The sequence below is a fragment of the Primulina eburnea genome, chromosome 13 (assembly GCF_022965805.1).
Source record: "Primulina eburnea isolate SZY01 chromosome 13, ASM2296580v1, whole genome shotgun sequence".
In the NCBI taxonomy this organism is placed as follows: domain Eukaryota; kingdom Viridiplantae; phylum Streptophyta; class Magnoliopsida; order Lamiales; family Gesneriaceae; genus Primulina; species Primulina eburnea.
The window spans coordinates 7,947,293-8,019,381 of record NC_133113.1 but is presented as its reverse complement, the minus strand read 5'-3'; the positions used below and the strand labels follow the sequence as shown (position 1 = coordinate 8,019,381).

General features: G+C 36.0%; 3 protein-coding genes across 10 annotated transcripts; 2 read left to right on the top strand and 1 right to left on the bottom strand.

The window, feature by feature from the left end:
- The first annotated feature begins 21,635 nt into the window (after positions 1-21,635).
- On the top strand, positions 21,636-25,299 carry LOC140810561 (uncharacterized). Its single transcript, XM_073168407.1, has 8 exons — positions 21,636-21,774; positions 22,201-22,283; positions 22,901-23,096; positions 23,508-23,662; positions 23,791-23,934; positions 24,032-24,135; positions 24,241-24,388; positions 24,879-25,299. Exons 2-8 carry the CDS (start codon positions 22,218-22,220, stop codon positions 24,960-24,962), a joined length of 897 nt encoding a protein of 298 aa, XP_073024508.1. The 5' UTR covers positions 21,636-21,774; positions 22,201-22,217; the 3' UTR covers positions 24,963-25,299.
- Positions 25,300-25,762: 463 nt separating this feature from the next.
- LOC140808961 (aspartic proteinase-like) lies at positions 25,763-30,070 on the bottom strand. 3 transcript variants are annotated; one of them, XM_073166368.1, is made up of 14 exons: positions 29,916-30,070; positions 28,492-28,849; positions 28,354-28,414; positions 28,145-28,239; positions 27,948-28,060; positions 27,684-27,852; positions 27,523-27,562; positions 27,316-27,380; positions 27,097-27,210; positions 26,898-26,962; positions 26,622-26,778; positions 26,415-26,534; positions 26,260-26,348; positions 25,763-26,093 (listed from the first exon to the last, which is right to left on the bottom strand). In XM_073166368.1, exons 2-14 carry the CDS (start codon positions 28,834-28,836, stop codon positions 26,009-26,011), a joined length of 1,518 nt encoding a protein of 505 aa, XP_073022469.1. In that variant the 5' UTR covers positions 28,837-28,849; positions 29,916-30,070; the 3' UTR covers positions 25,763-26,008. The 3 variants fall into 3 exon arrangements, with proteins under 3 accessions (XP_073022469.1, XP_073022470.1, XP_073022467.1); XM_073166369.1 differs by having other exon boundaries at positions 29,927-30,064; XM_073166366.1 differs by lacking the exon at positions 29,916-30,070 and adding an exon at positions 29,027-29,055.
- A 33,917-nt stretch (positions 30,071-63,987) lies between these two features.
- Positions 63,988-68,731, top strand: LOC140808874 (uncharacterized). Of its 6 annotated transcripts, none has more exons than XM_073166193.1 (4): positions 63,988-64,306; positions 65,259-65,616; positions 65,694-67,688; positions 68,621-68,731. In XM_073166193.1, exons 2-3 carry the CDS (start codon positions 65,270-65,272, stop codon positions 67,681-67,683), a joined length of 2,337 nt encoding a protein of 778 aa, XP_073022294.1. In that variant the 5' UTR covers positions 63,988-64,306; positions 65,259-65,269; the 3' UTR covers positions 67,684-67,688; positions 68,621-68,731. The 6 variants fall into 6 exon arrangements, with proteins under 6 accessions (XP_073022294.1, XP_073022291.1, XP_073022292.1 ...); XM_073166190.1 differs by lacking the exon at positions 68,621-68,731 and adding an exon at positions 68,334-68,538; XM_073166191.1 differs by lacking the exon at positions 68,621-68,731 and adding an exon at positions 68,325-68,531.
- The last annotated feature ends 3,358 nt before the right edge of the window (positions 68,732-72,089 follow it).

Genomic DNA, 72,089 nt, shown 5'->3' with positions numbered 1-72,089 from the left:
AATTCATTCACTTTGTCAAATCAGTCGTGGAACAAGAACAACTTGAACCAAGTAAACTGATTGAACCGGCCATCGAGAACAAGAACAAGGCAAACAGATATGGTATTGGATATAGTCCAAATGTTTCAACTGACTCTCGTAGTCAAAGATCGAAAAGAATTTCAAAACAATTTTCAAATGAATACTCCAACTACTATAACTGTAAGCCTGTTCAGAAGCGATATTGGCTGAACAATCAGTTGGGAAAGGCAAAATCACATATTGTTTCACCTATGCATCACACACAAAGCACACACAAAACGAGAAGGACCACATGGAATACAGCAACTGGACGGCCAGTCAGACTGATCCAAGTTTGGATTCCTAAAGGACTAATCAACTTCGGACCCAAATAAACAAAGGGTACCACAATCTTATTTTGTGTTTGACTGCAGGTAACAGGCACAAGTACTGGATCTATATGGTATCTGGACAGTGGATGCTCACGCCACATGACAGGAGATTCAAGGATATTATCTCAACTAGTCAAATACACTGGTCCAAAGATTAGTTTTGGAGACAACTCGAAAGGTAAAACTGTGGGTAAGGGTAAGCTTATCCATGGTAACTTCACCATTAATGATGTTTTGTTAGTCGAAAATCTTAAGTATAATCTGATAAGCATCAGTCAGTTATGCGATAATGGATTTTCAGTTCAATTTGACAAACTTAGTTGCTCAGTCAAAAACTCAACTGATGAGATTATTCTAACTGGCAAAAGATGTGGAAACACATACAAAGTCAGCTGGAATGATCAACCTTATGCACCAGTGTGTCTTATTGCTTCAAAATCTTCCAAAAACTGGTTATGGCATAAGAGATTAAACCACTTGAATTTCAAATCTATTGCATATTTGAGTAAACATGATCTTGTTACTGGGCTGCCCAAAATGGATTTTACAAAAGACAAAATTTGCTCAGCATGTCAGTTTGGCAAACAAATAAAATCTTCTTTTAAGAACAAGGGTCGTAAATCTTCTTCCCGATGCTTAGAACTGTTACATATGGATCTCTTTGGTCCAATACCGGTGATGAGCTTAGGGGGAATGAAATACACCTTGGTGGTTGTAGATGATTTTTCAAGATTCACATGGGTCATTTTTCTCAAGACCAAAGACCAAACTGCTGCTCAACTGATCAAGCTTTTCAAAAGATTATCAAATGAAAAATCAGTTGGAATTGATAGAATCAGATCCGATCGAGGAACTGAATTCATCAATCAAATTCTTTCAAACTATTTAGAGAATACTGGAATCAAACATGAGCTCTCAGCAGCAAGAACTCCTCAGCAAAATGGTGTAGCTGAACGGAGAAATCGAACGCTTAAGGAAGCTGCTAGAACAATGCTTGCTGATTCTAGTATCTCTCAAAGGTTTTGGGCAGAAGCAGTGAACACTGCATGTTACACTCAAAACAGATCAATGATTAATAAGAATCATTTGAAAACACCGTATGAGATCTGACATGGAAGAAAAAGTGTGGTTTCTTACTTTAAAATATTCGGCTGCAGATGTTTTATACTCGACAATGGTAAAACTCATTTAAAAGCTTTTGATGCTAAATCTGCAGAAGGAATATTTCTTGGTTATTCATCAGTAAGTAAAGCTTACAGAGTCTTCAACAAAAACACTTTAAATGTTGAAGAAACTATTCATGTTGTCTTTGATGAAACTGTACTAACTGATAAGCCAACTGATACAGTTGAGCTAGCTGACAGATTTACAGATATCAGTTTGGAGGATGATGATGAAGAAGATATTCATATCAATCAAAGTAATCTCCAAACACCTGAACCTGAAATATTAGACCAGGCTGATGAATTGGAAGCTAATCAGTTAGTAGAACAAACAAATGAGACTCAGTTGCCAACTGAAGCAGCTCCAACTGAAATTGAGACCAATCAGTTACCTACTGAAGCAGTTACCAATTTGGAATCAACAAATGCTGAACTCAGATGGAAGAAATCACATCCTCCAGAATTGGTGATAGGTAATCCATCTGATCCGGTAAGAACGAGAAATCAAATGCTTAACTTATTCATTCATTCCGCTTTTGTATCTCAACTGGAACCAAAGAAAACTGACGAAGCTCTTGCTGATCCTAACTGGATAAATGCTATGCAAGAAGAGTTAAATCAGTTTATCCATAATAATGTCTGGAATTTAGTTCCAAGACCGATTTCCAAAACTGTTATAGGTACAAAATGGGTTTACAGGAACAAACTGAACGAGGATGGTTCAGTTGTGCGCAACAAAGCAAGGCTAGTTGCACAAGGATACAGGCAGGAAGAAGGGATTGATTATGATGAGACATATGCACCAGTTGCAAGACTGGAAGCAATAAGGATATTCCTGGCCTATGCATCATTCAAAAATTTCAAAGTGTATCAAATGGATGTTAAAAGCGCATTTCTTAATGGACAATTGCAGGAAGAAGTCTACGTCGAACAACCTCCAGGTTTTGTTAATCATCAACTTCCTGATCATGTATATCATTTGAACAAAGCACTGTATGGTCTTAAACAAGCTCCAAGAGCTTGGTACGAAACCCTTTCAAAATTTCTAACTGATCATGATTTTTCTGTTGGATCAGTTGATAAGACGTTGTTCAAATTTTCTAAGAATGATCATATCTTACTTGTCCAAATTTATGTTGATGATATCATATTTGGGTCAACTAACCCCAAATTATGTGAGAAATTTGCTAAGTTAATGCAGGAAAAATTCGAAATGAGCATGATGGGTGAACTGACTTTCTTTCTTGGATTACAAGTGAAGCAATTGGATTCAGGCACCTTCATCAGTCAAACAAAATATACAAAGGAATTGCTAAAGAAATTTGGCATGGAATCATGTTCAGCTGCAAGCACTCCCATGAGCTCATCAGTTAAACTAGACACTGATCAAGGGGGAATATCAGTTGAAACGACGCTTTACAGAGGTTTAATAGGTTTATTATTATATCTAACTGCTAGTCGTCCTGATATTGTGTTTGCTGTCTGTATGTGTGCTAGATTTCAGGCAAATCCTAAGCAATCACATTTTGCTGCTGCCAAACGTATTTTGAAATATCTTAAAGGCACACAAAATGTTGGGTTATGGTATTCTAAAGACTCATCTTTCAATTTAGTTGGTTATTCAGATGCAGACTATGCAGGATGTAAACTTGATCGAAAAAGCACAAGTGGATCATGTCAGTTTCTAGGAGACCGACTGATTTCTTGGTTCAGCAAAAAGCAAACATCCATAGCAACTTCCACAACTGAAGCAGAATATCTTGCTGCTGGAAGCTGCTGTGCCCAACTGCTCTGGATTCAGCAACAACTGAGAGATTATGGAGTTGATGCTAAAGAATCACCTATATTTTGTGACAACACAAGCACCATTGCTATAACCTACAATCCAGTTCTTCACTCTCGAACCAAACACATAGATGTCAGACATCACTTCATCAGAGATCATGCTCTCAAGAAGGAAATCAGACTGGAATACGTATCAACTGAACAACAAGCTGCTGATATCTTCACCAAACCACTACCCGAGACTAAGTTTTCTTACTTTAGAAATATACTTGGTTTAATTGAGTTATCTTAAATCAGTTTATTGGAAGTACATCAGTTGTTCATTTTTTTTATTATTAGTGTTGTTTCATTTTGTTTCAGTTTCTCGTTATCAACTGCTGAGAATGTTAAAACTAATCCTTGCAAACATATATCAAAATAAAAATAACAGTTTTTCATTCATCACTGAGAAAATTCTTTTTGATTACATTGTTCAGTTCCTGCTCTACAGAATCTCTCCAGTTTGTTAACCATGCTCTCAGGTCTTCATCTTGAATGGCAACAAAGCTGGGTAATGTAGCCACAGCCTCCAGCAGTTTCTTCTCTTTACGGAGCGCTAACTCGTAAAGATTGTCAGACCTGAAGATATCTCCCATGTTGAACTCATGCAGTCGGGCTCGATACTTCTCGAGCTTCCTCTGCTGGCTGGGAGTGGTAGTCATTTCATTCTCCCAGAGGAAATGGAGCCCCTGGAGATCTTCTTGATACTTGAGGATATAGTGGAAAGCTTCATCCTCCACCTGCTTCTTCAAGCACTCCATCGCTTTCTTCATCATCTCCTCTGCCTTCTTCATAGTCTTGCTAGTACCAGCTCCTGCCATTTTCTTTTCTTTTCTTACTATATCTGTTTCTTAAAGATATTTGTTACTGACCGAGTGTATCTTATTTATAGAACAGGATGAGGAAAACCAAAGGACTCTACTTTTTAGACGTCGATTTATCTTCTAAATTTCAGGATTTATTTAATCTTGTCTTAAGCGTTTTTAGTTCTTATTAATGCTCGCATTAAGGGGGAACATTAAAAGGAACTCTTGGACTTCCAGCTCTTGCCATGTGTGTTTATTGCTTAATGATATGTGTTTAACTCTAACTGATTCAATTGAATTTATAGCACAGGATGACGCAAGATGAACTGATGACGTCAGCCGACGATTATTCTCCTAAGCAATAAGATTTTCTTCTATTTTAATGCTTAAATCTTCAGCTTCTGCATATTTTAAAGAGGAATAATCTGATTTAAAATGATGACTGAGAAGTCAGTTGTTAGTAAAATCTCGACTGAACTCACTCAGTTTTTATTAACTGACAGCTCAGTTGAGAAATTTTCTAATCTTCTCACATACGTCATTCATTTAATCACACTTTATTCAGATGTATCGACGTGACTGATTTACTAGCATTAAATGCTCTCTAACAACCAATCAGAAGTTGCAACGTGTCACTTTCCAAATCATTTAATTATCCACTTGCTTAGTACACACGTACACACGTTTTTTTTTAAAAAAAAAACAAAAATTCTTTGGACTGACACGTGTCCAGAACTTGAAATGGTCACGTACATATGTACTATTACCCGCCTATTTTCAGTCTTATTTCTCGACTACTTCAAACACTCCTCAGAGCAAGAACTACCTCATTTCTCGAATTCTCTTTCAGGCAATTTATCAGTTATCAATGGCAACTCAAATTCCCGCTTTCATGCTCAATGCTATGGCCATCAACTTTGGATCTTTATTATCCTTCGGCGATGCTGATGTCCAGAAAGTTTTCCAGAAACTTGAAATTGCTGGTCTACAAACATTTTTGGGCCAATCCTCTCAGGAAATCTATCTCAAAGAACTTCAGGATTTCTACTCTTCTGGCGTGATTGACTCTGAGGGAAATATCAAGTCTACTATCAATCATCAATCACTGATCATTTCTGAAGACTCTCTTGGTGATTTATTTCAGTTACCTTCTGAAGGTATTGCTCAACTCTCAGATGTCAAAGCCTCTGACATTGAAGAGATGCAAGTCTCTCTTTCTCTTGATGGACGAAAGATTAAGGTCTCAGATCCTAAGAAAGAACTGAAATATGAAGTTCAACTGCTAGCTGATGTTGTTGCTAAAGGTATTTTGGCAAAGGCAGGATCATTCGCAGCCTTAACTTTAGAGAAATTTCAGGCCATTACCGTCATTATGGCTGGTCACAAATTCAACTGGAGGCATCTCATTTTTAATGTCCTGAAGAATATGTTTATGTCTTCTAAACAATCCAAGGGTTTCGCGGTTCAAATCAGTTATTTACTGAAAGCTAAAGGCTTAGTGGCTGAGGACTCTGAGAGAACCTCGAAATTCAAGGTGTTCAATGCAAAGAACACAATGCCAATCAAATCCAAAATGGACTTGACCACTACTCAGTTTGTGAAAATCAAACAGGAAATTGGGACTCAGTTAGCCGCTACCAAATCAGTCAGGAAAATCAAAGCGTTGGCTCAACGGGATGTTACCAAAAGAAAATTGGTTTTGAGCTCATCAGAATCAGAAAGGACTCCATCTCCTCACATTGTGAAGAAGCCAAGAACTCAAAGGATTAAAACAACTTCTGAGGTAAACACTCCAACTGACAAAATGATTTCCTCCACTGTTCAGCAACCTATCGAGGCAATTCCTCTGCAAATTATTCCACAAGATGATTCAGCAAGTATCATAAAGAAATCGGTTAGGACGCAAGCTCCTATCACTCAAATATCTCGACCAATTGGTGTGGCACCTGCCAGACCTAAAGGGATAACGCTTGTCGAGCCGATCGAATCAACTCGAACAGGACTGGAAATTCCTCATCTCTTAAGTGGTGATAAAGGGAAAGGAAAATTAATTGTGGAACCCAGACCAACAAATCCGATTCAGACTCATATTGATCTCGTATGGGCAAAAGTGAACAGTTTTGCTGCTGCAAAGACTAAGTCTTATGACGCCTGGGTAGTCTTTCGTACTGCAGTTTTTGCCAAGCAACTGAAAGAGCAGTCCGAACTCAAAAGATTTATCAAGCTAGAGGCCCTTGTTCTCCGCACGGTCAAAGCTGCCTCTATTGCTCAAGCCTTGGAGAGAAAAAGCTATTTCTTTGATCAACTGAGAGCAAAGAAGTTGGCTCAGATTGTCGCTAAACTTAAACACAACTACATGCCAACTGCCCCTACTGCGTATGCTGATCAAGCTGTAATCACTCAGCTTGACACTGATCTTATGGGAATACTATCTCGTATCAAATTTTGGGAGTCGGATCAAGAACTCGTGGTATACCAAGGAGATTCAGATGATGACAATGAGGAACAAGATGAAACAGCATCCTCTGACAAAACAGCACCATCATCCGCCTTGGTTCTGGTTCCTACTGAAGAACCAGTTTCTGATAAGCTTCCTTCACCATCTATTGAACAACCGCTCTATACTGAAGCTGAGCTATCTCTTGCTCATATTGATGAAGTGATTCAAGCAGTAGTAGAGGAGTCTCACTTTAATGCACCAGTTAATGATCCAGTTGATCACTCTGCTGATCAAACCAATCCAGAGGTCCCTATTACCTCAGTCGAAATTGTTCCACCAGACCTATCTGATGATCAGGTCTTACACATTGATATGCAAGTTGAACCAATCGATAATTCACCAGAGGCAACAGTTCAGAATGTGTTACCATCATCTGTCCAACATCCTCCCTCCTCATCCAAAGATCAAGAAGAAAAGACTGCTGATGAAACTTTGGTTCAAGGAACAATAACTGGAACTGATACCTCAGTTCAGCCAAATACTGATAACAAGTCAACTGACCAAGCTTTGGTCATTTCTCAGCAACCACAACTTGAAGCAGGCACTTCTCAACAATCCAATCCTCCAACTTCAGCAGATTTTGATCTCATTTTTGAGGAAGTCCAACATATGCAGAACAGCATGAATCAAATACTCTCTGCTATCGCCAAAATTCAGACTACGCAGGTTTTGCACAGTGCGAAGTTAGAAAACAATGAGGAATCACTCAAAAGACTGAAGAAAATCGAAGCTGCTGTTTCCGCCCTCTCTTTTGCAGTTGATGACATTCCGAAAAACAAAAATCTCATATCCGGTCTGACTGCTACTCAACAAACTCTCAATCAACACGTCAACAATGTGGAATCACTTCTATCTCGGAAAATTGATCTACTGCAAGTCACTTTGTCCACCACTGTTGAAAATTTGTCAGGCACTATCACAGTTCTCTCTTCTCATGTTCGCAAGCTATCTGACAAGATAGAGAAGTTTGACAAAAAGGGGGAAGAGCAGAAGAATTCTTAGTAGAGCTTTATTCATTGTATCAGATCTCTATTACTTCAGTTATTGATCTTATTTTATCTACTATGAGGAATTCAGTTATTTATTTCAAAGTTTTGTCAAAACACCATAAAGGGGGAAATTGTTAGAAACTTAATTCCGGCGTTTGACAAAAAGACTCAACTGAATTCAGCAACTAAAGCTACCAACTGATCGACTTAACTGAATCAAGCTCAACTGATAAGTTCAGCACATAATATATCAGCAGATGTTCTCGCCAGTTCATTTTCGCCAACTGATCGTTATCAGCTGATTCCTCAGCTGTACACGTCATCAAGTGAAAACGACAACCGACAAATAGTACAGTCTAACTGCAACAGTAGTAGTGGAACGCCGCATTTCAGAAAAGGTGAAGTGTACGATCTGTCAGAGAATATCGACGTGGCAAATAACGGGTGTTATTCAAATTAATGTTACCGTTGACAGAAGCCTATAAATACTCGAAGAGAGCAGCTGAAGAACACACCGATTCTGAACTACTCATTTTACTTGCTGTTACTCTGCGAAAATACTCTCTCAACTTCGTCAACACAGCTCAAGCTTATAAGATTTATCAGTAGCATTCAGGCTACGTTTTTGAGCTAGAAAAAGCACTTTGTAATCTTCGATAAATTGTACAAGTTGTGCTAAGATCAGTTGTGATCTGTAAAAGAGTTGTTAACTAAGAGTTTCAGTCTTGGCAATAGATAAGTCCAAACTGAAGTGGGTCAGTACACGTTATTGTATTTGATCAAAGTCTTTTAGTGAATATCCTATCTTTGTGATAGAAGGGGTGACGTAGGAGTTATTCAAATCTCCGAACATCCAGAAACATTTCCTGTGTCATTTACTTTCAGTTATTCGTTCTATCTTTCAGTCAGTTAATTTTCCGCAACTGTTTTATTCAGTTTAACTGATTGTTATCGACCAACAAGATACTTGAGTCAGTTTATAACAAAACTGAACTCAACTTTTCGAAGAAGTTATAAATTTAGCAAGTGTTTATTCAACCCCCCCTTCTAAACACTTTCACCTTGAGTTAACCGATCCTATCAAATAGATTAAGATGTCATCAATGAAAACAGTAACAAAATGATCCAGATACGGATGAAATATGAGATTCATGAGATCCATGAAGATCGCTGGCGCATTGGTCAACGGAAATGGCGTGACCATAAACTCATAGTGCCCATATCTTGTGCGAAATGATGTCTTGTGAACATCTGACTCTTTTACTTTCAGTTGATGGTATCCAGATCGCAGGTCAATCATAGAAAATATCGATGCTCCTTGCAACTGATCAAATAAATCTTCAATTCTTGGCAGTGGATACTTATTTTTGATAGTGACCCTATTAAGCTCTCGATAATCAATGCAAAGACGCATACTACCATCTTTATTTTTCACGAATAATACTGGTGCGCCCCTTGGAGAATAACTAGGCGAATAAAACCATTGTCTAGCAATTCTTAGATTTGATCTTTTAGTTCTTTCATTTCTGCGCAAATCTGCACAGGGTTCTCGGGGAGGAGTCCTTGTGTGCAAGGACTCCTCCCAGCCCTCTAACCCAAGTCTTAGCTTGGCTAGGACTCTACACTTGACTCAACCAAGCCCCTGGCCAGCCTTGGTCACGTGGCAAGGCCAAACCAGCCCCTTAACAAGAAATCCAAACCCAAACTCCATGACAGCAACTTATCGATCCAACTTGATTGGATTGAGGTTTCCGTGAATATGGTGTGCCTCTAGGACTCTAGATCATGCAAAAGCTTTACTTAATCAATATCTAACATCATGGCATCCCCTTAACGTGAATAACACAAGTTTATGGATTAAAATTCATGGATTAAATACATGCATGTGCAAAAATCCGAAAATAAACAATATAACTTCATGTTTGTCATGCATACGATATTTAAACGATGTAATAGATGAGAAAAAGAGATTTATGGTGTGTCTTTATGCTTTAAACTAACGATTATTCGTTGACGATTTGCGATGAACGGATCAAGACCTTAGCTAGAGCTTTTCCTTGAGTTATCCTCGATTATTCTCCAAATTTTGGTGGTGTGTGGTGTCGTGTATTTGGGTGAGAATTTCAGAAAAAGAGGCGTTTGATTTTGTGTGGGTTTAGGGTGGGTTTTGTATGATATATACTAATTAAATCACTAACAAGGCTTTAGGCCTAATAAGCCAACAATTTAAGCCCATTATTCTTAATTAATATTTAATTAAAATATTAAAATATTTATGGTAAAAATAATTCTGTGAATTTATTAGCCAAGTTGCCAAAAAAATCGTATTTTTGTTGAAAACCTAACACCGATAAAATTTACGTCTCAGCGTATAAAATCACCTCAAGACCTTTTATTTTCAAAAACACAAAAAACCATCAACCATATTAAACAATTAAAAATAATTATTTAATAAAAACATTTTATGTTTTCCAGTCCTCGGTCTCTGTTCTTCAATCGCAACTTGAATAATCCTTAAAAATACAATTTTATGCATCATGACAATTAAATCATATTTAACATATAATCATGTGTGTCACATAATCAATTAATTACTCTTTTTTTTTCATTTTCTCTAAATTCACATGCAGTTGGATTACGTCGTCTTAATTTTGGTCCTTACAATTCTTCCCCTCCTTAAATAAAATTTCGTCCTCGAAATTAGAACTTGCCGAATAATTCTGGATAGCAACTCTCAAGTCACTCTCGGTTTCCTAAGTAGCTTCCTCTTCCGAGTGATTCAGCCACTTGACATTGACCATTGGAATGACTTTGTTTCACAGTCTTCTTTCTTGCCTTCCCAAGATTTGGACATGTATTTCTTCATATGTCATATTTGGAGTTAATTGAAGTGGTTCATAATTTAGCACATGTGATGGATTCGACATGTACTTCCGCAGCATCGAAATATGGAACACATTGTGAACTCCAGAATGTGTTGGTGGCAACACCACTCTATAAGTTAGTGTCTCAATCCTCTCTAAAATCTCAAACGGACCAATAAATATTGAACTAAGCTTGTCTTTCTTGCCAAAACGCATAACACCCTTCATAGGTGCTATTTTCACAAATACATGGTCACTCACTGCAAACTCTAAGTCCGTTCGTCTTTTTTCCGCATAACTCTTTTGTCGGCTTTGTGCAGTCTTCATTCTATCCCGAATTTTGACTACAAGCTCGGCAGTATCTTCAATCACATCCGGACCAATATCTCTTCTTTCCTCAACTTCATCCCAATGAATAGGAGATCTACATTTCCTTCCATAATGTGCCTCAAAAGGAGCCATCCCGATAGATGATTGGAAACTATTGTTGTAGGTGAACTCCACTAGAGGTAATTTTGGCTCCCAACTTCCTTGAAAATAAATAACACAAGCTCGAAGTAGGTCCTTCAAAATTTGAATAACTCTCTCTGACTGACCATCGGTCTGAGGATGGAATGATTTACTGAATAATAATTTGGTCTTCATCGCTGCATGCAGACTCTTCCAAAAAGATGACGTAAATATCGGATCTCTGTCAGAAACAATAGATACTGGAATCCCATGTAGACGAACTATCTCCCGAATCTATATAACTCTGCATACTGAATCATGATCAATGGCGTCTTAATAGGTAGAAAATGCACTGATTTCGTAAGATGATCCACTATCACCCAAATGGCATTCAATCCCTTAACAGTGTTTGGCAATCCCACAACAAAGTCCATAGTGATATTTTCTCATTTTCACTCGGGAATAGGGAGTGACTTCAATTTCCCCGTTGGTCTTTGATGCTCTGCTTTAAGTTGCTGACAAGTCAAACACTCAGATACAAATATCAAAATGTCTCTCTTCATGTCTGGCCACCAATATAACAACTGCAAGTTTTTGTACATCTTCGTGCTTCCCGGAGGAATGGAGTAGGTGTATCATGGGCTTCCTTCATAATAAGATCCCTCAAAGAATTGTCACTATGAACCCATAAACGATCTCGATAACGAACTAAACCATCCACCTCTGAATATAAATTCCGGCCCTTGGCTTCATCTATAGCTCTCCACTTTTGCGACTGCTCATCAGTGAACTGTCCATCCCTAATTCTATCTATAAAAGTTGACTGTACTGATAGTGTGGCAAGATTAGGGACCTCCCCCCTAGCATACACAGCATGCTCAAACCAATGTATCTCGGACTGCAACGGTATTTGGATTGATAGATGAGTGATAAATGCTGCTTTTCTACTCAATGCGTCAGCCACTACATTAGCTTTTTCCGGATGGTAGATAATGTCGCAATCATAATCGTTCATTAACTGAAGTCATCTGTGCTGTCTCATATTAAATTTCTTTTTGGTGAAGAAGTATTTCAAACTTTTATGGTCGGTGAATATCTTGCACTTCTCCCCATAAATATAGTGTTTCCAAATTTTTAGTGCAAAGAATACTGCTGCAAGCTCAAGATCATAAGTAGGATAGTTCTTCTCTTGAATTTTCAGCTGTCTCGACGCATAGGCGATAAATCGGTCATTTTGCATCAGAACTGCGCCCAAACCAAGTTTAGAAGCGTCGGTATAAAGAACATATTCCCCTTGCCCTGATGGCATAGACAACACTGGTGTTGATATCAAGGCTTGCTTCAACATGTCAAAACTGTCTTGACACTCGGGTCCCCAAACAAACTTTTCTTTTTTCTTTGTCAAGGCAGTCATGAGTACCGCTATAGATGATAACCCCTGAATAAACTTGCAATAATAGCCCGCTAGTCCCAAGAATTGCGAATCTCGGTAACACTCTTGGGTAATGGCCATTCCTTTAATGCCTCAACTTTACTTGGATAGACTTCCACTCCACTACTAGAAATTATGTGGCCTAAGAAGGCCACTCTATCAAGCCAAAACTCGCACTTGTCTAATTTTGTATATAGCTTCTTGTCTTGCCGTATTTGCACTGCTATCCTCAGATGACGACTATGCTCCTATCTGTTCTTGGAATAGATTAAGATGTCATCAATGAAAACTGTAACAAACTGATCCAGATACGGATGAAATATGAGATTCATGAAGATCGCTGGCGCATTGGTCAACGCAAATGGCATGACCATAAACTCATAGTGCCCATATCTTGTGTGAAATGATGTCTTGTGAACATCTGACTCTTTTACTTTCAGTTGATGGTATCCAGATCGCAGGTCAATCATAGAAAATATCGATGCTCCTTGCAACTGATCAAATAAATTTTCAATTCTTGGCAGTGGATACTTATTTTTGATAGTGACCCTATTAAGCTCTCGATAATCAATGCAAAGACGCATACTACCATCATTCTTTTTCACGAATAATACTGGTGCGCCCCATGGAGAATAACTAGGGCGAATAAAACCATTGTCTAGCAATTCTTGGATTCGATCTTTTAGTTCTTTCATTTCAGCGGGTGCTAGACGATAAGGTGTTTTAGATATAGGAACAGTGCCCAGCATTAGATCAATAAAAAATTCCACTTCACGATTGGGCGGAATGCCAGAAACATCCTCGGGAAAGACGCTATGAAAATCTCTGACAATATCAACATCTTCTAACTTCTGACTGATAGATGCATGTTCGTACTGAAACATGCTAGATAAGCTTGGCATCCACGCTTAATAAGCTTCCTCGCACATAGAAAAGAGATAATGTGCGGCATTTTTTTGTTTCTTGCCGCCTCAAAGACAAAAGATTTGCCACACGGTCGAATAGACACTGTCTGCTGACGAAAATCAATCGAAGCTCCATTTGCTGATACCAATTCATGCCGAGTTTAATTTCAAATTCGGGCATAGGAAGTACAATAAGATCTGCCCGAACAACATCTTTGAATAAACGAAGCTCCAAATTCTTGACAATCTTAGACGTGAGCATTTGATCACCGGAAGCAATAGATACTTTGAAACCCAAGCCCATATCTTGAGGAGTAATATTTAGTCTTTTGATTAAGGTTTCAGATATGAATGGATGTGTAGCTCCTGAATCTAGCAATGCATAGGTAGCTACACCTAGAATGACGATCCTCCCTGCGGCGAAAATGTCTTACAAAACTTTTCATGTTGAAACTTAAGGATTTACTATCATTAATTTCCAAAAGTTATATGAAAATTACGCGTTGAACTTAAGCATTTCTTTGAAAAATTACGTTTTAGCCCTTCAATTTTTTTTGAAATTGAACTTTAGTCCCCAAATTTTCAGATAATTATAATTTGGCCCTTAAATTTTTGAAAATTCCCAATTTAGTCCCTTTAAATTTCGGAAATTACAATATGGTCCTTAAGAATTTTGAAATTTCAGTTAGGTCCCTTAGCTTTCGGTTATTGCACCTTAGTCCCTTAATTATCGAAAATTTCATTTTAGTCCTCCAAATTTCTAGAATTGCACATTCGATCCTTAAAAAGTTTCGAACTTTTAAAAATCCCTAAATTATGATTTTTCCTTTTAATTTTAGCCCTAAATTTTTTTATTGGAATAATACATCTTCCACATAAATAAAGGCACAAAATTCCATACCAATTTCTATGGTTTCTAAAATCATAACTTAAATCCAACTAAGTAGAACATGCACCCTAATTTCCTTTAGGTTAAATCTTGTTCCCAATTCAATTTTAATAACCAATTTAATATTTCATACAATAATAAGCAATATAAAAATGTTAAATGACTAGGTTACCTGTAATGAGTGTAGTGTCTGCCTCTTCCTCAGCTTCTTCAGCATTCCTAACATAAGCTCGTGCCATAGTAGCTGATTTCCTCTTTGGGCAATCAACATATTTGTGTCCAGCCTCCTTGTAATAGAAACATTTAAATGATCCCCATTCACATTTGCCAAGATGTAGGCGATTTCACTCCTTGCATGGTTGCATCTCACCAGGCTTCGGTGCTCCAGGATTTTGTGGATTAGGTGGTGCTAGCTTCTTGGCTGGACCTTGGGACTTTTGAGGCCCCTGAGGTCTAGAAGGACCCGTATAAGGCTTCTTATTCGGCTGATTATTGTTCTGAAAGTGTTACCTCTTGCGCTGAAACTCAAAATCGATGTCCCTCAAAGACTGTTCAGACTGGAAAGCATAAGTAACAGCAGTAGCATAATCCAAAGGACGCATCATCATAACATTATTCCGTATGGTAGGTCGTAGACCATACATAAAGTGTCCAAGCTTCTCTTCCGCATCCCTGGCAATAAGGGGTACAAAATGACAACCCCTATCAAACTTCTTCACAAATTCAGCAATAGTCGAGTCTCCCTTACGGAGGCTCATAAACTCTCTTTTTAGTCGTCCTCTAACGTCAGCAGTAAAATACTTCTCGTAGAATATCGTTTTGAATTGATCCCGAGTAAGTGTAGCAAGGTTAACACCTTGCTCGGCTCCTTCCCACCATAAAGAAGCATCATCCCTAAACAGATAAGTGGTACACCTCACACGGTCAGCATCTTCCATATCTAGATAGCGAAAGTGTACCTCGAGTGAATGAATCCAATCATTTGCAGAAAAAGGATCGGTAGTGCCAGAAAATTCCTTCGGCCCTAGCCTTCGGAACTAATCATATATATCATGCTGCAGCCTAGGTGCCTGCTGCAACTGCTGCTCAAAGAGATGAGCCATCCCCTCTAACGAACGAGTAGTAGGATCCCCTGGTGGCGATGGTGGGGGTGCATTCCCTTGATGATTCACACTGTTCTCGGCTTGATTTTCATTAACAAAGGCACGTCTATGAGGCATTTTATCTGAACGTTTCCCCAAATTCTAATGTAACCAAAATGCATTTAAATCTAAGTTCTCTAATCATGTGACATATCCTAACTCATTTTAGCAATTTAAGCATACAAAGCATAAGTACTAAAAAAAACTAGTAAACATGTAACGTAAACATAATATCCATATCGTCATGTATGTGACATCGTACTGAATCATATAAAGCATGAAAAACTTACAACTTTGAGGCTTGACGACTGATCTTCCCGGCTCTGATGGTGGCACAACCCTTTACAGGACCTTTGCTCTGATACTAACTGAAACGTCTGCCCTTTTTATTGCTTAAAAGTACTAGAAATTTTTTTTCTTCACTTATATTTTCGGCCATGTACATATACTACATAAAAATATTTTTATAAAATATTTTACCCATTAAAATAAAACATCAACCAACGAGCATTTTAAAAGTTAAGTGAAATAGTCATAAAAATGAAATCGTCAATTGTTTTACCCAACCTAAAAAGCAATAAATTTGAAAATTATAGCACATACTAAACCTCTCAAAATCTCCCAAAAGCATAAATAAATTGTCTTAAAATCTTTAACGTAAATCATGAATCATAAATCATAAATGCGGAAAAAGTAGAAGCGCTGGTCCTCGGTTTGTGTGCACCGACAGTCCAGCAAAATCAACCATCAAGTCCTCCCTCAAACTCACCTGCATCCATCACATCTAGTGAGTCTAAAGACTCAACACACCATAATCTTTATAAAAATAGTAAGTATAAAATCACAAACAACAGTGAAAATAATTTTACGTAAAAATAACATTTTCATGACATGCAAACATAAATATTATTCTTTTCTTTTTCCTCAAACATAACATAAAACCTTTTATCATGATCATAAAAATCTTCTTTTTCCTTTATTGATTTCAGATCGTTAATTGTGACTATCCTCAAACCTCAAAACTTCGATGGATCCATCTACATGTAACCACAGTACTGGGAAGCGGGGACATCAGCGACATTCTCACCCGTCAACTGAGCCTTGGCCTATCGTCATCGAATGAAAATAGGATCGTCGGGGCTCCCTCTAGGGCCTTTTCCCATATATGGGCTCCCTCTGGGTCTTCTCCCCTCACGATATTCCCATTCTTACGTCAAACCTCATAACCTCAATAATCAGAATTACTTCACTTCCTTCAACGTTTTACATTCTCATTACTAAAAAAACATGTGTAACATAACATTTTTGTTTTTGAAACCAAGCATGCAACATATCTTTTAAATGTCAACATTAAATCATAAAAATCAAATAGACATTTAAAAATCATAGTTTAATCATGTAAAATTTCATAAACATTTAAAAATAATCATAATATCATAAAAACAGCATTTAGGGCAATGCCATGACGTTTACTAACTTTTAGGTATAGAAAGACCGTTTTACTCTTGAACGTAAATTCTCACGTTTTTTACTTTTTCTTAATTCATTGACTCTAACACGTACCAACTCAAGTAAATATTTAAGCTTAAATTAATTTCTCATAATTTTATTTAGCTTAAATGTTAAACTTTTTAATTTATCTTTATTTGTTCGTTTTGACGGTGATTTAATCCCGAAAAATCCCAAACTTTAGTATAAAATTCCTAAATTCAAAACTTAGTCTTTTATATTATTTTTGCCCTTATGAACCATGACTCGACCCCCGTGAGCCATGTTTTGATTTATATTTGTTTTGAAAACCCTAAAGTGACCTACAAAAGTCCCACCTGAGCCATGTCTCGATTTTGTCGAGCCATACCGAGCCAAATCCTGACCAACCCCTTAATGCACTCTACTGGACCCTTGAGACCCCTAGGAACCAACCGCAACTCAAAAACGTGATCCCCCAACCAAGACCATGCGGCGGCCGAGAGATCCAATTTGCGTGGACTCTTTGTCTGTGAACTTAGGAACCTAGCCGACGCCCCAGGACCCGAACCAACCTCTAGTGCACCAACGTAGGACCTTAAAGACTTGCCTTAGCCCAACCCCTATGCCCTGGACCGAGCCCTAACTTCCCTGCAAGCCGCGCAACTTCTGTGCAAATCTGCACAGGGTTCTCGGGTAGGAATCCATGTGTGCAAGGACTCCTCCTAGCCCTCTTACCCGAGTCCTAGCTTGGCTAGGACTCTACCCTTGACTCAACCAAGCCCCTGGCCAGCTTTGGTTCCGTGGCAAGACCAAATCAGCCCCTTAACAAAAAAGCCGAAACCAAACCCCATGACAGCAACTTATCGATCCAACTTGATTGGAATGTGGTTTCGGTGAATATTGTAACGTACCATACTTTTCATACTCAAAATTTGCGGAAAAATTAAAAATTTTCTTAATCATAAAATAACATTCAAAGTTTGCCATAAAAATATCCCAACCAAGTCCCCCATAAGACATGGCGGTTCAAAGTACTACAATAAAATTTGCTCACAAAAGTTTTTCTCAAAGTGTTTCCCTCAAAACATGAAGTCAGAGTAAATTAACATTTTGCATAAAAACATAAACATTGCGGTCCTCGGGTTAGCCTCTCGCTCAGTCCAAGCCTGCCCCTTGGTCGCCACCTCATGTCTCCTCATCCACATACTCACCTGCATCGATCAAGTCTAGTGAGTCTAAAGACTCAACACGTATAAACTGGAATAACGAGTACTACGTAATAAAATCGCATGCACTTTAAAATAGGACATACATAACTCAAAGCTTGAACTTGCATAATAAACTTGGACATACGTACGTACATAACTAGACGTGCCATCAACACAAACTTTCATAAACATACTGCATACTTGAACATACATAATTTCATCATTTTGCGTAGGGGATGTTTCAAGGCAAGTGACCCATACATAGTAAACGCCTGATCAGACAAACCACAGTACTGGGCTGACAGGGACGTATCCACTGCCACATATATGAGATCCCCGTTCATAATTTAACGGGCTGGTTGGTCCCCGTTCATAATTTAACGCTTTCCAACCATGATCTAACACGTTCATAATTTAACGGGGCGGAGAGGTCCTCGGCCACGTTCACCGACTTCCAAACCCATTCATAATTTGGTCACGAGACAATTAGCATACCTCAAAAACTTAAAATATTTTCTTTTGCACGTCCACATACTTACTTGGTGTTGAGGGATTCGTTGGACTTCGACTGGGGCCGTTGCTGCACATACTAACATGAATTTACATACTTAACTCGCATAACTTAACGTAGAAATCATACTTACTCTCGAGTTCGACCACTACTTAGGACATTCTAAAATTTCTCATGACACGACCTTGATAATCCTTGCACTAAACCATGACATCAAATCTCAAAGCATGCTAAAACATTATCCCCAAAATATGCAAGACACGGACTCCGTGCCCAGGTCCGGCCCCAGGTCCGTGTAGGTACTGTAAAATGTGTGTGCAGAAAAGGGGAGACACGGACCCTGTGCTTAGGTCCGTGTAGGGGTCCATGTAGACTCTGGAAAAAGGCACTCCGGAAGAACAAAGACACGGACCCCGTGTCGAGGTCCGGGTAAGGGTCTGTGTACTCTCGGTTTCTCTGCACCTGCGAGGAAACTTATGCAATGTCTATTCACCCAATTTGACACTTAAATGATGTAATTCAACACCTTACGACTCTTCTTAGGACACCATAACATTGCACCAAAACCCGTACAAACTCCCCAAAACACGACGTCCCCTCTACTACCCAATGCAACACAAAAAAAAACGGCAATTGACATCAAATCGCTTTCCTACGTCTTCCCACTAGTTCAAGTGCCTAACGACACGAAACGAAAACGAAATAACCATCTTAACAACATGCAAACCATACCTAAACGCAGCAACGATCGCCCGTCGATCCCCAACGAAGCCTGCAACATAAAGACTTCAAGGCACAAATTCACGAAAACTTGTTGAAATGCTGAAGGGATTGGGGGCGGCTGCTTTCTACCTTAGAACCCTAGGTTTTCTTTCTTTTAAAATATGAAAATGAGATGTGTAGGGTGTGTTGTGTGTTTTAGTGTGTGTAAAAACATGTGAGTATGTGTGTTTTTAATTAGGAGAAATTTGTGCTAAATTAACTAAATTAAATACTAATTAAAAGTTAACACACACTAATTAAATCAAACTCCCCATTTAAAAATGGTTACACACTAATTTTAAAAGTTCCAAACTCTTAATTTACTAAACACCCAAATAAGGCTTTAAAATGCTAAAAACTAAATAAATTATTTAAAACGCCTCATCCTTAACTTTAAAATAAAATACCGCATTTAAAATTTCCACCAATCGTCACCGGTCTCTTTTCCTCAATCCCGCCTCGAATAATCGCCTGGAACATGAAACTCGAAAAACATTTTAACGTGCATCACATAAACATAAATAATTTAAAACAATGCATTCAAATAAATCATGCATGGCTTAAAACTCATTTTAAAATTAATTAAATGATTTACTAGTTAAATAAATGCATGGGTTATACGTGTACTGAATTTGGGTACTACAAATATGGTGTGCCTCTAGGACTCTAGATCGTGCAAAAGCTTTACTTGATCAATACCTAACATCATGGCAGCCCCTTAACGTGAATAACACAAGTTTATGGATCAAAATTCATGGATTAGATACATGCATGTGCAAAAATCCGAAAAAAAAACAATATAACTTCATGTTTGTCATGCATACGATATTTAAAACGATAATACGATGTGATAGATAAGAAAAGGAGATTTATGGCGTGCCTTTGCGTTTTAAATGTACGATTATTTGTTGACGATTTGCGAAGAACAGAGCAAGACTTTGGCTGGAGCTTTTCCTTGAGCTATCCTCGATTTTTCTCCAAATTTTGGTGGTGTGTGGTGTCGTGTATTTGGGTGAGAATTTCATAAAAAGAGGTGTGTGATTTTGTGTGGGTTTAGGGTGGGTTTTGTATGATATATACTAATTAAATCACTAACAAGACTTGAAGCCTAATAAGCCAACAATTTAGGCCCATTATTCTTAATTAGGATTTAATTAAAATATTAAAATAGTTTTGGTATTAGCCGGGTTGCCCAAAAATTCGTATTTTTGTTGAAAAACCAACAACGATCAAATTTACGTCCGGGCGTATAAAATCACCTCAAAACCCCTTATTTTCAAAAGCACGAAAAACCATCAACCATATTCTAAACAATTAAAAATAGTTATTTAATAAAAACATTTTACGTTTTTCAGCCCTCGGTCTTCGTTCTTCAATCGCAACTTGAATAATCCTTAAAAATATAATTTTATGCATCATGACAATTAAATCCTATTTAACATATAATCATGTGTGTCACATAATCAATTAAGCAATTAATTACTAATTTTTTTATTTTCTCTAGATTCGCACGCAGTTGGATTACGTCGTCTTAATTTTGGTCCTTACAAAAATACTCAACCAAGGCTCATTTTCAAATATCATACTTAAAACACTCATATTAAATAATTAATAATAATTATTCCATAAAAATATTTTTTTTGATTATCTCCGGTCTTCATTACTCGTTCGAGCGCGAAATACAACTTAAAACCTTAATGCATGAAATTTTAATAACCCATAAATTAAAACACAAATTCATGAAATAACCATGTATTTAATACATTGAAACAATTTAATAAAATACATAAGAAATTTGATAACTTGCATTCATGTGGTTCACGTGGACCTTCAAATTTTCGGGACGTTACACTCCTTCTTATTTGTAAATACATAATCTTGTTGATATTTTATTTCTCTAAGTTTTATTGGCTTTCTTTTTAGTTTTGGCATTGTATTTGATTATGAGATTGTAATACACGATCAAATTTAATATATATTGTTGTTAAATTTTTAATATTTTTTTGAATAGGTCTATTGTGAGACGGTCTAACGAATCTTATCTGTGAAACATGTCAATCCTACCGATATTTACAATAAAAAGTAATACTCTTAGCATAAAAAATAATATGTTTTGATAGATAACTCAAACAAAAGATCCGTCTCACAAAATATGACCTGTGAGACCGTCTCACACAATTTTTTGTTTTTTTTATTATCTAAATTGGTACTTGTACGTTCCAATTTTATTTTTTCCAAACAATTATATTCACGTATTCACCAATTTAATAATCAAACATTTCATTTTCTTCTTTTTCTAAACAAAACTAATATTTATTTATTTATTTGTTTTCTTTTATTTTGGCCATATTTTAGTTGTCTTTTCCTGGCCTTCGGAGAGGTGAGATTCTGCGGTATTTATCTTACGATTCTAAAATTTAAACCCTAATTCTCGATTTCTGTCAGAGTGAAGCGTTTCCTCAATAAGGTAAAGTCTACTCGATCTACTGAATTTTACAGATTTTATATGTTTATATTCAATAATTATTTTGAATAGTTGATTAATTAAGCGTTGCAATGTGATTGAAATTATGTCAAGTGCGTGGCTTTCCCATAGATTTCATTATCTGCAGAAAACATAGGTTGTAAGTGTTTGATTGAGAGAATCATTCGATCTGTGAAAGATTTTTTAAAATAAAATTTTATTTTTAAATAAGAGATTTCTAGTCATTATTCCACTTTTTTAACTCGAGAAAAGATTTGGTTTGTTCTAGAATTTTGAATTTTTTTCAGAGTGAAGCTCGCTTGAACTCCTAGAATCATCTTAGTTCGAGCCTTCGAGGTTTCGCAGTGTTGAAATTTGTTTATCTAATTGTTTATGTTGGAATGAATTTTTTGTCTCTTTTGTTTGTAGGATTGTGCCTCAAAGATATGGATAGTAAATGGTATAGTGGTAAACAAGATTGGCACAATAGAAGGCAACAGAAAAACGATGAGGTAAGGACTGGGTGAGTTCAAGGGATATTTTATTAGCCTCATTTGCTTTTGTAATAATCCTGAGTCCAATTTTAAGGAGTTGAGAATGTCTTGTTATGATTATGTCCATACATTTACCAGAATTTATTTGGGATAAAATACTATGACATTGATTTTTTTTCCTATGAAGATTTATTGTGTTAACTGTTTGTTTACTATCAAAAAAAAAAATTGTGTTAACTGTTATGTATGATTCTTTGATATCTGGTGTTATGCTTCATGTATCATTGGTGAGTTTTGCAGTCAGAATTTGCTGTAGATTTCTGGAATGTGAAAACTGTCAGTTGTGTTTATAATTGGATATAATTTGGAAATCTTCCAGCTGCTTTGGCAAAATTGGTGGTATTGTTGGTTTGTACATTTGTCGCGTATTGGCTATAAATATGCAAACTATGATAGATTGTCTTGATACCTTAATGTTATGTCTTTTCAAAATATAATGATGTGTACTATGTCTAGGATATTGGTATCTTGACCCTTTTCCCGCAATAGCTTCTAATCATTGACAAGTGCATTTTGAAGTGAGAGTGGCAGCTGCGCTGGTGTGATGTTTTCATTTTTTATGTTTCCTGCCTTAGGCACATGACGCATCTATCCTCGAGGATCTTGCAGATGATTTCCGCCTACCAATTAATCACAGAGTTACAGAAAATGTAGATCTGAATAATGTGGAGCAAGCATCTTTAGATGTTCAGCTCACATCGACTAATGTTGGATTCAGGCTTCTTCAGAAGATGGGATGGAAAGGAAAGGGGCTTGGAAAGGATGAACAAGGTGCTTTTCATGAAATATACTCAATTAAGTTTCCATTCTCACCCCATGCACAGCCTTAATGCATGTCATTTATCTTTATATTAGGAATTTAGGATTAGTGAATGATAGAGCTGTTCAGTGTTTCTCTCTTTTAAATTGCTACGGTTTCTACATTCCTCAACACATGAAACATATTTACCCAGAGAACTGAAGTTGATATGAAATAATTTAGTTTGAAATTTGAACCATGGTACCCGTCATGGCTTCACTCCATTTTCTTGATTGTGTGATTTTTGGGTTGTGTGGGACTAAGTAAATTATGGGAGGGCAGTATATGTACTGACCTGAAACTGCATGCTGTAGAATTTTCTTCTTTCCGTTTTCTATTGTCAACCTTCTTTGTGTGTAAATTGACTTTTGATAGATATACAGGGATCACCGAGCCAATTAAATCTGGTATAAGAGATTCGAGGTTAGGCCTTGGCAAACAAGAACAAGATGATTATTATACAGCAGAAGAAAATATCCAGCGCAGAAAGCTGGATATTGAGGTTGAAGAGACTGAGGAGCTTGCAAAAAAGAGAGAGGTATGTGTCTTTTAACAGGACTTGTTTATCATTAGGGACATCAACTTTTGAAGGTGTTGAGAACTTCGTGCAGTTTTTATTACCTGGTGGCTTCTACTGCCTGCTTCCTGCACATTATTAAAATCCAGGTTATAGCAGAACGGGAGCAGAAAATTCAAAGTGAGGTGAAAGAAATACGGAAAGTGTTCTTTTGTGACCTCTGCAACAAGCAGTATAAACTGGCAATGGAGTTCGAAGCTCACCTTAGCTCCTATGACCACAACCACAGAAAGGTGGATTCACTGTGACGTTTGTTTACCTCTGGATTGTGGGTTCTGTTATTTATTTGTTCATATCTGGCTTCATATGGTTTTTCTTTGTTGTTCTCAGAGGTTCAAGCAAATGAAAGAAATGCATGGAAGCAGCAGCCGTGACGATAGACAGAAAAGGGAACAACAACGTCAAGAAAGGGAAATGGGAAAGTTTATGCAGATGTAGGTGGATATCTGTTATGAATATCACACAAGTAATGCATGAATTAGGAGGCAGTATTTTTTCACGTCGTGTTTGGTTAAAGCTTTTCTTTTACTCCGTTATAGGGCTGATGTCCATAAGCAGCAGCAGCAGAATCAGGAGGCAACTGGAATCGTTCCAACTCCTCCAGAAAGGAATGCTACAGCAGTTGTTGACCAAGATCAGCGGAAAGTTTTAAAGTTTGGTTTTTCTGCAAAAGGTGTTGCCTCCAAGGTATATACAATGTTTTTTTAGTGGAATTATGCAGTTCCATGATGTTTCAGTTCATTTGTGTTGAGGATGTTAGTTACTGAATACCGATATATGATATCTAGATTCAAAACAATTCACAACCAATTAACTTCATCTTCTAAAATATTATTCCAGAGCAAGAAAGGTGTGTAATGCGTAATTGCTTGCATTGGGTAACATATGTTATAAAATGGGCTCAATATTTTCATTCTCATGAATAGACATTTTGAATTGATCTTATAAACTTCTACAGATCAAACTTCTCATCCATCAGAATTGATGAAAGACCTCTTATCCCCACTAAGAAACTCTGTCCATAATCTCATGTAATTGTGGCATGAGGCATTGCTAAAAATAAGTACTTTATGCTTCTAGTTTTTGTCCTTTTTATTGCTCTGTTTCTACTGTATTTTGGTGCTACAATTACTGTATTTGTTGAATCTTGTATTTTTTTTTCCTTGTCACAAAGCAGACATCTGTTGGTAATGCTGCTAGGAAGCCTAAGGTTGCTGTTGCCTCCATGTTTAGAATCGAAAGTGATGAAGAACAGGAATGAAATCAGATTACTTTGTGAGCTTGGAAATGGTCGTCTGTGTTATTCCTGTCTTTTTATCTTGGTACGTGTGTTAGGAATGAGTAGAATGTGTTTATCAAGAGTGGGTTCTGTATCTGTCAATCTATTCAATTACACTATAATTTCACAATCGCATCGAACACCAGCTTGAGATTGATAAATCCTTGTGTCTCATATCATGGCTATGATTCTAGTCCACTTTATTCCTTAATTAGTGAGTGACATGCATCTTTCTTGTAGTCTGCTTGAGATTTTATGTTAGGAGATTTATCTGTCATATGAATCTGATTAGTAATTTAATGTTAAAAATTTGATCTGATCTCGCTTTTTGTGCCTCTCATTTGTATCTGATGTTGCATTTTTTTGGTACATCTACTAGAAGATACTGAAAGTGTCAGAAAGTAAAAACGGCTACGATCGCCAGTGTATGCTGTCGAATTCTTGAAATTATATATTGGTTTTTACACGAAATACATACGGGTCTCGTATATCTAGAGGCATCCACCGCCAACGAGTATTTTTTTCGGTAAAAATCTAATTAACCCCTTTCGTGATTATATTAAATTTAGTCATCTCGAATAGCAACTTCGAAATTTATATACTAACTCGCTGGCTTAGAAGTGATCTGTTCGGTCAAAAACCAAGTCAAGGCTTGATTCGCTGAGTCTTTCTTAAGAAAAATACAAGATTGAAATGAAATAAGAAATGGTATGCCAACAAAATTTCTTGAAAATGAAGCCAAAAATAGCTTAGCTCAACTAGACCTTGTTAGGAAAACAGTGTAATGCAAATTTTATGATACGTGAGAATTCAAGCGAATGAAGCTCAAGTACAGCATTTATATTCTCATAGCAAACAACATTCTAGAGTATACATTACAGCAGACAAATAGGTGATATGCCCCATGAGAAACTAGGGGCAACTGTAAAACTCAGAAGAACATAGTTTAAATACTCGTAGATACAATAGATCCAACCCACGGCCACCGATGTGTTACAGGCGAAAGTTCAGCAGCGCAGAGGCGATGTTCAGGCAGCTTCAGCAAATCCCACTTTCAGATTGCCATAATCGAATACAGTGTGGTACGCACCCATAAATACGTCTCCAAGAATCCTGCGTTTCATTAAAATGTTATGTTATTGCTGAATTTCAAATGGTAGAACACTGTGAAAAACTATGCAACAGAACACCGTAACATTTGATTACTTCAGCAATCTTTTGTGAGTGTGTTTGTGTGAGGAAAATAATATTCACTTCCAACAAAATACAATGCACATACCACAGGGGTCCTCTTGGAGGTGGCACATCCAAAGCCGCGAATCCACTGACGCAAACAGCGAGAACTCCTCCCCCTATTTTTAAAATATACTGCCACCAAAAAATAGCAAGTTTAGCAAAGTCAGATTTTGAAATCTATAATTTAAATGATCGAACCTGCTCTGGGGTGAGAACGTGAGGATTTCCGCCGATGATGAATGTGACATTCGTCATGTTCGACATAGTATTACAGTCGACTGTCGACACTCCTCCCGGAGTTGGTATGTTCTCACAAAGCTGTCAAACAAGAAAATGATGCTTGAGAACAACATTATACAAACCAACTCTTACATGTGTTAGAAAAAACAAACGAGCTAACATCACCTCGTCCGCATATTTCAGCACTTTCTCCTTTACTTCTTTATTATTAAGCTTGTTTTTAATCCAAACAACAGCCATCTCACAAGCATTGCACAAGGGATACTCATCATCCGACACCCTGTTCTTGTTTTCCTTCTCGATCACCATCTCAATATTCGATCTGCGAAGTTTAAAACAGTAAATATTGCAAAACTCAGTTGCAAAGGATTCCTGAAATCTTAAAAAATTTTGCATCATTTTTAAAATGACAAATTTGTAATGAAGTTTAGGTTGGCAGACCTCACAGACTGAACGTCATCAGGAGGGCATAATTTTAGTTGTAAACAAACTTTGTCTGGTTGAAGCTGCAAAAAAGTAGAGCTTTTTTTCATTTTAACTTTGGGTTGGAGCAAAGTTAGAGCTTGAATGTGAAAAGAACAAGTTCAAGTTGGGTTCGTTGATAAAGATAGTTAGAAGATTAGATTCAAAGCCATCATACCTGTGACACTAGAATGTCCCATATCAACTCTCCATAAGCAGAGACAACTTTTTTGCATTCCACGCTCACAACTCCTTTCGCACCAATGGCGTGGTTAATTTGAGTTACAATAGTCTGAAATCGAGGGAAGGAACTTTCAATGAGGAAAAATACTGAAATTACAGAATGTCCTATTATCTTTATGAAAATGATACAAGAATAAATGGCCAAGATATTTACAGTTGGACCAGTAAGTAACGACGTCCCAGAATCAGCGATAGCAGCACAACCACCCTTACAATAACCTGTTGGAATAATGGCAATATAGTTATGTTTTCGATCCAAGAATACCCAAGAATAACAAGATTCTGAATCTGATCCATCACTGCAATTTGATACCCAAGTTAGTTTAGTTCAAGAACCTTCTGTAAATGCTACATGACTTACCAGTAGACTGGTCCCCGATAAGAAAATCTCCCATTTCAAACTGGCAAAAGAAAGATATACCAACCATGTGAGCATAAGCATATTAAAAAACAAGAGATACTTATTTCAACCACGAAAACAGAAGCAAATAAAGTTGTGCTGAAAACAATCACTTCAAATACCTGCCAGTACCCCTTCTCTGTTACAGAAACATAAGTATGATACCCCTTGTAATGGTTCGGATCAACACCTCCAAAGACTATCTCACCTCCAACTTCTGCTTCAGGGTCACGATTAAACCAGAATGAAAATACCTTGTCATCAACAAGATCCTGATCTATCATGTTGTACCTGTCACATTGATCGAATAATCAACTCATCGGTGATATTGAAAGGAGTAAATATATAGGAAATACTCGTGCACAGAAAAATAAAAAAAATAATACCAAACTGGCACGGCATCGCCAACAGAAATCTCTTGGAAACCAAGCCCGAGTATTCCATCAAATTTAGCCACGATAAAAGTAATGCTTGCTTCTCGTGTCGCTTCTATGAAAACCTGAAAAGGGTTCCCATTATATTTGAAGTACAAAATATACTAGGGATAAGGATCAGTTTCATGTTCAGAGCTAAAAGAACAAACTTGATCTTTGACACTGATATCACCGACTCCCACATTATCTTGGCTAAAATACCCAGAGATTGAACCAGAGCCGTACGATATCGAACAAGACTTCCCTAAATCATGCCAACAAGGATTACAGAGTAAAACATCAGCCCCGAGCTAAGATAGTCGAAGATTAACCGTTTAAGGGACTTCGTCATCATCAATAAACTTCAAAAACATCATACCATTTTCTGTGTATGAGCTGGATTTGCTGGACTTGTATCTAGGATGGAGATAGCATGCGATCTGCAAATCAGTTAACTTAGTACGGATGAACAAAAGTTGAAGCAACAACAAAGGAGTTACAATTGAAATGAACTCACTGAGAAGTAACATTTTGCAGAGGGAACCCAAAGATTGGAACTGCCAGTATCAAATACGACAGTAAAATTCTGTGGCGGTGAGCCGATACTGATCACTCCATAGTATTGAGCATCCAAGAAATTCTTCAAATATACTATATCTTCATTTGAATTACCTAAAACATATCTATCATTTAAACTAATCCCATGTTTGCCCTTGAATCTAGCCTGTCTGGCAGCGACCACGCTGGAAAAATCCAAAGGCCTCTTCTTCAGGCTAATTCTCTTCAGACCATCAGAAGAAGGAAGTAGGGAGCAAATGAAAGCCCACAGGAAAAGGAGTGAAAACAAATGGTGCAGGTTCATTGTCAAAGGTTGTCTGTTTAGGAAACAGAGAAAAAAGTAAGAAAAAATTAGCATGTGCGTTCCTTTATCAATCCATCTATTTGAGGCAAACGCACATAGACCGACCAAATTCAAAATGAATACTGAAAGTTTTGACATCCCTCATAAATGGCGCGATATCATATAAAGATCGAAATCTAACACAGCTAACCGTGAACAACACATTCACATCGGTTGAATTCCCTCTCTTATCTCTCACACTTTTACACTGCGTTTGGCAGGTTTCTCACTGTACTTTGTTCCAACTTATTTAATTCATGTCATCATTTTGAAACAGAATAGATACTCAAATCACCTTTTTTTCCTCCTTTCTTCAAAAATTTTGTTGTGCTAAATCACTCACTACCTAATTCACAAACTTTCAAACACTAAAGCTACACAGTTCAGAATATTTTCCTCCTAATCCGGATTCCTCGAAAAGTTTTGTGCCTACAGAACTAAGAGGCCTCCAAACACAGCCCACAAAATATCATTTCCCAGCCTTAAAAATACTAATTGGATCTCCATCTACTTGCCAAGTTCATTAAGTTCATTTTTTTCACTATGGAATTATTTTTCAGATCAAAATAACTCTAATTCTCCAATTTTTCACAACTACCTCCACTTCCAGCCATCATCAGCTCAAGCAACCCGACACACACATTCAAAACGAAAAACGCTGCCGCCGACACTGCGAGCAGAGCAGCCGCCCGTAAAATCTCAAAAAATATATATATAAAAATACAAAATATTTACTAGAAACAACAGCTTGCTTCATCAAACCAATATCAAGTCATTTCTTCCAACTTAACACAACTCCAACTACATGATCACAGTCCCCCTCTCCCCAAAAACAGTAATCCGTAGTCATAACAAGGATTACAACTTAACAAAAAGCCCACAACAGATATTCAGATGAAACCCACATATGCCACCTCAAATCAAAACAAACAAAAAACAAGAATCAATACATAAAAACTGATCATCAACAAAACCACACAGTAACTTCCAATGAAAGTAAAGCTACATAAGATAAACGATGAATATAAAAGAAAACTAACCTTGTTCTTACTGAGAGCAGAACAAGTTAGTGAGTGTCAAATGAAAACTTGCATATTATCTGGGCTCTTAACATATAATACGCTCTTTGTTGTTTGTTTACTCGATGGTCCGCTAGCGAGTTGGCACATGCAAACAATAGGAAAGCGTGGTAAAATGGAAAACTCGACTTTGGGTACACTTAGATGCGACTGCTACTCAATAATTTTATTAAGCACTTGCGAGGAAGTTTCCTCTTTCTGTCCGAAAATATTGATTGGTGATGACTTTTTAAATCTATTATTACGATAAATTTTGATGGGTCATTTCAAAATGTTAGATATGGTAGTTTTTACATAAAGGGGCACATGGTCTATGTACTATGAAGTACAGGTCTGTGTCCTAAATTAAGGTTAATTCTGTAGTCTGAAATATATATATATATATTCGTTTGTTTTACAAAATTTTGATCTTAAAAAATCTGATCTCAGTTCAATAATTAGTTTTCAGACATTCGGATATACTTAGTCATAAATTTTGTTTTTATTTAATGATAGAGTATATGATATAAAGTCGTACATCATCTTCTTTGCCAAATGACCATCATGTCCAATATCACATTAACAATCCACCGAAATTGGAATAAATAAATATTTGTGTATTTATATATCTAATATATGCTCCTCAATTTATCTATTTTGATGATCATTATTTAATAAACTTGATGAAAATCATGTAGATTTAAACAGAGTGTAAGTTTATTGTGAGACGGTTTTACGAATCTTTATCTTTGAGACGAGTCAACCTTATCGATATTCACAATAAAAAGTAATAATCTTAGCATAAAAAGTAATATTTTTCATGGATGACCCAAATAAGAGATCTGTCTCACAAAATACAACCCGTGAGACCGTCTCTTACAAGTTTTTGTTTGCCTTCCAAAATTAAATTTAAATAGATTAGGCCTCGGATTCTAGCAGATCAGATCTATTCTTGTCCTCTTTAAATGTGAACAACATGTCATAATTAACATCCTTGAAGAAAAATGTTGCATTTGTTTTTGTATTTTAGTGAGTGCCATTCAAAAAGAAAACTAGTGACAAAACCAATAAAACAAAAAAATCATTAAATTTTAGGGCAGATAAAAAAGAAAAAGAAGTCTATTTGATTTATTTCCTCTCAAATCCCGAGATTTGTTTTCTATCACGATAAAAAATTGTGTGAGACGGTTTCACGGATCATATAGTATGAGACGGATCTCTTATTTAGGTCATCTATGAAAAGATATTACTTTTTATGTTAAGAATATTACTTTTTATTGTGAATATCGGTAAGGTTGACTCATCTCACAGATAAAGATTCGTGAAACCGTCTCAAGACCTACTCTTCTATCACAATGCTCAATCATATTCTTCCACACTTTGTAATTAATAGTCAAGGTTGCATTTTCAAATACCAAATTAAAAATAATAATAAATGAGAATTACAATAATTAAGTAGATAATGAATCAGGAGCAAATTAAATACTCTCACATATCTAAATTCTTCATATCAAACACAATCTAATTAATTAATTTTTTTTTAAAAATATTTTACTAATTAAATATTTTTCACTTCGAAATGGATAATTTATTATTTTTTCCCCTCGTATTTATGATTGTTAGTTTTATTTGACGTCTATGTCTACCATCTGATGCCATACTTTCTAGAGTGAGTCTCATGTGAGACCGTCTCACGGATCATAATCTGTGAGACGGATCAACCCTACCCATTTTCACAATAAAAAGTAATACTCGTAGCATAAAAAGTGATACTTTTTTATGGGTGACCCAAATAAGAGATCCGTCTCACAAATAAAACCCGTGAGACCGTCTCACACAAGTTTTTGCCTACTTTCTAATAGTTTAGTGTGGTGAGCTGAACTAGTAGTCGATAAGGGAGTTCTCAACTTTTTATTGCTAAAATTTTGGGCTTACTTTTTTTTAAAAAAAAAAAAAACAAATTAAAAAAATTTAGAAAAAGAAAACAACAAATTTTTTTAAAAAATTTTGGGCTTACTTTTTTTTAGAAAAAAAAAAGCAAATTAAAAATTTTTAGAAAAAGAAAACAACAGAATTTTTTTTGTCAAAAAAAAAAACAACAGATTTTTTTTAAAAAAATAAATAAGAGAAATTTTGAGCTGCTATTAGCCTATTACTACTGCCCAAGTAAAAAAAACAACATATTTTTTTTTAAAAAAATAAATAAGAGAAATTTTGAGCTGCTATTAGCCTATTACTACTACCCAAGAAGAGCCCATATAGGCAATTTATAGCATTCCCTACAATTTATCGAGTCATGGACATCACACTTTGATTGACAGTCATTCAAGTTCATATTCCATATTTCAACTCTATTTTGTTTCATCCATCATATTTTCTACAAAATTCGAAACTTCAGAAAAGTTTAAGTTCATTTACTTCGATGGTTATCGATCATTTAATAGTTTTAAAATTTTATGCTTATTTTACAATAAGGAATAAATTCATCCTTATTTTTCAATCGTAGAGTTTATATTTTCTTTCCAAAAAAAAAAATTTATAACGGTTGATAATGAGTGTATTATGCAAATGTGTCAAAATATGAAGACTTGAAAAAACAATTGTAAGGTGATTATTTTGTGGTGCTTTATGGTTAAAATTATTTGTTTTTTGCTTTATTAAGTATTATTAACCAAGATTTAGCTCCGGTTCTATATACATGTATATAGGGATGACAATGGGTAGGGTATGTGTCGGATTTCATACATACATCCCCATACCCATTTATTAAATTCATCCTCATACCCATCGGGTATTGAATTTCATCCGCATCCCCATACCCATCGGATTATCGGATACTCATACCTTACCCAAATACCCTGTTATCATATACAATTAATTTTTTTCAAATTTAAATTGTTTCAATGGAGTTATGAATATTTAAAAAAATTATTTAAATGAACAATAAGAAAAATTATTAATGATAAAAATTTGCAAAATAAATTTTATAGAAAAAATAACAAAATATTAAAAATAGTTTATATTAGTTGAACAAAAGTACGCAATTCAACAAAAATATAGTAGAATTTACATCATATCCAAAAATTCATAATTCAATTGATTAATCATCTATGAGCTACCCCTAATTTAATCATATGTAAATATTATCAACCCCAAAATCAAACTAGATCGGTTTATCTTCGAACTAATCGTACATGTCTTCATCACTTGACATTGTAATGTCCTGCAAAATGATGAAGAACAACATAAATAATTGACCCAACAGTTTATTTTCAATGTCAAATTTAACAAAATTAAATTGTTTTAAAAACTTACAACATCAACATCAATAGTATCCTCATCAAATTCAACTGAAGAGTAATATGCTTTCGTTTCTTGTTAACTTGTAGCTACAAAATTCAAAGAAAAAATCATTATTGTATATTGTAAGTTAATAATATTTTTGTTGAAAAACAATAAAAACTAAAAATGCAATTTATATGACCTTGTTTCTCAATAACCAACTTTTAGTGCACATCAACGCTTCTATGTTTTTTGGATGAAGTATGCTTCTATGGGAATTCACCAATTTGCCACCAGTACTAAATGCTAATTCTCAAGCCACCGTTGATATTGGAATGGCAAGCAGATCTCGTGCCATCCTCATCAAAGTGGGATATTTGATTCCATTGGTCTTCCACCACTCCAATATGTCAAAATCAACATTTCTAGGCAACACTTTGTCTTCCAAATAATGATCTAGCTCAGTCTTCATATTAGTGTAAACATCACACTCAAGTGCTACTTCTTTATCGAAACCATCGAAAAAATCATCAGTATTTGTATTCAATTTAGTCTCTGTTGATCTTTATCCAATACTGGCATAATCATTATTATTTGTATAATTGTCAACCAAATTATAACACATCTTTTTAATCTTTCTAACAGGTTCTTTAAAACCAATCTCTCCATGTGTTCTTTTGAAACAATACTCAACCAACTTTGTCTTATATCTTGGATCTAAAATTGTAGTTATCCCCATAACTCCATGAATATCACACCAATACTTGTCAAATTTGGAAAGCATCCTTTCAGTCATGGAAGAAATTACCTTGTTAGGAGATGTGGTCCACTTGAGCAATGAAGCTTTAATTTCACAAACCTTGTGAAAAAAGATATTTTTCAAATTTTGAAGTCAAACATGGAATAAACTTAAAAGTGGAGAAGATGAGAAATTGAATGAAAAATAAAAGAGCGGTAAAACCTTGAAACGTAAAAGTGAAAGTGAAAGAGAAGAGAAAAGAAAAAGCACCGATTTACTTGGATTTGAGAAGATGAATCTTTAATATAAATAAGTATAATTACTATATATATACATATATACATATATATATTTATATATATTAATTTAAACAGATATTCGGGTCGGATTATATCAAACTCGCCTCCATACCCGAACCCGAAAATCCTCATATCCGATTATCCAATTATTTAATCGGGTCTAAAATTCCCTCCATACCCTCTTCTTTTCGGGGGGTATCGGATCCTCCAACGAGTTCGGAGAAAATTGCCATCCCTACATGTATATATATAGAGGTAACTCCCGCTTTGGTCCTTGTTGTTCAGACAATTCTCAATTTAGTCCTTTTTAAGTGTCCTAATTTAGTCTCCTTTGTTTATAAATTTTTCCATATCCAGTCCTTATTCCCATTCTACTGCAATTTTCTATTTTTATTTACTTTTGTAGATCTGAGTATGTGGCATTGTTATAACTAGCCAAAAGCATAAGGCCACGCAATGTTTACAGCATATATATCATAGATCTTTTTATGGCTATCATGGTTCCATATAATAAATTAATGATTTTACATTTAATCATTTTACATTTTTGACTGGGGTGCCATCAGGTTGTATTCACCTAGTTTTGCAGACTACTCCTCATAGCCTAACCACACAGTAACAATAAATAGTTCCTGAAGTAGATTTCTCAAGAGTACTTAGCAGAACTCTATATCGTTTAATACCTTATGATGTATAAGAAATAAATTTAATTTTGAAAATAATACATGAGAGGGGTATAAGTCTTAGTTCTTTTATTCAAACATACATAATAAGATTTTGTAGGGGATGGTGGATTTGTTTAGCTATTTATCGTAGTTAGAAATACAATACTCTTAAATTAGAAAGAGAAATATTATAAATTTATTTGAAATAAAATTGAAGAAATTGTCGATGACTTCAACTTACTTATGCCTTGTATTTATAAAAGTCTCCATAGATCTAAAACTCGGATTCGAAATTAGTTGATAATTTTTGAATTATTCCTTGTCAGTTGATGCTGACAGTGTCTTGTAATGGGTAGTTGAGTGGCACATTCCTCCACTAGCTAATGGTCCAATATTCGATTAATTATTGGACCTGTCTTTTTGTGAAGATGAGTCACATCTAACCCTCCTTCTTTATTTATGTCAGAGAAGTTTTTGTTTTGAGGTCTATGAGGAAATTGTTTATTGTGTAGTCTCTCACAACTTGTTCATGTCTCTTAAGGTGATTTCAATCAGTTCTTGCTCGAAAGCCTTTACCGAATTATGGCTCATTTTGGTTTGGGCACTCTGGGCAGATATTTTCTGACCATCTTCCTACATGAATCATGTTACAAAATTTTCGACGAGTTTTTTTTTTATCACCGACATTTTGTTGTTTCATAGAAAATTTATTTCCTTTTCAAACATATCTTCTGCAAAACTTAAAGTTTTTCTTGTCATAGTATTTAACATAAGAGATCTGTTTACAAAATCTTCATAAAACTTTAATGGAAACTTGGCTTTGTTCATCTCTAATAGATAGACTCATAATCCTCAAGCTCGTTGAGTGGAGATGTCATCTTCATTGGGTGATGAAACAAGAGGTGTTTCATTTATTGACGGATCCTTGATGAACTTCAAAATGTTCATGTCCGGCTTCCTTAAATTGATAAAATGAAAGTCTTCTTGTGAGCTTTTTCAAGATGGTTTTGGTGTTGCACTAAAAAAATATAGTTACAGAATATCTGTCCTAGACAAATATCATTGTTTGACCATGTTTTGTGAACAGTTTTCTAAATCCACTTAAGTAATACTGAAATATTTGGGAAGCTGGGTGATGTAGTATAAATTGAGGCAAGAGCCTCAAATTCATATCATGCTTTGAATTCCTTAGAATATGAATTTGGCATCATCCATATCCAATGATAATTTCCTGCTATATTAACTCGGACTGTAGTGTTGACACATACTCTTTTTTCAATTTCTCCTAGTTTTGTTGATATACCTGAAATAGAGAAAGTATAAGCTCGTTAGTACCAACCTTAGATTTTATTTTGTAAGTAGTCATGTACTCGAAAACTCTAATTTTTTTAAGCTAGTGGCTTCTGAATAGCCTAGAGAATATGCTTTTGTATTATAGATCATAACTGAGTATAAGCCTATAAAAAAACCCGTAATTTGATCAGAGACAATTCTTTTATCAGCTTGTTGTAGCCTACCCACAATTTCTGCATTAAGTGCAAGCTTGTTAAACTCTTTTTGATGCATTTCAATGTGTTCCATCAAATGTCTCTGCATTTTTATGATAAAATCAACATCAACCTTGTTCATCTCTTGTTAAGAATTCTAAAATAATATTTTCATGAGATTTAATATTAACAATATCAAAAATATAATTTTGACATAAATTTTGTCATCTTAATAATCTTATTTTCTCGGGTTTAGGTACAATTCAATTTTTCAATAAAGGTTTTACATGTATGTTATCAACTTTCGAAGTGAATTTTTCAGCAAGTAAAAATATTGGTCATTTCTCAAAAGCTCTTTTTATTGCATAGAATTACTTTTCGTTAATTTGACATCTTATGTTTTCTGCATCTGAGAATAATTCATTGCAATATTTGTATGATTGGTCTCCCTCTTGTGCGAACTTTGTAAGATTTGATACCCGCCAATTATCATTGGCAACTATGTATAATAACAAATCATCTTTATTTTGTGGAATAACCATTTTCGGGAGATTTTTGCTAATCTCTTTTGGTTGACTAAGTCTCTTCGTGTGTTTTTCCGTCCATATGTATCTTGCATCTTTTTTTAATAAAGGACGAATACTTTATTTTTTATTTTTTATTTATGATATGTTCCTAATGAAAATTACAGCAAAGTCAACTACTCCTAAAAAACTTTGTAGTTGTTTCCTATTTTAGAATTTATCTAAAAAATTCTGTACTTTTTCCACAATGTATTCTTGTAGAATTGTTATTGACTCATTGATTTTTGTTCAAAATAATTAAATTTTCCTTTTCGCAATGATCGTCTTCATTTCAGATAAGACTATTCCTTCTTATTTTTACAGATTTTAGATAAAATCTCGAAATATTTAATATGTTCCTCCATATTTTTAGATGTTATTAAAACATCACCAGTATAAACAAACATAAATTTGAAATAATCTATAAATATATTATTCATCTTTTTGTGGAGAAAGTTGGATTTTTTTGCTTTCTTCTTTCATCTGAATCTGATAGAAACTGGACTTACAATAGAATTTAGAATATCACATCGTTGCTTATACAATTAATCGGATGATCTCTGTTAAGTATAAAATACACATCAACTTCCAAAATTCTATTAATATATTGATCTGGGTTTTTTTTTAATTTCACCATGATTTATTACCAGAAAACATGAACTATTGTATGGTGATATCCATGTTTTAATTAAATCAATGATAAATGTTCCTTCATAATAATATACATATCCTTTTGATCATTTAAGTTCATCAGAATATGCTTACATCTAATGAAATCATATTCTTTGTCTTTTTAATTTTAAGATTGGCTTGAATTTTGTTCTTTTCTCACAATGTCAAAGGATTTTCATTGTATTTCTCTTTGATCATTTTCTTTATATTTTCTAAGGAAACTTTTGATTCAAACGTAATCCTTCTGGTGAATAGCTATTTTTAGGAATTATATTTCTTCTGGTTTGAGGTTTTAAATTGCTTTTAATTTGAAAATTGCTTATTCAAACAGTCTAAAATCCTTCATTTTTAGTTTAGAAGTTTTTCTTCATAACCACGCTTGCGGCGAAATTGAATTGAAAATTTTCTGTAAAATGCCTCTCTTAGTGTAAGTTCCAAAACGCGATAACGTAATCCAACTGCATGCAAATCTAGGAAAAATGGGAAAAAGCTAATTAAATGATTTTAATTGCATAAATTAATTATGTTAGACATGTTTATATGGTTAGGAGGTATTTTCTAATTGAATACATAAAACTGTGTTTTAAAGGTTATTCGAGACGCGATCGAGGAACAGAGACCGGTGACTATATAAGAGAAAATATTTTTTATTAAATAATTATTTTTAATTGTTTAATGTGCGGTGCATTTTAAATGAAATTTTTGAAAATGATGTGGTTTGAGGTGTTTTTATACGCTGGGTCGTATTTTAAACCAGCGATATATTCTTGATAAAAATAGGGACTTTTCGAGAACTCGACTATTATTTTCACAAACTTTCCTACACAAAATATTTTAAATAATAGCTAATGGACTTAATGAGCCTATTATACTTGGCTAATGGGCCCAAGCTTGCACCATTAGTTTTAATTAAAATAAAAGGCTAGCAAACCCTCCCTAAACCCCATAAAACACATGCCCCTCACCCCCTACTCATACTAGGACTCTTCCCTTCCCCTTGACACACGCACACACGAGAATTTGAGAAGGCAAACTCATGAAAAGCTTGAAGAAAAATCAGCAAGGTCAATCTCCGCCAACATTACTCGCATCGCCAAATTGTTTTCGATCGTAATATACGCAAAGGCACGCCTTAATCTTCATTTTTCTCATCTATCAAACAATATGATATGTTTGATGCATGTTTGCATGAAAAAATATGAACCCTTGTATTAGTTTCGTTTTTATGTCATGATATGCCATAAATTCATGTTTTATGATTCAAAAACTCATGCTAAGGATACCTAAAGGGGATGCCATGGTAGGAACACCAAAAGGGATGAATTTCAGAGGGTTTATAAGGCTTAAGTGAGGCTGCATAAAGGCTGGACGTGAGGGGTAAAAGGTTGCACGAAAATAGAATCCTTGTGGGCAAGGACTCTTCGGCTAGGGATTCCTTGAGGGCCACGGTTTTTGGGCGCTGTTAGGGCATGACCAGGAGACATAGGAGGGCCGCATGATGTTCCTATGGGGGCTGCACTAGGGTTGGTTCGAAAATCAAGGGAGATCGCGCGAGGCTTGGGGAAGCTGTTACGCCTTAAACGCATACAAATCTCGAGGATGAGATTAATATTTTTAATGCTGTAACATATCCCAAAGTTTTTGTTTTGATGATACCAAAACTTGGATTAAAAATGTACTAATGTTTTATATTGAGGCATGCAGGAAATTAAGAACAAGGTTACGTTCGGAAGATCCGAAATTGTGCAAATCAGAAGCAAAATAGAAGCTGTTCGGAAGCTGCGAGGAGCAAGTTCGGACGTTCCGAAGACTGGATCGGACGTTCCGAACACAAGCAATCAAATCACTTCAATCCGGAGACAAATTGATCTGACTGTTGATTGAGTAGATTTCGGACGCTACGATGGACATGATCGGAAGCTACGAAGTGTTGAAGATTTCAAATCTCCGGAAACGCGGGAATGTTCGGACGGTACGAACTGGAGTTCGGACCTTCCGAAGTGGTTCATACACTGTCTAAAAGAACTGTTCAGAAGAAACGAAGTTTGATCGGTCCCTCCGAAGCATATGTTCGGACTATACGAAGTCAAGAACGGAAGATCCGAAGTCATTCCAGAATTACGCAAATTGATTTCAATCACATCGGACGTTCCGAAGTATAAACAGAAGATCCGAACCTTGGCGTCCAAGACTAGTATAAATAGGCCTTTGAGGATGCATTCTCAATCATCCCACTCCATTCTCTCTTGTCTCTTACAAAGCTTTCTACTATCTCTTGTGTGCGTTGATTAAAAGAGTTGTAATATCAAAAGAGTTGTAGAAAAAAAGTGAAAGTAATACTCTCGAGTGGGTTGTAAAGTTCGTGGCTATCCTTGGAGCCCTCAAGGCCAAGTAGACGCATCGAGGCGTGGTTGTAAAAGCTAGCTTGGAGCTCCTAAAGCCAAGTCGTTATAGTGATACCTCGATCCTCATCGAGAAGGGGAGACGTAGACGATTCTTCGTCGAACTTCCATAAACATCTCTATCCCTCTTTACTTTACGCATTTACTTTACTACGCATTTATTTTACGCACTTACTTTACGCATTCTTTTTTATTTGTGATTGTCCCTCAAGTCTTCCGCTTGCAATTTTTGCAAACTCGTTTTAAAAACGCTAAAGGGCCTTAAAGAACCTATTCACCCCCCCTTTAGGTTCTTCAAGTGGAATCAGAGCCTAGTTTTTCAAAATATTTTAAAATGGCCAATCTAGAAAGCGAGTATGCCCAAGGACAATCCACAAATCGTCCCCCTCTTTTCAATGGTACTAATTACGGATATTGGAAGAATAGAATATCTCTATACATCCAATCCGTCGATTACGACCTTTGGAAAATAACGGTAAAAGGTCCCTATATCCCCATGAAAACGGTGGATGATAAGGAAATTCCTAAGGGAATGGATGACCTCACCAAGGACGATATGAAACTTATCTCTCAAAATGCTAAAGCTATGAATATTCTTCATTGTTCCCTAGATATGAATGAATACAACCGAATCTCGGCTTGCACCTCCGCCAAAGAGATTTGGGACAAATTGGAGATTTGCCACGAGGGAACCAATCAAGTCAAAGAAACGAAGATAGATCTTCTCCAACTCAAGTACGAGACCTTTGAGATGGAACCCAAGGAGGATATCGACACCATGTTCCGGCGGCTCACCCAAATCATCAATGAGCTTGCCCAACTTGGTGAGAACTACCCAACTAAACAAGTGTGGAGGAGAGCCCTTCGAGCACTACCGACGGAATGGGATGCAAAGCGCACGGCTATCATTGAATCCAACAAGGGAGATGCGGCATCCTACGACCTTGATCAACTTCATGGGACCCTAAAGACCCATGAACTTGAAGTATCTACCCGGAAGGAGACAAAGAAAGATGACGACAAAGTAAAGGCGAAAGGGATCTCCTTGACCAGTCAACTTGAAGATAGCGACGATGAAGAAATGGCGCTCCTCACTAGAAAGTTCAAAAGATTCATGCGGAGTTCCAACTTCAACAAGAAGGACAAAAAGATTGAGAAGGAAGTGACCTGCTACAACTGTCAACAAAAGGGTCACTATGCAAACGAGTGTCCCTCCAAGAAGAAGGCCGGCAAAGACAAGAAGAAGGCCCTTCTAGCCACGTGGAGCGACAGCGACAACGAAGAGGAGTCTATCCTATGCTTCATGGCGAAGGAAGATCATCTGACCGACTCGGATGACGACGAGGTACCCTCTTACGAGGAATTACTCTCCGCTTACACTAGTATGTACAATAAGGCTAAGTCACTTAGAAATGAGAATAAGCAACTTAAAACTGAACTAGAAGCTAGGATGCATGACAACACTAGGCTCAAGACAAACCTAAGAGACTTAGAGAAAGCCTTCAACAAGTTCAATGTGAGTAGCGGTAAACTAGAAAACCTCTTGAGCATGCAAAGGTGTAACTTCGACAAAGGAGGTCTAGGATATGAAAAGAAATCAGTCAACTTCGCTAGTCTTATCGCAAAGGCAAAACTAAGAACACCACAAACATGCACTTACTGTTGTAAGATAGGCCACATAAGACCTAAATGCAAGAAACTTAGACACCAACACAATAAGAATAGTTATTGGAAATGGATCCCCAAATCCCCAACTACTACTAACCTCAAAGGACCCAAAGAAACGGGTACCAACTATCAAATTGTATCTCAATCTTATAGGGACAAAGGGGAGACAAGTCATCGAGCACTTGGTATCTTGACAGTGGATGCTCTCGACACATGACGGGAGAAAAGAAGCTGCTACAATCCATTCGACCAAAAGAAAAGGGATCGGTGACCTTTGGAGACAACAGCAAAGGGTTCATAGAAGGCATCGGCTCAATAGGTATATCTAACTCTACTATTATTGATGATGTACTTCTTGTGAAAGGACTTAAACTTAACCTCCTAAGCATTAGTCAATTGTGCGATAGGGGTTATGAAGTCAAATTCACACCACACGATTGCACTGTATCACTCACAACTGACAAATCCATTAGTTTCAAAGGTTATAGAAGTGAAAATGTTTACAAGGTCGATTTAAAGATTTCATCTTTTTCAAAAATAAAAAGCCTTGTAACATTAAATGTTGATGACAACATTCTTTGGCATAGACGACTTGGTCATGTTGGGATGAGCACCATAGAAAAACTTTTAAAACTTGACCTAGTTTCCGGAATGCCAAAGCTGAATTTAAAATTAGATTCTTTTTGTGATGCTTGTCAACTTGGTAAACACACAAAGGAATCTTTCAAAAATAAAAATTTTGTATCCACTTCTATGCCCCTTGAATTACTTCACCTAGATTTATGTGGTCCCTCGAGGACAACTAGTCTAGGAGGTAAATCCTATGCTTTTGTCATTGTGGATGATTTTTCACGTTTTACTTGGACATTGTTTTTAGCCCACAAAAGTGATGCCTTTGATCATTTCAAAATTTTTGTCAAAAAGGTTGAAAATGAGAAAAATCTTTTGATCAAACAAATCCGTAGTGACCACGGAACGGAATTTCAAAATGAAAATTTTTCAATTTTTTGTCAAAGTAAAGGCATTGATCACAACTTTTCTTGTCCTAGAACTCCTCAACAAAACGGTGTCGTTGAGAGGAAGAATAGGACCCTAGTAGAGATTGCAAGGACCATGCTATGTGAGTATTCTCTACCAAAATATTTTTGGGCTGAAGCGATGAGTTCTGCTTGTTACATCATCAATTGCGTATCAATAAGGTCAATTCTCAAGAAAACTCCATACGAACTATGGAGAGGGAGAAAGCCTAACATTTCTTACTTCCGCGCTTTTGGATCAAAATGCTTCATCCACAACAATGGTAAGGACAACCTGGGTAAGTTCGATGCTAAATCGGACAAAGGTATCTTTCTTGGTTACTCTACTTCTAGCAAAGCATATAGAGTCTTTAATAAACGCACTTTACTAGTTGAGGAATCTATTCATGTCATATTTGATGAAACTAACCCTTGCTTGCCTAGACCTGTTGTTTCTGATGATGATGATATAGATATCCTTGGCGAAGAGTTGGAGTCCACAAGCCTAGATGATGTTCCTAAAGATCAAGAGGACGCACCTCTTCCGAAGGAGTGGACTACGCACAAGGATCATCCCATGGACCTCATCATTGGTAGCCCATCGAAGGGAGTATCTACTCGCTCCTCTAATATGTGCAATTATCTTGCTTTTCTTTCTCACATAGAGCCTAAGAACATAGAAGAAGCTTTACTTGATGATTCTTGGATTATTGCTATGCAAGATGAACTAAATGAATTTAGAAGGAATAAAGTTTGGAATCTTGTACCTAGACCCATTGATAGACCTGTCATAGGAACTAAATGGGTATTTAGGAACAAGTTAGATGAGCATGGTACAATCACTAGAAATAAAGCTAGGCTAGTTGCTAAAGGATATAGTCAAGAAGAGGGAATTGATTATGATGAGACTTATGCCCCTGTTGCTAGACTAGAATCCATTCGCATGCTACTTGCTTTTGCTTGCTCTAGAGACTTTAAATTGTTTCAAATGGATGTTAAAAGTGCTTTTCTTAATGGTGATTTGAAAGAAGAAGTGTATGTTGAGCAACCTGTTGGTTTTGAAGATGTGCACTTATCTGATTATGTGTATAAACTTGATAAGGCTTTATATGGTTTGAAACAAGCTCCTAGAGCTTGGTATGAGAAATTGTCTACTTTCTTGCTGTCTAATGGTTTTTGTAGGGGTAAAGTTGATATTACCTTGTTTACCATGACTAAAGATAATGATTTGCTGATAGTACAAATATATGTAGATGATATTATTTTTGGTGCTACTAATGAACACTTGTGTAGAGATTTTTCTAAGCTTATGCAGGATCACTTTGAGATGAGCATGATGGGCGAGCTCAACTACTTCCTTGGTCTCCAAATCAAGCAATGCAAGGATGGTTTCTTTGTCAACCAAGGGAAGTACATCAAGGAGATGCTCAAAAAGTTTGGGATGGAGTCTTCCAAAGCCTCATCCACACCTATGAGCACGACAGTCAGACTCGACAAAGATGAGGGAGGTAAACCTGTTGACCAAAAGTTATTTCGTAGCATGATTGGCTCCCTACTCTATGCGACTGCTAGTAGACCTGACATTATGTTTAGTGTTTGCTTGTGTGCACGATTTCAATCATGTCCAAAGGAATCACACTTATTCGCCTTAAAACGCATTTTCAAATATCTTTCAAATACTCCAAATCTCGGATTATGGTATTCTAAAAACTCATTTTTCGATTTAAAAGCTTACTGTGATGCCGACTTTGGAGGATATAAGGTGGATAGAAAGAGCACTAGTGGTACTTGTTTCTTTTTGGGAAATTGCTTGGTGTCATGGTTTTCTAAAAAGCAAAACTGTGTTGCACTTTCAACGACCGAGGCCGAGTATATGGCTGCCGGTAGTTGTTGTGCACAAATTCTTTGGATGAAGTATCAATTACTCGACTATGGTGTTAATTTTTCAAAAATTCCAATCTTTTGTGATAATACAAGCACCATATGTCTAACAAAGAATCCAGTTCAACATTCTCGTACAAAACATATTGACATTCGACATCATTTTATTCGTGATCACATTGAGCAAAATGATGTTGAACTTCACTATGTTGACACCAAGAATCAAATTGCTGATATTTTTACAAAACCACTAGATGAATCTACTTTTACTCGTTTGCGTGGTGAACTTGGCATGATTGAGTTGTAAACATTAGTCAAATACTCTCGTACATATTTGTTAAATTGAGGGGGAGTATTATTAATGTGAGCATTATAATGTCGGATAATACAAATTAATTGTATTTATCCATAATTATGGCTCAACATTCATTTAAGTGCTAAATATTTTAAATTTTAGGTGTTCCTCATCTTGGCTACTTCGGAATCACCGTTCCTTATTCGGATGCTTCGCTTCACTTCGGATCCACCGAACGTGTTCGGATCGTCCGAACCTGACCATAGGTTCCAGAACCTCCGATTCACTCTTCGGACCATCCGAACACACATCGGATCGTCCGAACCTCCTTCCGATGTCATTTAATGTTCGCGCCTTCCCAATGCCTGACTGTCGAACTTCGGACCTTCCGTTTACTCATCGTAGCCTCCGTTCTAGGATCGGATTGTCCGATTGTTAATCGGATCGTCCGAACGTCTTGCCAGATAACCGATTTGTTCGCATTCCGGACCTTCCGAACTCATGTTCGGACCGTCCGAACATGACCTATAAATAGGCGTTCGGATCCTCTGATTCATTTGCTAATTCACATCCTTCTTTCTTTCCCCACACAAAACACTCGCCACTCACTATGCCTCCGCGCCGTAACGCAGCTGGCCGAAATGTTCGCCCTCGTCACGGTGCCTTTCACCATGATCTTACCCAACCACCCAACCCTCGTCCTATCCCACCTGAATTCGAAACCCGTAACATTCTGCCTGGTCGTACCCTTCACACCGAATACCTCCGTGCAAATTCCTTTACGTTGATTACTTTTATTGAGTCTCAACGTTGGGGGAATTTTTTCCTACCTTCCGTACCCGATCTCATCTACCCCTCTCTCATGCATCAGTTCTATGCGAACTTTTCCTTAGTTCTTGGTGGTGATGACACTCGTGTTGTTACCATTGTTCAGGGTCGGTTTATTTCTTTTTCTACCGCCGACCTCTCTACTTGGTTCGATCTTCCTCGAGACGGACCGAGTGAGTTCTTTTCTCAGTCTTGGACTGAGAATGACCCCACTTTTGATCGAGTCACTGCCTTGACCACCATCTTCGGTCGTCCGCCTACTCCTGCCGATGACCGTCCTCATGCGAAGTACCTTCCTCCTCAGCTTCAGCTTGTTCTAAAGCTTATCACTTCTTCCATTGTTCCTCGCAGTGGAGACCTCTCCACTTGCAAGTATCTCGATCTATACATTCTCTATTACTTAGTCTCTCAGCGTCCTTTTAACCTTCCCCGTTTTCTTATGTACGCCATGCAGTACGCGGCTACTTCTACTCGCGTCTCTTTTCCGTTTGTCCGGTTCATTAACCGGATTCTAGCCCATTTGGACATTGATTTTGCAGATGAAGAATCCGTGTCTATTTCTCCCCGCGAGACTATCGACCATGATACCGTTGTTAAGATGGGACTCTCTTGGAATCCCGTCTTATCCTCTTGGGTCGTCGACAAGGATCGCATCTTTGCGTCCTATCGTCCGACCGAACACTTTCATATTCCCTTCGGTCTCCTTCCTCCTCACGTTCAGACGAGAGGATTTCCCGCTGGTCCTCCTACTACGGGTACCACTCCTACCCCTTCGTCTGATATTCCCTCTTCATCCCAGCAGTGTGTTCCCGACCCTATTAGCACTCCTTTGATGACCATGGATGACCTTCCTCATGGCTTCACCCCACCTGCTCCCTCTGGACCCTACGATCGGATTTTCGAGTATCTCGAGCGATTGGAGACTCGTTTCGACACTCGTTTCTCTCTTTTGGAGTCTACCTTAGAGCGCCATCATACTAAGACTTCATCGCGTCTTGATTCCATCGAGGCTGAGATGAGGAGCCATAGAGAGTCGCGGGATGCGGATTCTTAGCTTATGTTTTTGTTATTTTTGTTTATTTTTTTCTTTATGCATCATTGTATAAAAGACTTGCATTTATTAGTGAATATTTTACCTGTTTATTTGTCTCTCTTTATGCTTATGTCTTTTTGATTATCGCAAAAAGGGGGAGAATTTATTTGGTTAAAATTGCTTTTAAATGGTTATTAAATAAATTCGCCTTAATTCAACCTCTTAGACTTGTTATTTGATTAAGGGGGAGTTATTTAATAACATTTAGATTATGTTGATTATTGTTTCTCATTTTTTAACCAAGTTTTGTGATCATCAAAAAGGGGGAGATTATTACGCCTTAAACGCATACAAATCTCGAGGATGAGATTAATGTTTTTAATGCTGTAACATATCCCAAAGTTTTTGTTTTGATGATACCAAAACTTGGCTTAAAAATGTACTAATGTTTTATATTGAGGCATGCAGGAAATTAAGAACAAGGTTACGTTCGGAAGATCCGAAATTTGGTTCGGACGTTCCGAAATTGTGCAAATCAGAAGCAAAATAGAAGCTGTTCGGAAGCTGCGAGGAGCAAGTTCGGACGTTCCGAAGACTGGATCGGACGTTCCGAACACAAGCAATCAAATCACTTCAATCCGGAGACAAATTGATCTGACTGTTGATTGAGTAGATTTCGGACTCTACGATGGACATGATCGGAAGCTACGAAGTGTTGAAGATTTCAAATCTCCGGAAACGCGGGAATGTTCGGACGGTACGAACTGGAGTTCGGACCTTCCGAAGTGGTTCATACACTGTCTAAAAGAACTGTTCAGAAGAAACGAAGTTTGATCGGTCCCTCCGAAGCATATGTTCGGACTATACGAAGTCAAGAACGGAAGATCCGAAGTCATTCCAGAATTACGCAAATTGATTTCAATCACATCGGACGTTCCGAAGTATAAACAGAAGATCCGAACCTTGGCGTCCAAGACTAGTATAAATAGGCCTTTGAGGATGCATTCTCAATCTATCCCTCTTTACTTTACGCATTTACTTTACTACGCATTTATTTTACGCACTTACTTTACGCATTCTTTTTTATTTGTGATTGTCCCTCAAGTCTTCCGCTTGCAATTTTTGCAAACTCATTTTAAAAACGCTAAAGGGCCTTAAAGAACCTATTCACCCCCCCCCTTTAGGTTCTTCAGAAGCCGCACGCGCCTAGGTGACCGGTTTGGGGGCTGAGGCTCTAGGTCCTTTAGGCTCGGTCCAGTAGAGTCCCTAGGGTTTGGTCATGGTCCTAGGTGGGTTAGCTTGGGTAGGCTGGTTAGTGGCTTGGGTCGAAGCTTGCATGGCCATAGGAACTAGGGTTTCGAAAAAATATATGCAAGGGTTCGTAGCCGTCCTAGGGTGTTCAAAGGCTTTCATGGGCCTGAATTGGGTTGCATGTGGTTTAGATAGGTGTTATTAATATTTGGTTCAAATTTCGGAAAGTTTGGTTAAGTTTCGAGTCCATACGAGTCAAAATCGGGGTGTACGTCTAAGATTAAAAACGAATCGGGGAAAATATCGAAAAAGTAAATTTTAAGACTAAGTAATATTTAAGGGAGTGTTTTAAGGTAATAGGGTAAGTTTGGAATAAATTGGGACATCGTTTCGAGGTCTAGGGATAATTATGGAAAAGTATGCGTCTAGGGGTAAACGGTCATTTTGTGGGGCCCCGGGTCCGACATCTAATATTAATAATTATAAATATAACAAACCCAACGATTTAGTAAATACATAATTTGTGGTTCACAAATTCACATAAACATCGTCAAAATAATTTAAAGGTTACAAATGTTTGAAATATAAATTTTAACATGCCAAAATAAAGTAGTGAACCAAATAAATCCAAACACCATCACATAGCTCCTAAGACCCGAGAATCCCACTCTAACTCGTATCTCCTCGCCTGGAACTGGACTCTGGCATCCCAAGCCTCGCCTCACCTACCGTCAAGCATATGAAAACAAGAGGTAGCCGACGTGCCGGTGAGTATAAACCCAGTATGATACAATCCATAACATATGAGAATTAAAATTTCACAAAGTTCATATAAACTCGTAAAGATGTAATATAATGCAATGCATGATCAGAAGCTGTGGGCTATCAATAAATCTCAAGATCAAGTGAATCATCTGGTCATAGGGTACCCAAGAGAAGAGAATCCCCCAACAACATCCACCAACTCATCCGCTCGAGGTGGTGTGTTGCGTTCTACAATCCCAAGACTATGGTGCGCCTATAGAGAGTGTTCAGGCCATAGCAGCGACCTCCGCATAGACTATGCCAACTCAACTATAGCCCCATACGTCCAACAAATCAATAAATCAAGGGACCTCCGCCATATCAAATCTGAATCAAAAAGTGGCTCAATATGCAATGCAATGATGCATTTGAATCTCATCAAGTCAATATCATAATAAGCTCATCTGAAAAGATCAATCATCAACAAATCACAAATAATTCATCAAGCCATCGAATTTTCAATTTAAAATAAAAATGATACTTTTACCTCGTATGTTACCGACCGTAACATACCTTTAAAATATTACCAAAAGAAGATAGATGAGAAGTCTTGAACCTCTGAAGTCTACTATAACCCAAGAACTCGGATCATTTATCAAAACAGAGCAGTTTCTGTACAAAATTCATAATTAATTCAGTACTTCTTCAAATCAAGATCCGCAAATGGGATATACAAGAAAACTCAAAGCCCAACTATTCTTCTTCTTAAAATTTTGTCAAATAAAGTCATTTACTCAGCCGTTCATAATCTGAAACATAAAACATAATTTTCAAAATTCTGCATCCGTACCAATCTGACACATTTTAATATTTCGAGCATAGCTCTGTCAATACGCAATGGAATTAAGTCCATTTTATATCGTTGCGAAGACCAGACAATGCTCTATAACTTTCATTTGAACACCAAATCCAGAATCGCAATCAATTAATACCAGAATTCGCATAAACAGAAGGCATATACACAAACTCGGGATTTTAGACCAGCTTTAGTAAATATATCATATCTCTTTCATTTCTTCATGGAACGGAATGATTCCTGAACCAAATCGAAGCTAACTCGATTGTCTACAAGTTTGATGAATACCATAACTCCAAAATCCAAACACAACTGTCCCATATGCTCGAAATACAGAAGGTATAAAAACCGTTCTTTGCACATAAACAAGAAACCATGCTCATATCCATTTTAAACTCAAACCAACTCAAATACAACATCTTAATATCTCAAATATCAACTCAAATAGCAATTCTAAACTCCAACCCATTTCCAAACTTTAACAAAAATCGGAAAAACTTACATCCTTGTGAAGCCCATGACGAGAGGATCACAAATCTACCTTCATTTTATAATTTTCTTGAGCAAATCTCCCTTAATATTAGAAAGAAGTTTGAAAATGGAGAGGAAATAGATGAGGGTTCGATGGAGAAGAAGGGAAATGATTGGTGAAGGTGAAAGTTGACTCAAATAATGATTTTTCGCGTCTGTAGCGCCTTAGCGCCACTTTTTAGCGCCTTAGCGCCAAACCTTTGCAAAACTAGAGCCTAGGCACCACTTTCTAGCGCCGCAGCACTTGAATAGTAACCCGATGAACAGTACTCGTGAATAGTAACTTTTTTTAAAAAAATTCGGGCATTACAATTCTTCCCCTCTAAAAATAGATTTCGTCCTCGAAATCAAATCATCAATTTCAAATCTACGATATAATGAACAATATTGAAAATAAGACCGAGAATAGAAGCATATTTCATTTGAATAACTCTGGATATTTTTGTCTCATTTTGTTCTCTAATTCCCAAGTTGCCTCCTCTACATCATGTCTATTCCACTATACTTTAATCAACGGTGTCAATTTATTTCTGAGTTGCTTATCTTTTCTGTCAAAAATGTGAATCGGTCTCTCAATATAGCTCAAAGTCTGATCTAACTCATCCTCGTCGGGTGGAAGTACATGAGAAGGATCTGGATGATATTTCCTCAACATAGACACATGAAAAAAATCATGAACACCTGATAATGCAGGCGGAAGAGCTAATCTATAAGCCAAATCACCAACACGTACCAAAATCTCATACGAACCTATGAATCTCGGTGATAATTTACCTTTCTTTCCAAATCTAACTGTACCACGGAAAGGAGATATTTTCAGAAAAACTCTGTCACCTTTCTCAAAAATCAACGGTCGTCTCCTGATGTTCGCATACTTAGCCTGCTTATCCTGAGCAGCTCTCATACGACTCTGAATCAATTTCACCTTCTCTGCCATATCTCTTATTATATCAGGTCCTACAATTGGTGCTTCAGATAAATCGTCTCAATACAGAGGAGATCGACACTTCCTGCCATATAGTGCTTCAAATTGTGACATTCCAATGCTCACTTGATAACTATTGTTATAAGAAAACTCGACAAGTGTAACGAATCCTGCCAACCAATACCAAAATCCATCACTACAGCTCTCAGCATATCCTCTAATGTCTGAATAGTACGTTCTGACTGTCCGTCTGTCTGAGGATGATATGTTGTACTCAAATGCAAACGAGTACCAAGGGCCTCTTGTAAACTCTGCCAAAAATGAGAAGAAAATTTGGGATCGCGATCTGATACAATGGACTTAGGCACACAATGCAATCTCAAAACTTCTCTGATGTACAATCTGGCCATCTGATCATGCCTATATGTCATCTGATAAGGAATAAAATATGAAGACTTGGTCAATCTGACAACGATAACCGAAATTGAATCGCAACCCCTCGACGACCTAGGCAATTTTGTGACAAAGTACATGGTGATATGGTCCCACTTCCATTCTGGAACCTTAAGGCTATGCAAAAGACCTCCTGGTCGCTTTCTTTCTGCTTTCACTTGTTGACAATTTAAACAACGAGATACAAATTCTGCTATGTCAGATTTCATTCTTTTCCACCAAAATTGTTTCTTCAAATCATTGTACATCTTTTTACTTCCAGGGTGTACACTGAATTTACTGCAATGAGCATCACGCAAAATCTGTATCCTCAACTCTGAAATATTAGGAACTACAATACGATCATTCACAAAAAAATACCCTCATTATTGACCTGAAATTCTGATTGATGTCCTGATTTGACAAATTCAACTGATTTCTGAATGCTTTGATCTAATTTTTGGGCCTCTCTAATTTTGACAAACAACTCGGGCTCTGCCTGAATCATAAATACTCTTACAGGTTGAGTATCTACCACAAAATCCAAACGAGAAAGACAACATTCTTCTACTAAATCAGATACACTGCTAGTGATCAAGGACATATTACATACTTTTCTGCTCAAAACATCGGCTGCTGCATTCGACTTGCCTGGATAATATTTTATCTCGCAATCATAGTCTTTCAACAAGTCTAACCAACGCCTCTGTCTCATGTTCAACTCTACTTGTGAAAAGAGGTATTTCAAACTCTTATGATCAGTGAATATCTCAAATTTCTCACCATACAAGTAGTGACGCCAAATCTTTAGGGCAAAAACCACTGCTGCTAGTTCCAAGTCATGAACGGGGTATCTAGACTCATGTGGCTTCAACTGTCTTGAAGCATAGGCAACCACATAGCCGTGCTGCATTAATACACAACCCAATCCTTGATGTGAAGCATCAGTGTGCACTGTAAACCCTCTTACACCTGATGAAATAGTCAGAACTGGAGCACTAGTCAATCTATGCTTAAGTTCAAAAAAACTAGCCTCACATTCCGGTGACCAAATAAATGGTGCATTCTTTTGTGTCAGCTGCATAATTGTCCTCGCAATATGTGAGAATCCTTCAATAAATCTGCGATAATAGCCTGCCAAACCCATAAAACTACGTACCTCAGGAACTGATGTCGGTCTAGACCAATTGATGACTGCATCAACTTTACTCGGATCAACTGATATACCAGCACTCGAAATCACATGTCCAAGGAATACCACTCTATCCAACCAAAACTCGCATTTGGATAATTTACCATACAACTTTTCAGTTCTCAAAATCTGCAGTACAACTCTCAAGTGTTCGACATGCTCAATTTCAGATTTTGAATAAATAAGAATATCATCAATGAAGATCACAACAATTTGATCTATATACCATTGAAACACATGGTTCATCAAATCCATAAATACCGCAGGTGCATTGGTCAACCCAAAAGGCATAACCAAAAATTCAAAATGCCCATACATGATACGAAAAGCAGTCTTAGGCACATCTGCCTCTCTAACTCTTAACTGATGATATCAGGATCTTAAATCAATCTTAGAATATACTGAAGAACCCTGCAACTGGTCAAAGAGATCATCAATCCTTGGCAAAAAAATACTTATTCTTTACTGTGGCTTTATTCAACTGTCTATAATCGACACAAAGTCTCATAGACCCGTCTTTCTTCTTTATAAATAAAACCGGAGCACCCCAAGGTAAAAAACTTGGTCTTATATATCCTTTAGCCAATAGATCCTCAAGTTGTTCCTTTAGTTCCTTCAGTTCAATTGGCGCCATCCTAAAAGGAGCTCTAGAAATAGGTTGTGTACCTGGCATCAACTCAATGTTGAAATCAATCTCTCGGACTGGAGGAAATCCTGGAATCTCATCTAGAAATACATCTGAAAATTCACTAACAATTGGAATATCTGCCAATTTAGGTACTGACCTTGAAATATCAATTGCATAAACCAAGAAACATTCGGCTCCTTTCTGCAACAAACGAGTCATGGACAAAACAGATATCAAAGGAATCTTAGCTCGAGAACTCTTACCATAGAACGTCCAGTGATCTGTCATATCAGGTCTAAACTTAACAACCTTCTGAAAACAATCTACAGTAGCCATGTATCTTGTCAACATGTCAATGCCAACTATGCAGTCAAAATCAGTCATCTCCAATACAATACAATCAAGCTCAATAACATTATCCTCATAACGAAATTCACAACCATTTATCATTTCAGCTGACCTCATCACTTTGCCCAGTGGAGTAGAAATAGATAATGTAGATGATAATGGCATAGAACGCAATGAATGCAATGTGACAAAGTGCTCATCTATGAAAGTATGTGATGCACCGGTATCCATCAAAACATAAGCAGGATAACCAGAGAGAAAAAACAATTACCTGCAATGACATTATCTGGAGCATTATGTGCCTCATCCTCAGTGAGTGCAAAAACTAGAGCCTTTTGTCTAGGTGGCTGTCTTACCCCGTGGTCACCACTCTGTTTGTTCTGATCTGACCGATTTGACTGTTGATAGGAATGAACTGTAGGAGTCTGGCGATTCTGGTGAGGTGTTTGTCTCGATGGTCCCCCACTCTGAGATATATCAATGCCACGATTAGGACACACTCGAGCATAGTGTCCCACTTGATTACACAAATGGCAAGCTCCCGAAACTCATCTACATTGATCGGTATAATGTCTACCACCGCACTGACCACAAGTCGGGCCGGAATAACCAGTGCTCTGAACTGAACCAGACTGTCTCGATCCACTAGAACTCGAAAAATTACTGCCATGCATCTTAAATTGTTTGCCTCTAGCCTTGAACTGCTCTCTTATGTTGCCACTGTTACCGCCAGTATTACCCTGTCTGAACTGATGTCGGAACTGTGGCTGTTGGGGTCTTTGTGAATATTGAGAACCTCTGTGCCTAATTATTCCAGTTTCAGCTCCCTTGGCTCGATCAAGAGCCTCAACAAAAGTTTTAGGCCTTCCGGTATTAACCAGGGTAAATATATCAGGATTAAGATCATTTATGAAATTATCGGCCTTAGCTTCTTCATCGGATGCTACATGAGGAGAAAATCTCAGTAAATTCGAGAACTTAGCAACATAGTCCTCAATATTCAGATTCCCTGCTTTAAGTTTGCAAACTCGGCTCCCCTATCTTTTCTGTAAGAGGTAGGAAAGAAACGCTGATAAAATTCAAATTTAAAAATATCCCAGGTAACAATCGTACCTCGACCCTCTAAAGCTTTCTTGGTCATTATCCACCAACTCTTAGCAACATCCAATAACTGATGAACAACTAATTTGATTCTACGATCATCTGGATACTCAAGAGATTCAAATAATTGATATTTTCCAACCAGTTCTCACACTCTAATGCATTCTCGGTACCCTTCAACATCGGTGGGTGCAAAGACTGAAATCTGGCTAACAATATCTCCATCGGAGTCGGAGTTATATCCATCTGAGCATGAGTAGCACTGCTCTGATCTTGTGCCACTGGTATGTCATGTCTAGGTCTACCATGACCTCTACTTCGAGTAGCCATGTCTGATATAAAATAGATCAAACACATATAAAATCACAATAACATAATCAACTCAATCTTGTATCAATCATCTCTGGTTCTTGAGACTTAACAATCTCAAAAATCTCGAATAAAACTCAACAATATAATATCTCAATTTAAATCATGTATTTCACATCATAGCAAAATGAAAATGCTAACAAATATATCACATGATCAAGCAATTCAAACTGACTCGATCTACCATGTTCCCAAATATCTTACGCTCTGATACCACCTAATGTGAGGCCCCGGGTCCGACATCTAATATTAATAATTATAAATATAACAAACCCAACGATTTAGTAAATACATAATTTGTGGTTCACAAATTCACATAAACATCGTCAAAATAATTTAAAGGTTACAAATCTTTGAAATATAAATTTTAACATGTCAAAATAAAGTAGTGAACCAAATAAATCCAAACATCATCACATAGCTCCTAAGACCCGAGAATCCCACTCTAACTCGTATCTCCTCGCCTGGAACTGGACTCTGGCATCCCAAGCCTCGCCTCACCTACCGTCAAGCACATGAAAACAAGAGGTAGCCGACGTGCCGGTGAGTATAAACTCAGTATGATACAATCAATAACATATGAGAATTAAAATTTCACAAAGTTCATATAAACTCGTAAAGATGTAATATAATGCAATGCATGATCAGAAGCTGTGGGCTATCAATAAATCTCAAGATCAAGTGAATCATCTGGTCATAGGGTACCCAAGAGAAGAGAATCCCCCAACAACATCCACCAACTCATCCGCTCGAGGTGGTGTGTTGTGTTCTACAATCCCAAGACTATGGTGCGCCTATAGAGAGTGTTCAGGCCATAGCAGCGACCTCCGCATACACTATGCCAACTCAACTATAGCCCCATACGTCCAACAAATCAATAAATCAAGGGACCTCCGCCATATCAAATCTGAATCAAAAAGTGGCTCAATATGCAATGCAATGATGCATTTGAATCTCATCAAGTCAATATCATAATAAGCTCATCTGAAAAGATCAATCATCAACAAATCACAAATAATTCATCAAGCCATCGAATTTTCAATTTAAAATAAAAATGATACTTTTACCTCGTATGTTACCGACCGTAACATACCTTTAAAATATTACCAAAAGAAGATCGAAATGTATAGATGAGAAGTCTTGAACCTCTGAAGTCTACTATAAATCAAGAACTCGGATCATTTATCAAAACAGAGCAGTTTCTGTACAAAATTCATAATTAATTCAATACTTCTTCAAATCAAGATCCACAAATGGGATATACAAGAAAACTAAAAGCCCAACAATTCTTCTTCATAAACTTTTGTCAAATAAAGTCATTTACTCAGCCGTTCATAATCTGAAACATACAACATAATTTTCGAAATTCTGCATCCGTACCAATCAGACACATTTTAGTATTTCGAGCATAACTCCCTCAATACACAATGGAATTAAGTGTTTCATTGGAACACCAAATCCAGAATCTCAACCAATTAATACCAGAATTCGAATAAACATAAGGAATATACACAAAGTCGGGATTCTAGACCATCTTTAGTAAATATATCATATCTCTTTCATTTCTTCATGGAACTGAGTGATTCTTGAACCAAATCGAAGCTAACTCGATTGTCTACAAGTTTGATGAATAAAATAACTCCAAAATCCAAACACAACTGTCCCATATGCTCGAAATACAGAAGGTATAAAAACCGTTCTTTGCACATAAACAAGAAACCATGCTCATATCCATTTTAAATTCAAACCAACTCAAATACAACATCTTCAACATCTTAATATCTCAAATATCAACTCAAATATCAATTCTAAACTTCAACCCATTTCCAAACTTTAACAAAAATCGGAAAAACTTACATCCTTGTGAAGCCCATGACGAGAGGATCACAAATCTACCTTCATTTTATAATTTTCTTGAGCAAATCTCCCTTAATATTAGAAAGAAGTTTGAAAATGGAGAGGAAATAGATGAGGGTTCGATGGAGAAGAAGGGAAATGATTGGTGAAGGTGAAAGTTGACTCAAATAATGATTTTTCGCGCCTGTAGCGCCGCAACGCCACTTTTTAGCGCCTCAGCGCCAAACCTTCGCAAAACTAGCGACTAGGCGCCACTTTCTAGGGCCGCAACGCTTGAACAGTAACCCGATGAACAGTACCCATGAATAGTAACTTCTTTTTTTAAAAAATTCGGACATTACACATTTTACACCTAAAAATCGTTAAACTTCCTGGCAGTGCCTTGAATGTTGTAATAAATGTTCAAATGTTTATGGAATTTTAAAATGAAACGTTAATGCAAAAAGACATGTTGCATGCTTGGTTTAAAATAAAAATGATTTATATGTTCTTGAATTTTTATAAGTGATGGAAATATAAAAAGTTAAAGGAGGAGATTGATTGTGACTAATACGATAATATAATGATATGTAAGGCCCATGCTTAATTGACGGGTGAGAGTGTCGCTGATATCCCTGCCACCCGTATCGTGATAATACGTAGATGGATCCATCGACCTTGAACTAATACGAAAGTTACAATTGATGATCTGAATTCGATAAAAAGAGAAACATATACGTATATGATGAAAGGAAATATGATATGATATTTTGAAAGAAAAACATTAAAGTTTATGTTCATGAAAAACTATTTTATTAAAAGTATTTTCAATCATTCTTGTGAATGTATATATATTACTTGCTATCATTGGTTAAGATTTTCTAAATCAATAGACTCACTAGTTGTGATAGATGCAGGTGAGCACGAGATTGATGTTAATGGAGGTCTTGATGGTTGATTTTGCTGGACTGAATGTGCACACAATCCGAGGACATTCGCTAGTTTTTCGCAAATAAAACTAAGTTTATGATTCATGATTATTTAAATAATTTTACGACTTATGATGCTTTTGAGAGGATGTTAGAGTTAAGTTTATTTTTTAAATAATTTTAGTTTAGGGTGGTCGACGTTTACGATTTTATGCTTTGAATTACTTTCTTTTGGATTTTCAAATAATAGTTGGTTGATTTATTTTAAATGGTGAAAAATATTTATATTTTAATTGTTTAGTGTTTCGGCCGAATGAATTAGAAAGAAAAAAATTTCTAGTATATTTTAAAGAAAAACGAGTTGAGGACGTTTCACTTGGTCTCTGGAATATGACTTTGTGATCACATGATATTATGAACACTAATCTTTTAGCCTAATTTTCTTGTTTATAGGATTTGAACGATTGTAGAAAATTGTTTCCGAACAATATGTCAGCTTTTGCATCATAAATATAAATCAGTGGTGTTTTTATCTTGCATCAAGATGTTTGTCCCGCACCCCGATTAAGACTTATGCTTTCTTAATTTCTTTACATCAAATTAAGATTCGCTTTGAGAAATCTTGTCCAGCTATCTGCTGTAATTCTTTCTCCAATTTTTTGGAAAAGACTCACCGTTTTTTTGTATAGATTTTAGTCTCTTAATCAATATAAGCAGCGAAATACTATACCTTATATTTTTTGTATAACATACCTACTGGGATATATATTGAAAATAGCTTGTGATCATTGGATTTCCCACTTCCGATCCTCTGTCATAAATTTCATTCATTTTTTTAGTTGTTTTCAAGGTTTGTGTTCCTCGATAAACTCTAATCCAAGAACCAATTGATCTGGTTCTTTTCCTAGAATTCCTTTAATATGAACTTTAAATTCATCGATATTTATCCTTTTTGTTACCGGTTGAATTTCATATACAAGTGTTTTCCTCATATATGACTTGTGATCCTATCTCCGTGAAAAGATAGTCTGTTTGGTTCCAGTCTAAGACTTTGATTTCTATGTAAAATTTGTTTTTCTTGAATCTGGATACTTGTCTCCTGTATTAAGGGAAATTCGATTCTTTCAGGATAAATTGCTTGAGCAGCTTTTCCGAATATATCTAAATTTCTATAAATTCATTTTTAATAGAAAATTATGAATGATGTGTATTAGAGAGCATATGAAATTAGATAAATAATAGAATATGGTCTATTACCTTATTTCATGAGCTTTTTTCTTTGAATTTTTGATGCAACGTCAAAGGTCGGCCAAAATCTCGATCTAACAGGTTGTAAGCAATTCTTAGATAAACTATTTTTACAATTTTTCTTGCAGAAAGATTCTTTTCCCAGTATTGAATATTGAAAAGTACACATAGATGGATTTATTACTTCTTTAAAAAATATCTTTTATCATAATCTGGATTGTATCGATGTGAATCTAAGGCATAGTTCATGCTATTTCTATCTTAAATTTTTTGTAATTTTTCCTTTATTTCTTCAGAAGAAACTAATTGCATCTTCATTCGGTTTCCGTAAGTTCTATTGAGATCGTCATTTTCTTTGAGAAATCTTATATATTATTTGATATTTTATGTCTCTTAGGCCAAGATTTTTTTATAACTTTTCTACTTGTCCTGCAGAGAATCCTTGATATATCTGAATAATAGAATTTCTCTCATTACCTTTTAAACCATGTTATGAGATATAGTTGTCTACTTCTTTGTCCAGATTTGTAAGATTTATCTTTTTTTTAGATCATATTGTTATTAGTTTCCAAGAAATATTTTTATTTGTGGCATTAAGGATAAGATCTAAAGATATTCTCTCCTTTTTTTTTTCCTTTTTTTTCCTTTGTGGCTAACTTCCGATGATAGTTAGAAGACCATGTTCTTTACTTTTTTACAACATAAATGAGTACATTTATTAATATCATTTAATCATTTGTAATGTTGTATGACAACATTCTGCATATTTTTCTTTAAGAAAAAATGCCCGTCTGGTCAGAGTATATGTATTGCTAGAGACATATTCCCTTATTAGCATTCTCTCAAATAACTTGGAATTTTAGCGAAGAAAAGTTATATTTCTATATTTTTTTCAATCCCTGAATTTTGTATATATTGAGTGAATAATATAATGTATTCATCCACTAAACATATGTCATGTAATTCAAGGTCACATGCATCTGGACATTTATGTCTAATTTAAGTGCCTTAGGTCATCTTCAACCCATTGTACCACATTCAGCACTACATTAGTGCTACACCAAAATCATCTACAACCTATTGCACTACATTTCGCAATACAATATAATATTATCATAATATTCTTTTTTATTTCAATATTAATATTTTTTTTCTAATAACTATTTACTCTTATAGCACCTTAATATTTTTTATTGTATATCAATACACGAGAAATGCTTAGTTTTCAAAAAAAAAAGAAAAAGAAAACATTCACAAAGTTTAAAAATGATATTTTTTTAATTGAATTAAAAGGTTTATAATAGAAAATGTCTTTGGGATTGGATTAGAGTTTAAAGGTAGGTAAATAAACTCTTTTCAAACTTTTACACATTTTTTTAGCTATTTTTAATAGTTTTTAGGATGTTAAAGAGATATTCTTGAACGGCTAACTTAGCTGGATCACTAAGAAAACGAAGAAGTGCGGAAACGACCAAACTTGACTGTGATAAAGTACATACAATTCAGTCGACGCTTAACAAGAAACAACTAGATATGAACATATAATGAAATGTGATTGATGTAAAGAGCCGAATATGTTATGAATGTTTGGAGATAAATTGAAATGACACTTACTTTTTTACTTTAAAATTCTACTAAATTTTTTCTTTTTTAATATCCATTAGTTTGAAAACCAACAATTTAAAAATAACTTAAAATTTACATAAATAAAAATAATTTGACAATTTAAAACTAAAGTGCATAAAATCCCTAAAATCAACAATTACCATAAATTCCATCTCTACTTTAACATGATCAAAATTAATTTCAAAATAAAGCATAAAATCTCTAATAAAATTCTTAACAAAATCTTTTAAACTTTGCCTAACAATCTAGTGCAGAAATAAATGTCCCTCGAGAATGTACTGCCGTACTCGATCTACTCGAGCGTCTGTGCCTTCCTCAATACCATCATCACCTGCAACATTCAAGCCTAGTGAATCTAATGACTCAGCACGTTCTGAACATGAGTATCAAATAATACATATACAAGCAATTGCATTGAAACATACTTTTATTTAAAATAACTTTTAAGCATAAATAAATCATGTATCATAAAATCGTAAAGCTTTGCATCTTTTATCATTTTGGGTGAAATTTGATACTTGAAAGTGACTAGCCTTTTATCCTCTGTCCGACTGATCAGTCTTTAGCTCCACATACGCATGGGGACGGGTACTAGGCATTGTCATAGAAATACGATCGTCGGGATCCTTCTCGATTTTGTTTTTTTCTTACTTTTAACGACATTGGCTTATCCCAAATAATTATTTAAGCTTAAATCTAATTTTTCATAATTTTATTGAGCTTAAATTCATGGGTTTCGATTTAATTTCTTATTTAATTATTCGTGAGGCATTTAATTCCCAAATAAATTCAAAACTTAATATTTTCTTCCCATTTTTAAACATAAATTTTTTACTACCTAAACTACCCTTGTGAGTCATGAACCATCTCCGCGGACCCCTGGTTCAAATTTTACTCATTTAATTACCACTTTTGACCCATGAAAGGACCTACCGAGCCAACTTCTAATTTCATCGAACCAAGGCCTAGCCACCTCGAGCCAGACCCTAGTCAACCAACCTAAGGACCCTCTTGACCATCCTAGACTCGTTGAACTAGCCTCTGGATCACACACGAGCCCTACAAACCTGACACGAGTTCACGCGTATGCTTCCTTCCTTCACTAGGACTCCTAGTCCCTCTAGGACTCTCCTGCTCGAGCCACCACCGAGAACACCTGACCCTAACCGACCCTGGACCATGCCTAGACCCAACCAAGCCTTGCCCAAGCCTTGAACCAGGGCCATTAGCCACCTGCCAAAAAGAAACAGCAGCCGCACGCATGATGCTTCCCCACGCTGTGGTCGAGCCATCAGCAAACCAAACCGCACCAGCCCCTGACCTGACCCTTCGTCAACCTCCATAGACCCTATTGGACCAAACCTGCACCAGCCAGCCCTAGCCGCAAGCCCCCTTGGCTGTAGCCTCCTTGCGCAAGCATGGGGAAGAGTCCCTCTTCACGTGGACTCTTCCCCAGCCTAAGACTCGAGCCCTAGCCCTCCTAGGACTCTTCTCCACCCTTGACCATGACCAGCCCAGCCACCTACCCGAGCCCTGACCAGCCATGAAAGCTAGCCGTCCCTTACAAGCAATGGTTCCATGCGAAAATCATAGGCCCCTCTTCCCTTGATTATGCGTGATTCCAGCACGTGTTTTCCCCTTAAATAATTCACGTTCTATTCATATTTCATCCTACGTTGGCAGCGTACTTGTTGAAAATCATAATACAATCATATATACGTAAAAACATTGAAAACTTTTTAAAATAATCGACAAAACGATAAACCATCGAACGTCAATATTTTTCATACAAAAACAATTAAAACACGCATAATATGATATTAATGTCGCGTCAAAGGGTTTAGAAAACGTGCCTTTGCGTTTTAAAACGCTCGAATAAACGATTGTCGGTGTGGGACGCGAAGAAGAACGAACAGACGACAAAAACTCCTTGTTTTTCCTCCTCTCCTATTCTTGTGTGTGTGTGTATTTTCAGCTGAATAGGTGTCAAAAGACCTAAGAATCCTCTTTATAAATTTTAATTTACATATTAACGAGTTTTTATTTTGGGCCTCCAAGTATATGAGCAATTGAGCCTACTCAATTTAGTTTAATTGAGCCCAATAACTCTTATTTAATTAAAATATAAAAATTCTAAATTAGTTTAAAAAATAATGCATTTGATCTTTTAAAAACTCCTTGTTTGTCCAAAACCGGATTTCGGGTAAAATCGAGCTCGTCTCGTAAAATAGTTCGAACTGTACCATTGTTAGAAAAATTAAATCTTTTTCAATCATATTAAGAAGCCTTGAAAATATTTAATGAAAAATATTTATTTTATCTTCGTCGTCCCTGATCTCTTTTTCCCAGCATATTATCGAATATTCGGGGAAAAATTTCAATTTAATGAAATCATGTCATAAAATCATTTAATCATGCAAACCATATATTTAATCATATCATATGCATCACGTAAGCAATTAAAATCAAATAAATAATACAGTTTAGCAATTCTAATAAATTGTATGCATGTGATTTATTAGGTTGGTTTTTCGGACATTACATAAATATTCCTCTGTCACACATTCTCTCACTTAAAAAAGATTTTACTAAAAGATTTTTTGATTGATACAACTATTTGTAACAATTCACTTCAACTAGAATGTATCACTATCTACGTTGAAACTCTTAGCATGCACTTCAGTAAGTTCTGGATGTTTAAGAACTATCGGTTAATCAGAAAACACAATATAATCCAAAGGTCAGCTTGAGGAGCTTGGTGTAGCACAAAGTGATCCTTGAAGATCTGATATAATCTGATAGACACGTGTTTAAGTTGAGTAGCTTGAAATATAAAAAAATTTAAGTGTCCTCGAAGATCTTTGAAGTAATGCAAATTGAAAATGTGTGTATTCTTGTAATCGTTCTGTTCAATCACCTCTTTTTTACTTTGAGATCTATATATTTATAGTTGAAAAGCTCCAACAGTCTGATTAACTTTTCAACGACCATCTATACTGTAACCCGATAGGCGATATAATCGATAAGTCGATTTCTCTTGTCGTACGTATAATTAAATTTTCATTTAATATTTTTTTTTGCTTTTGCGACTTTAAGCTCTTAGCTTCTAAAAAATCTAATAGGCCGTAGACGAAATAGACGACCGTAAATTATTTAAATTAATCTAGTCAACCAATCATAAAATTGAATAAAAAATATAATAGAAATGACCATATACTCGTTCAAAATCCAAAAATAGAGTCGCGGCGGCGATGGGCTAAACAACCCACCGGGTGACGAACCCTTATTGGATATGTGTGCTCTCTCGTTTGTGCAACACAGAATCTAAAAGTCAAAATCCCAAGTCCTTTGGTATCGCCGACGATTTGGTTATTCGATTCCATCTCACAAATGAATTTCCCCGCTTTTCCTTAATTATACTCTTGCTTGGGAGATTTTCCGTTATTGAAGAAACGGTTTGCCAATTGCTCATCCCAGAACACCGAAAGAAGTAATCTTTTATCAGGAAGTGCAATTTTAGGTTAAAGGTGCAGTTTTCGTAACACTTTATAGCGTTTCCGAGGATTTAGGTTTATGGGTTTGGATTTATTCTTGAATTGATACTTGTTTATCCTCCATTCCGTTGAATGCTAATTGTTTTCTTTGTGTTTGATTTTATTCTCCGTTGAGAGTGTTGGCGTTGGGTAAATAACTCATTTCAAATGGTTGGAGTTTGACTCGATGATTCCCATTTTTATTGTTGTTCGAGTGGTTGTGTTTGATTTGTTTTTTGTTCCAATTTGTGGGTATTGTTGCTCGATTTTATGGCAATGTGTTGAAGCTGCATTAGTTTATGCTTGACATTTTGATCTTGTTCTTTTCCTTTTGTCATGTTTTGGTGTATTTGGTTTATTGGCCGTGCCTTTGGTGGCTATTGATTACAGGTCTGAGCAGACCATATGGATGAAGTTGGTTGCAGTTTGCCCTTAGAAAACGAGATTTTTTTCGCGTAATTCTTCTAAAAAAATGCAATTTTTACTCCTCAAAATGTGCATGCCGCTACCTACAGTATTATGAGTTTACCTTTAGTAGACTTTAGACAATTGGTATTGAAGTGTTCCTGTAGCTACAATTTAACGGGATTTAGTGTTTTTACTGAGATTAAGATTATGTTTTCATTGGTGGATTTGAAACCATGGACATCAAATTAATTGGTTACAAAATTCAAGAAAATTTCAAATCCATCCTTTATCAAATTAAGTAATTTCAATAGTATAGTGGTGGATTTCAAATATACTCAGGACGTGTGCCATTGAATTCATCACTCAAATTGTTCTTCGAGTCAAATTTCTTCCTCCAAATGAAATCAATCCCAACTTATGTTTATTTGATTGTGGCTTAGATATTTTTGTGTTCTGAAATAACAAATTTATATCCTTCAACGTTCGATCACCCTTTAGTATTTTTAGTTCCTTTTACAAAGTTTGTTCCATTATACAGTGACCTAACCAATGGCCCCAAACAAAGTTATTGCCATCTGTCAGTCCGGTGGTGATTTTGAGACCGATGCAGAAGGATTACTATCCTACAAAGGCGGTGATGCACATGCTATGGAAGTAGATGATGCAATGAAGTTTACCGATTTCAAATCGGAGGTTTCTGAGATGTTTAACTGCGACATTGGTACCATGTGTATTAAATATTTCTGTCCTGGAAACAAGAAGACCCTTATCAGCATATCCAATGCCAAAGACCTTAAGCGGATGATTAAAATCCATGATAACTGTGACACTGTAGATATATACGTCATGACTAAAGACATTGTCGCCCCTGATACCTCCAACATTCTGGGGAGTAGGTACTTTTTTTTAATATCTGATTGAATATAAGTGTTCTGTGCCGTGTGAATTTACGCAGGGATGTTTGATCTTGCAGGTCGAGCAGGACAACTTTGTCAGAAGCTGAGGTTCCAGTCTCTGGATCCCCGACTATGCTGAACCATATTGTGGATGACATAAACGAGCCAAGCCTCATGCTTGACACGTCCTTTGACGTGGTTGGCGATACTAATTATGATGATACCCATATTGATATGGCAACAGAAATGCCTCTTGCTGTAGCTGATGAAATGCCGCTACCGATTTCGGTTGTTGGATCCTCTAATATAAAGCTCGCTAAAGCTGCAGAACAATGGCAGAACACTATTACGGGAGTGGGCCAAAGATTCAACAGTGTACATGAATTTCGTGAAGCATTACGCAAATATGCTATAGCGCATCAGTTTTCTTTGAAATACAAGAAAAATGAAAATCTCCGTGTGACTGTAAATTGCAAGGCAGAGGGTTGTCCTTGGAGAATTCACGCATCTAGGTTGTCAACCACTCCACTGTTTTGCATTAAAAAAATGAATCCGATACATACATGTGAAGGTTCCACCGTAAAAACGGGGTGTAAGGCGACAAGAAGTTGGGTTGCTAGCATCATCAAGGAGAAACTTAAAGTTTTTCCCAACTATAAGCCAAAGGATATTGTTGATGACATCAAACAGGAATACGGAATCCAACTAAACTATTGCCAGGCATGGCGTTGTAAAGAAACTGCTAAGGAGCAGCTTCAAGGTTCTTACAAACATGCCTACAATCAGTTACCATTTTTCTGTGAGAAGATAATGGAAACAAATCCAGGAAGTCTGGCCACTTTCGCGACAAAAGAAGACTCGAGCTTTCATCGCCTCTTTGTTAGCTTTCATGCTTCTTTATATGGCTTTGAACGAGGCTGCCGCCCTTTGCTTTTCCTAGATAGCGTATATTTGAACTCCAAATATCAAGGAACACTGCTGGCTGCCACGGCTTCTGATGGTGACGATGAATGTTTCCCTGTTGCTTTTGCTGTTGTAGACACAGAAACCGATGAAAATTGGTATTGGTTCTTGAAACAGCTAAAATCCGCTCTTTCGACGTGTCATGGCTTAACTTTTGTGGCAGATAGAGAGAAGGGACTCAGACAATCAATAAACGAAGTTTTTCAGGGCGAGAATGTTTCCCACGGCTTCTGCCTGCACTATCTATCGGAGCGACTTGTTAGAGATTTGAAGGGGCAGATTTCTCATGAAATGAAGCGACTTATAGTTGAAGATTTTTATCGTGCGTCTCATGCTCCTACTCCGGAAAGCTTCCATAGGTGCATGGACAGTGTAAAAAATACTTCACTAGATGCATACAACTGGATCATGCAAAGTGAGCCAGTTCACTGGGCCAACGCCTTCTTTGATGGTGCTAGATATAACCACATGGATTCAAATTTTGGGGAGCTGTTCTATAGTTGGGTATCTGATGCACACGAACTACCCATAACTCAAATGGTCGACACGATACGTGTTAAGATCATGGAAACAATATATTCTCGTAGCAAAGAATGTGACGTATGGCTTACAAGGTTAACTCCATCTATGGAGAGAAAGATGGAGAATGAAAGCCTTAAAATCAGAAATCTTCAGGTCCTATTATCTGCTGGAAACAGATTCGAGGTTCATGGGGACTCCGTAGAATCTGTTGATGTCGATAATTGTGACTGTACCTGTAGGGGTTGGCAGCTTACTGGATTACCTTGCTGCCATGCAATCTCTGTGATTAATTGTCTTGGTCGCGACCCGTACGATTACTGTTCCAAATACTTCACAACTGACAGCTACAAAGTGACTTATTCAGAATCTGTGCATCCTATTTCAAACGTGGATGTCCCTCCGCAAAAGGGTAATTCTCAGTTGGTGGTGACGGTAACCCCTCCAACTCGTCGTCCTCCAGGCCGGCCTTCTCTTAAGAAAGTTGGTTCACAAGATGGGGGAAAACGTGTACTCCAATGCAGTAGATGCAAGGGTACAGGTCACAACAAGTCGTCGTGTAAAGAGTTATCACTGGACTGCTAGCCAATGTAAGTACATTCTGATGTTTTGGAAGCGGTCTTTTGATTTATCGTTTCTTGTTCTTCAGTAAGGTTTCTGCAGATCTATTAAGCTAGTTCTTTGACTCACCGTAGGCTAGTTAGGTTAGTAGGAAGTAGATGCTCGTTGATGGCGCGAAAAGATATTTAATGTCATATGTTTTGTGGGCCGACTTCAAGTGCCTTTTTTTTTTAAAAAAAGTAGAGCAATCAGACCATGGTTCCGGGTAAAGATATACGTTGAAAAAACTGTATGAAATTTGAATTTTTTGGAGAGCATGTCCGCTTTTAGTGCCCTTGTTTTGATCCAAACCTCCAAACCTATGTACACGTGCATGGTTTATTTCTTCCTGGTAGTCGTTTTATTTTTATTCAAAGTTGTTGTTCTTTCAGCTATATTTATTGGTCCGAGGAGTGTTTGAATTCCAGCTATTACGAAAAACACACTTGATTTTTTTTTTTTAAAAAATAATATTTGATTAATTTGTTGATTCTTTGATGGGCTTTGAAACCCATTAAATGATGAATTTGGGGTTAAATTCTGGTCGGTTTGTTTGTTTGTTTTTTAATCAAACTCATTTTATTAATCATTTCCATATTATTTTGATATCCGTTTCCCATTTAAAGCATTTCCAGGTATTGGAGTCTTGGAAAGTCTTTGCCAGTGGTTTAAATTTCATGGCAGAAACTGAACTTTTTGCTAATTAGTTAAATGAGAGGAGGCTTCTTGCATTTGCATGCAGCAATTTTGTGTAAATATGTGTGCACATTGAATTCTTCAATTTGTTTTTCAATCTAACCACCTCTACATTTGATATGGTAAGATAAGAAAAGAAAACTCTGGTGGACGGTTGATAATCCAATCTCTCTCCTGCCAATTTGTTCATTTCTGGAACCACCATTTTTCATTCATATATATGTAGTTACGGAATGGGTGGAGCCGGATTTCAGATGTCCGAAGAAATAACATATCCAATATTCTTATCACTAGTTCGTTCACGGATCAAGATCCTCTAGGTTCCCCACGGCTGATGGCACAGCACAATAAAAAAATGTTTTTTTTTAAAATTATTTAAAAATTTGATTAATCGTATATTTGTAATAAAAATAAAATTATATATTTTTAATATAAGAAATATTTTTATTTTCTTTTCTAGGGATATACAAAATAATCCAATTTTCAGAAAAATTGGAAAAAGGAATTTTTTTTAAAAATAAACTTAACCGGTGGAACAGGAAAGAACAGACAGCACATCAGGCTTTTTTAATGTTTTTAATTTTGTTGGCTTTTTTATGTTCTAATTTTTTGAAAAACTTTTTTTTTTATTTTTTTGTATTGTTAATTGTTCTCATTCCTTTTTAAAGTTTTAAATACAAAAAAAAAAAAAAAATCCTTAGAGATTTAAGAAATAACCCATCCAATTTTTAAAAAAAATGTAAAAAAAAAAAAAAAAAAAACTAAGCGTTTGAACAAGAAAAAACGATACAAGATAAATTTTTTTTAATATCGTATCAATTTTTTGACATTATTTTTAATTGTTCGATATATTCCATCTTTTTAATTTTTTTTTACATTTTTAATTGGATTATTTTTATATCCCTAAAATATATATATATATATATATATATATAAAAGTAAAAAAAGACTAAACGTTTGAACAAGAAAAAATTATACAAGATAATTTTTTTTTATATCCTATCAATTTTTTGGCATTATTTTAATTGTTCGATAGATTCGACCTTTTTAAATTTTTTGTGTTGGATTATTTTTTATATCCCTAAAATATATATATATATATATATATTAATTTTATTTTTATTACAAATATGTGATTACTAAAATTTTAACTTTTAAATAAAAAATTAACAAGAAAAAAATGAGAAAATAATTTTTTTTAAAAGAACTATAATATTAAAAAAAATTGAATGTACTGAGGTTTTTTCATGTTTTTTCGGAATCACATATTTTTTTTAAAAAAAATAAATTTTAATAACATTTATTTTTAAAAAAAAGAGCTGAAAAAATTATAAAAGGAAAAGTAATAAGAGATGCGTCATTTTACTCCCACAATATATATTTGTAATCAAAGATAAAATTGTAACTTTAAATTGGATTGTTAATCACATATTTTAATATAAAAAAGAGTGAGTCTTATGTAAGACCGTCTCACGGATCATAATCTGTGAGACGGGTCAAACCTACCCACATTCTCAATAAAAAGTAATACTCTTAGCATAAAAATTAATACGTTTTCATGGGTGACCCAAATAAGATATCCGTCTCACAAATACGATCCGTGAGACCGTCTCACACAAGTTTTTGCCTATATAAAATATATAATTTTGATTTTGAAATAATTAAAGTATAAATATACCAATTTTTAAATTTTTTTTATTGTGTTGTGGGCTTAAACAACGTCCATAGCACCCTCTGTTCTGTTGTGAGTTTCCCCCATAACAGATGATCCTGATCCTTTCATTCATATTACTCATAATCATGTTAAATATAGTTTGTTATATTTGGTAAATGATTGACTAATAGTTATCATGTTTCATCTCAAGCTAGATAAATTTTTAAATAATTGATTAAACTTAGGAGAAATTCAAATTTAAATAATCGAGAAGATATAGTAGTATTAAACATTAATTATTGTCACATATTGGATTTAACCAAACAACAAATATTCTAAAGTCATGATGAAATTCCAAATCTTAATTATTAATCTATTTCTAGAATTAATAATTTTATTTTTATTTAATAGTTCAACTATTTCTAAATGAATTCAATTAAATACAAACACATTCAACAACTATGGAATTTCAGTTCTTTGTCTAAAATCACACACTGAAATCGAATACTATTACTAGTTGGTTTAACCATATACTGATCAATATTTTTGAAGATATTTTCAATCTATTCTCTTTCAAGTCAAGATCAAACAACAAACATGATTCGCCAGATTAAATGCAAGAGATCTACGCAAGTATCAATCAATAACATGAAATAAATCAAAACTATAATCAATCTAATATGCAAACAACGATCATAAGTTTGGCTCTATCGTGGTCTCAGTCATTAGACGACTACTCCATAAAATCAAAACTGCAAAAAAAAAAATAATGTTTGAATGCATGAAATTAAAGAAATAAAAAGAAAAATAAATCTCAACAATGACGCATGAAATAAAAAAACTCAATCAAATCATTATTTGTCTTAATCTTAAAAGTTTTTTTCTCTCTCCAAAAATTCAACAAATCAAATACCACAATTAATGTTTTTAAAATATGGTATTTTTATCATTAAATTCGAGCTCCTTCATGCAGTTATAAGACAGAAGTGAAACTGACACAAAGCATGGTAACGCCTTATTCCAAGACCCTTATGTTTTTTGTCCTTCTTCCAAAACTTAATCTTGACAATTTCAAATGTTATAAAACGAAAAACTCTTCATCAATTATTTCTTTTATTATCGAGAATCTTTCACAATTGACATTAAATTCTTTGATCTATCTCCAAAATTAAACATTTTACCGCTTTTGGTCAAACATACAAACAAGAAAATATGAAGATTTAGACGTAAATCTTGGAATAAAAGGTCAGATAAACACTAATACGACAAAATAAAGTCCTAAAAACTATATGATCCGTTCTTATCAATAACCCCCATTTGAAACACTTTGGCAGTGCTTCTGGATTAGAATACCAACTAATGAATTAGAGTATATGAAGTCATATTTTTATATTATTTTTTTGTCATTGTCAAGAAAATATATGTAGATGTCGTATCAAGTATCTTCGCTTTCAGATTTTTTAAATCGGTATTTTCAGGTTGGGATCGGTATGGATTTTTCCATACCGATACCGGAAATTCGGTATATCGAATTTTCGATATGAAAAAAGTTCATACCAGTACCATATGACATCGAAAAATTTGTCGGTGTACCGAACTTAAATTTTAAAAAAAATAATAATAAAAAATTATTTTATATACCGAAATACAAAAAAATAATAATTCCGTATCGATACCGATACCAAAAATTTACCGTACCAAAATTTTCGGTATATCGATTTTTTCGGTAAGTACAGAATTTTTTTCGGTACGCTTTTTGGGTATTTCAGTATTTTTTCCCACCCCTATTAGGTAAGGTCAAAACCCGAAATTATCTCGCGCCCAAATTTTTTTTCCAGTTTTTTTTATCTATATCTAAAATTGAAAATATTTTCAATAAAAAAAACGATCATACTCCTTTTAAATGCAAAAATTTTTGGCTAAGATTTGTAGATTCTAATTTTTTTCTTGTACATTTTTAGTAACATGTCTTTAATTATCTATTATAAAAAATTTAAACATATACATATTTATGTCCGATACTGATTTAATAACCGGCACC

What these genes read in the sequence shown, in the direction of transcription:
- LOC140810561 (XM_073168407.1), top strand. Translation starts at nt 22,218, where the DNA reads ATGGATAGTAAATGGTATAGTGGTAAACAAGATTGGCACAATAGAAGG. An exon ending in AGCTTGCAAAAAAGAGAGAG is followed by an intron (nt 23,663 to 23,790) that starts GTATGTGTCTTT and finishes ATTAAAATCCAG; the next exon opens with GTTATAGCAGAACGGGAGCA. An exon ending in ATGACCACAACCACAGAAAG is followed by an intron (nt 23,935 to 24,031) that starts GTGGATTCACTG and finishes TGTTGTTCTCAG; the next exon opens with AGGTTCAAGCAAATGAAAGA.
- LOC140808961 (XM_073166366.1), bottom strand. An exon ending in TATCGGGGACCAGTCTACTG is followed by an intron (nt 27,381 to 27,522) that starts GTAAGTCATGTA and finishes TTATTCCAACAG; the next exon opens with GTTATTGTAAGGGTGGTTGT. An exon ending in ACGTTCTCACCCCAGAGCAG is followed by an intron (nt 26,349 to 26,414) that starts GTTCGATCATTT and finishes TTTTGGTGGCAG; the next exon opens with TATATTTTAAAAATAGGGGG.
- LOC140808874 (XM_073166193.1), top strand. Translation starts at nt 65,270, where the DNA reads ATGGCCCCAAACAAAGTTATTGCCATCTGTCAGTCCGGTGGTGATTTT. An exon ending in TCCAACATTCTGGGGAGTAG is followed by an intron (nt 65,617 to 65,693) that starts GTACTTTTTTTT and finishes TTGATCTTGCAG; the next exon opens with GTCGAGCAGGACAACTTTGT.